Source organism: Pleuronectes platessa, chromosome 9 (assembly GCF_947347685.1).
Source record: "Pleuronectes platessa chromosome 9, fPlePla1.1, whole genome shotgun sequence".
In the NCBI taxonomy this organism is placed as follows: Eukaryota; Metazoa; Chordata; class Actinopteri; order Pleuronectiformes; family Pleuronectidae; genus Pleuronectes; species Pleuronectes platessa.
In genome coordinates, this window is record NC_070634.1 from 26,957,429 (window position 1) to 27,027,904 (window position 70,476).

At 41.0% G+C, this 70,476-nt stretch overlaps 5 protein-coding genes and 1 long non-coding RNA gene across 6 annotated transcripts; 1 reads left to right on the forward strand and 5 right to left on the reverse strand.

Moving 5' to 3' along the window:
* Positions 1–8,041: 8,041 nt before the first annotated feature.
* On the reverse strand, positions 8,042–18,397 carry LOC128448743 (homeobox protein 2-like). Its single transcript, XM_053431516.1, has 8 exons — positions 18,321–18,397; positions 17,838–17,939; positions 17,572–17,739; positions 17,334–17,450; positions 14,893–15,082; positions 14,120–14,269; positions 11,806–11,973; positions 8,042–8,153 (listed from the first exon to the last, which is right to left on the reverse strand). The coding sequence occupies exons 1-8, from the start codon at positions 18,370–18,372 to the stop codon at positions 8,042–8,044; spliced, it is 1,059 nt and encodes a 352-aa protein (XP_053287491.1). The 5' UTR covers positions 18,373–18,397.
* A 1,802-nt stretch (positions 18,398–20,199) lies between these two features.
* On the reverse strand, positions 20,200–22,747 carry LOC128448744 (zinc finger MYM-type protein 1-like). The gene is made up of 3 exons (XM_053431517.1): positions 21,540–22,747; positions 20,955–21,054; positions 20,200–20,706 (listed from the first exon to the last, which is right to left on the reverse strand). The coding sequence occupies exons 1-3, from the start codon at positions 22,745–22,747 to the stop codon at positions 20,200–20,202; spliced, it is 1,815 nt and encodes a 604-aa protein (XP_053287492.1).
* A 2,166-nt stretch (positions 22,748–24,913) lies between these two features.
* LOC128448204 (uncharacterized) lies at positions 24,914–29,429 on the forward strand. The gene is made up of 2 exons (XR_008339713.1): positions 24,914–27,788; positions 28,040–29,429. It is a non-coding gene; the product is annotated as an uncharacterized LOC128448204 (long non-coding RNA).
* Positions 29,430–36,719: 7,290 nt separating this feature from the next.
* LOC128448201 (keratin-associated protein 10-4) lies at positions 36,720–41,143 on the reverse strand. Its single transcript, XM_053430771.1, has 8 exons — positions 41,019–41,143; positions 40,602–40,703; positions 40,336–40,503; positions 40,095–40,211; positions 38,776–39,054; positions 38,510–38,677; positions 38,270–38,386; positions 36,720–37,508 (listed from the first exon to the last, which is right to left on the reverse strand). The coding sequence occupies exons 1-8, from the start codon at positions 41,068–41,070 to the stop codon at positions 37,315–37,317; spliced, it is 1,197 nt and encodes a 398-aa protein (XP_053286746.1). The 5' UTR covers positions 41,071–41,143; the 3' UTR covers positions 36,720–37,314.
* Positions 41,144–49,145: 8,002 nt separating this feature from the next.
* On the reverse strand, positions 49,146–53,418 carry LOC128448206 (urokinase plasminogen activator surface receptor). The gene is made up of 5 exons (XM_053430776.1): positions 53,266–53,418; positions 52,849–52,950; positions 52,583–52,750; positions 51,093–51,209; positions 49,146–49,818 (listed from the first exon to the last, which is right to left on the reverse strand). The coding sequence occupies exons 1-5, from the start codon at positions 53,315–53,317 to the stop codon at positions 49,574–49,576; spliced, it is 684 nt and encodes a 227-aa protein (XP_053286751.1). The 5' UTR covers positions 53,318–53,418; the 3' UTR covers positions 49,146–49,573.
* Positions 53,419–61,954: 8,536 nt separating this feature from the next.
* On the reverse strand, positions 61,955–66,332 carry LOC128448208 (phospholipase A2 inhibitor and Ly6/PLAUR domain-containing protein-like). Its single transcript, XM_053430777.1, has 6 exons — positions 66,199–66,332; positions 65,782–65,883; positions 65,516–65,683; positions 65,275–65,391; positions 63,549–63,719; positions 61,955–62,037 (listed from the first exon to the last, which is right to left on the reverse strand). Exons 1-6 carry the CDS (start codon positions 66,248–66,250, stop codon positions 61,955–61,957), a joined length of 693 nt encoding a protein of 230 aa, XP_053286752.1. The 5' UTR covers positions 66,251–66,332.
* Positions 66,333–70,476: the final 4,144 nt, after the last annotated feature.

Below are 70,476 nucleotides of genomic sequence, written 5' to 3' on the forward strand. Positions count from 1 at the left end.
TTTAAGAAACTGCAGCAGGTGGATGTGAAGCGTTTCATTCAGCTTCCAGCATCGACTGAGCTGTGTTGACTGATACAAGCTTTATCATATAGATTTAAAAAAGTGTAACTGAATGTTTATCTGACCACTCACTGTAATGCACCAAACACTATTACCATCAATTTAGTAGCTGGGTCACACACAGAATTTTTTTACTGTTTTTAAAGTTACTGTTGTAAACTGAAATAATAAAAAAGAATATTACAAATCAAATCGAATTTGTTATGAGGTATGTAAAAAGTTGACAAAAAACTAAAATCTATTGTTGGTGATAAAGTTGTCATCACCATCCACAGCTCAATGAATCGTTTCCTGTCTTAGCCTCTGCAACTTTTAGCCTCAGATGTCCGACCCCAAAGAACATGTACTCATTGTTATATTCCACAAGTTGATGTAAAGACATTTACACACTAGCGGATGTTGTGGATCCAGCAGTGGAGGAGAAGGAGTAGAGGAGGTCTGCCAAAGCTGTACATGAAAAAGTTGTCTGACTTGACATTTAATAATTAATAACCTTTGTTTCTAAAGCACTAATCTAAACAAGGTCAAAAATAAAACACAGAACAAGGCAAAACAAAGAGGAAGAATTGTTGAATTTAAAAACCGACATCAACATGCTCTCCTAGAAAGCGTTTTAATACATTATTTAAAACATAAGCTAATGTTTTAAAAACAGGTGAATTGCTGGCTAATCTCCTCAGGTGTCAGGGCCGGCAGAATGGCAGGCGTGAACCCAAAAGCCACGACACTGAAGCAGAATGAGCAAAGTTCTGGGTTTATTAAACATAGCAGGGGTCAGGAGCCAGGCAGTCGGTCCGGTTACAAACAAGTCCAACAAGGAGCAGGCAAAAGATAAGTCCAGGGAAACATCAGGCAGGTCACGATGGGGATCAGGTAGAAGATAAGGCAGGAGGGAAACCGCTGGAAGGTTAGGCACGAAGACACTAAACCATCTGACAGAGGACAAAGGGAACAGGAAGGCAGATATACTGGGGAGACTAATGAGTTGATGGAAGACAGGTGCGTCTGTGGGTGGGGCCGGTGAAGGGCTCTGTGGAACGAGGAAGTGCAGAGCAGGAGGTGAGTGGCTGAGATATGACAAATGGATTAGTATGCAAAGTTTCTGATAGGACAAATTAAAATAATAAGAGGGTGCACCTTAGCACCGCACGTCCCCATAACTCTGATACTGTATATATTTTGTTTTATATTGTTGTTTTTATATTGTTGTTTTATTTTGAGTGCACCAACGAACGACACCAAAGCAATTTCCTGTAAGTTCAAACATACTTAGCAAATAAAAGAATTCTGATTCTGAATTTGTGACATCAGGTAAGGAATCTTAGACTCAGAAGGTCCTGGTGACAGAAGTCCACTCATTCTTGTTACAAGCCTTCTCTCTCTCTCTCTCTCTCTCTCTCTCTCTCTCTCTCTCTCTCTCTCTCTCTCTCTCTCTCTCTTTGACACACAGTTTCAATATGTGACTTTTATTTCAGTGTCGACACAACACATAGCAATCGGGGGAAACAATGGTATGTCTACTACGTTATATATTTTTTGTTAACTTTCCGTAAGTCTCTGGGACTAGTATTAAAGCCGAAAATATAATATGCTAATGTTATATGATATATTTATATATCATATAATATAGATCTATGATGTAAGACGTCTTCAGCACTTACTTTAGGTTTGATACCCTGAATTCAGTTATTCAAATGACTAATCTCATTGAGCGTGTGTGAGACAGAAGACTCAGCTTCACCTTCACTCATTCAGTTTTACCTCAACTGCTGCACATCGTACAGCGTTACCTTTGACCTCCCAAGAAGTCTTCGAGGATAGTCCTCACACTCAACTGTGACGTCACCCAGAAATAAAACGACTTGGAAAAGTGGACTTTATAGTTCTACAAAGATTAAAACCCCATGGCTTAAAAAGGTTTTAACACAAAGAGTAATAATGGACCATGGCTGTATCCTCAGGTTTCCTGTCCACAGATAATGCTAACAGTATAGTCTCCATCAAAGGATCATGTGAAGATAAGTTAGAAGTTTAAAACTATATTTTAGCGCTCTGTTATGTTTAATGTCCATTAAAACAGGGGTCTTCAACGTTTTTCAGGCCAAGGACCCCAAACTGCTGGAGAGATGGAGCAGGGACCCCCTACTATATATATTGTATAAAATTGTGTTTTATATTAAGCTAGGCCTAGTGACATATATAAACATAGCTACCCTGTTATTGTGCATTCAATACTAAGCTATTCAAATATTACACGGATTCATATATTCATGTTTTTAATTTAAACATGTGCTCGCTACAGCGTGGCCATGCCACTGCCATTTATAAACATACATCTTGCATACAACACTGAGCTATTAAATGTAATTCACAGACCCATGTTTTTATTTTAAACATACATGTAGAAGAGACAGTGAATCCTCAAGCCATCTGTGGACGGCACACATACTCCCACATTAGTGAGATGTCTGACCCTGATGGGTAGCACACAACTTATCTAATCTTGGACGGATGGAGGTTGTCAGGCAGAGGGTCAAATCAGCCTCTCAATGTGTCGGATGCATGTTAATGTGTATTTAAACACATTTAAATTAGTGGGAAAAAAATTGGTTAGAAAATTCATCTTTTTTTTTTTTAAATATAAAAAAAAATCTAATCAACCAAACATTTTGCGACCCCCCTGCAGTACCTCCGCTGAACCCCTAGGGATCGCGGACCCCCCGTTGAAGACCTCTGCATTAGGTCTTCTGCAGTTTTTCTTCTCTTTTAGAATCAGTGTAACTTTGGTTGAACTGTTTTCCAGGATATTAGACCTGGACACATCGTGACCTGAAATGGTCAAACAGACGTTTCACTTTGCAAAGGTCTTGTTCTACACAGACTGAATATGACTCCAGGTCAAGATGGCTGCTGTGAATTAATTCAGGCTCAGATAATTTTATTTTTATTTGTGCTGCTGACCTCAAAATCGTGTCAATGAAGCTATTGCTTAGAAAAATAAACATGTTGTTCTCTATAGTGTGTTGTGCTGTATTGTTGATGTTCTTTAGCAACATTACCACACCTCCTGTTGTTGAATTGATGGAACAGCCTCTCTATTTATATCTCTGGCCTTTAGAAATCAAAAGTATGTTTTTCTTCAGGTAGGTAATAAAGCTTCTCCCACAGATGCTTCAGATGTTTGTTTGGGTGGGAACCGTTTCTGTGTGAGGACGCCAACAACGCCTAAACAATGGGAAATAATCAATTTCACTTTTGGAGTCTTAATTGGACGTCTTCCTCATCTGAATGCCGAAGTGTCCTTGGGCAAGATATTGAACCCCGAATTGCCCCTGATAGAAAAAGTGCTGCTCATAGATGCAGTGTCATTTGACCCATTGTCCCTATATTCACTCATGTGGAAGTAGTATTACAACAATAACCTGCAAAACCTGAGCTGCTGCCGACTTAATAATTAGAAACTACAAAAACAGAAACTTAAAATAAAATTAAGGTTTGTGGTGTTTTGTTAAAACTGCTTCATGTTTCATATACTGTCTAAAATTTTATTTTATACTGAAAATATAGTATTTAAAAAAAAAAAAAAAGTTATTTATCTCCTGTCCTGCACAGGTTGAGAGCAGACTAGTTGCTGCTGTGATGACATGGACAAAATAAGAAAACACTGGATTTACAGACAGCATGGACGGAGAGGGGGAGGGGGGACCCTGGTCCAGAACCTCTGTGTCAAGTGAGTGTTAATATTTCTTCTTGTAAAGTCAAGCAAATGACAACACAGAGACAAAAAACTAGCAAAAAATGCTGAAAGATACGCAAACTACTTTATAGTGATGCAAATAGGACACAACCAGAAAGAGACAAAACAAGTATGAATATACAAATAAGACTCTTCAGGGACAGGTAGATAAATATGATTTAAGGTTCATGAGAAGCTGCAACACCTGTATTATTATTAACCTTATGTAAAGTTAACAAATAGATTCAACATGATTTTCTTGCGAAATCAATCTTGGCATTTTGATCGCTTGTAACATAGCCAATAAAAGTGGGTCATTAAATTTCATCCCTAAATTTTTGTGCCTTTCAACACAGGAGATCACACCTTGACAACACATTCACTAGTTATGTAAGAACAATATAATAGAACTAAAATAGTTAGAGGATAAATTCAGTGACAGCACAGAGTCGATACTCATAACACAGCCACAAGTGCTGCTGGCTGGGAGGGATGTGAATTTAGGGACAATGGTATGAGTGAATGATGTAGCGTCCCCGGCTGAATGATGGTCAGATTTTTTTTTACGGATGGTTCACATCTTATTTCTCTTCATAATAAAATAAACCATTTCAAAATAAATGTATCAAAAAACCAATAGGGCATTAATAGGTAATTTACACTCCCACCAAATCACTAGTGAATTTCCGAACAATATGGGATGCAAACACGAATGATTTACTAAATACAGACCTCAATACTACAAAGGAACAGGTGTGGCGTGAAGAGGATGGTTAAACGACTGTTCTGAACTGGGCGTTCGACGATAGAGGGCTTGCCAGAACGCAGTCCTTCCTTTTCCCTTTTCTGCTCTCCCAGACGAATCTTCACTCTTCTTACCAGTCTGTCTGAATCAGTCACTGTCTCTACAACTTTGGCCAATCTCCACGTTGCGTGGCATACCATCTGCCTTCTCCATGACTATGTCACAGACCAACAGGCTTATTCCTCTCTAACGCCCCTGCCAGTGTTCCTCCCATCATCGTCTTAATCTGAAACTTTGTTCCCTGTCCAGGCTTCGCCTTCACAATCTTTCCGATTATTTTCCTGCTGCTGCGTTTTCTCGTTCTTCTTTTCCTCCCCTTTTTTTTACCTCAAACTATTTATCCTAAATGTGAAATACACATATGTAATATATTGTGGGGTTTACTGATGAGCTCAATATATCGTGCACTATACAGAAGACCCTTTATAGTAAAGTAGGGTTATTGAAAGAGTGGGTGATTTCAGACAGAACAGAACTACAAAATAAACCAGGAAACACCAAACTCAAACAACTAACCATGACACCGTGACTTTGACTGACTATATCTCCCTCGATTTAGGTCAAACTGAAATGGCTCTCATATTATTTTTAAGCTCTTTATTTACCTTAACTGTTTGCTATCCCCAGTATTATTCCCAGTTAAAGGTGAATTGTGCTCTGAATTTAGTGAGATTCCACCAAAACACAGAATATGCAAGATCATTAAAGAATAAGCCAGAATATATTTTAATATAGGTATTTGACCATTCACAATGTTTTTCAGATTCTTTTTTATTCTTCCTCTAAGACAATGTTGACATATCGTGTGGATGTGCAAATACTTTTAATCATGTTATAGGCTCATCATCATAATAATAATTCTAGCCATCTTTATTTAGACAGCACTTTTCTTAACAAAGTCAAAAAGTGCTTCACAAAAGTGTGAAACCTTGATATGATGACTCTCTCTCTCTTCCCCCCTTTTGTCTTGTCAACTTATGCCCCACTGAGTCTTTTTAAGTTACTGCTGTTGTACAATAATGCATTCAACGTGATGCCATAAAATGGTTTGCCTTGCATTCAATAAATTTGTCAAAATGAAATATGAAATATTAATATGAAAAATATTAATATTATATCATAACTTGAATTGATTAAAGTGACCTTGGGGCACCACCCTTCAAAGGAAGGGTAAAGAGAGCCAATTTATTGATTAAGTCTCATAAAAGTACTAACTACAAATTTGGAACTCTGATTAACAATTAACTTAAATAACTATAACCAAAATTACTATATAGATAGTAAGCTAAGTTGAAGGATATGGAGTCCTTGACAGTGTAGAGGTTGGCAAAATTCGCTTATGCAACATTAATTTAAAAACATTCGTGAAAGAAAAACATTTATTATGAAAATAATAAAGTATAAAAACACAAATTACTAACTGTGTACTTATTCAAAAAAGATGTGTATGTGAGTGTGTGGGTCTGTGGGAGTTAGCATGCTTCCAAAATGGCAGCTGACAAAAAGATAACATCTTCCCCCTCCCCTACAAGTAGGGGTCAGAGCTAATTAGGTGAAGAGATACAGTTAGGTCCATAAATATTTGGACATTGACAACATTTTCACCATTTTGGCTCTGTACACCACCACAATGGATTTTGAATGAAACAATTACAACAAATACAACTCTAATTATGAAGTCCAAAGAGCTGTCACTATCAGTGAAGCAAGCCATCATTAGGCTGAATAATCAAAACAAACCTATCAGAGAGATATCAGAAACATTAGGTGTGGCCAAATCAACTGTTTGGTACATTTATAAAAAGAAAAAAACGCACTAGTAAGCTCAGCAACACCAAAAGACCCGGTAGACCACGGATTACAACTTTGGTGGATGACAGAAGAATTATTTCCCTGGTGAAGAAAAACCCCTTCACAACAGTTGGCCAGATCAAGAACACTCTCCGGGAGGTAGGTGTGCCTGTGTCAAAGTCAACAATCAAGAGAAGACTTCACCAGAGTAAATACAGAGGGTTCACCACAAGATGTAAACCATTGGTGAGCCTCAAAAACAGGAAGACCAGATTGGAGTTTGCCAAACGACATTTAAAAGAGCCTGTACAGTTCTGGAACAACATCCTATGGACAGATGAGACAAAGATCAACTTGTACAAGAATGATGGGAAGAGAAGAGTATGGAGAAGGGAAGGAACTGCTCAGGATCCAAAGCATACCACCTCATCAGTGAAGCATGGTGGAGGTAGTGTTATGGCGCGGGCATGTATGGCTGCCAATGGAACTGGTTCCCTTGTATTTATTGATGATTTGACTGCTGACAAAAGCAGTAGGATGAATTCTGAAGTGTTTTGTGCAATATTATCTGCTCATATTCAGCCAAATGCTTCAGAGCTCGTTGGACGGCGCTTTACAGTGCAGATGGACAATGACTCGAAGCATACTGCAAAAGATACCAAAGAATTTTTAAGGCAAAGAAGTGGAATGTTATGCTATGCCCAAGTCAATGACCTTGCTTGAATTCAATTGAGCATGCATTTCACTTGCTGAAGAGAAAACTAAAGGGAAAATGCCCCAAGAACAAGCAGGAACTAAAGACAGTTGCAGTAGAGGCCTGGCAGAGCATCACCAGGGACGAAACCCATTGTCTGGTGATCTCTATGGGTACCAGACGTCATTGACTGCAAAGGATTTGCAAGCAAGTATTAAAAGTGACAATTACATTTATGATTATGTTAGTTTGTCCAATTACTTTTGGTCCCTTAAAAACGGAGGGCCACGTATAAAATGTGTTGTAATTCCTACACCGTTCACCTGATTTGGATGTAAACACCCTTAAATTAAAGCTGAAATTCTGCACTTAACGTTCATCTGGATTGTTTCATTTCAAATCCATTGTGGTGGTGTACAGAGCCAAAATAATGAAAATTTTGTAAATGTCCAAATATTTATGGACCTAACTCTATGTGTGTGTCTGTGTGTGCGAAGTTAGAGAAATAGTGTAGACTGGAATGCAAAGACAGAGTGTGAAGAGCATTACAAACTAACCCTAACCCTAACATTGCTTTCGAATAACTTAAAACCACAATATCACAACATAAATCAAACATATAAACATCATACAGAATCAAATAAGCAGTCTTTGCTTAGCTTTGTATAATTATTAAAGGACTCATCGTATGAAAATTCCACTTTTGTTGTGCTTCTACACGTTAATGTGGGTATCTGGCATGTCTACCGTCCCCAAAACTCTGGAAAAAAATAACTCCCGCGATTTGTTATGGTTCCTCTATGTCAGAAACGATACGCTAGAGCGCGTCCAATGGGATACGACCCGATTTTACTTCAGTCTCGGGAGGCAGGTGGAGGGGGAAAGCTAACCAGCCGGGGAGCGGGGTGAGAGGGCGGAGGTCTGTCGGAGGAGCAGAGCCGGCGGCCGGCGTAAGTTAGCTCCAGATCTCCGGCGTTAGCTCACGAGCCAGCGTTGGAGCTGGCGCCAGAGCTCTGGGGTGACGGAGCTCCGTCACCCCGGAGCTCTGGCACTCAAAACAGGTCAATCTGAGGAGGGCTGTTTAAGACAGTGTAAAAAGGGTGCTGTTTTAAATGATTGTTGAAAGGAAAAAGAGGTTGCTGTGCAGTTCGCAGTTCTGTGAAATCGTCTTGCTGGTGGTGAGCTACTTATGTTGAGCTGTTCAAATCAGTTGCTGGTTGGAGTAATCCTGCTGGAATCGAGTCGCTGCTAAAGGCCGGCGCATGGTTCTGCGTTTTCAGAGACATGCAAGGACACGCAAGCTCAAGAGCCCCTTCGTGCCCCTTGCGTGCTTGCATGCGTCGAATATGGACCACTTGTATAACCCGTCATTGACGGAGTATAAGGACGCGCAGATGGCCTGCAATTCCTGGAAGGAGATTTCGGCTAATGTCGGTTTACACGTCGATGAGTGTACGAAGCTGTGGAGGAAGATCAGGGACAAATTTTTCCTCCAGAAAAAGGGCTATGAAGAGCAGCAGTGGTGATTTAAATCAATAGTCGACGAAGACTGCCACTCACAAAGAAGGTGTCTCTAAGGTCGTCTTCTACAGAAAATGTTCCTCCACCTAGTTGTCTGGCGGTGAATTGCTTTGCAACAGGCGCAACCCTTGGAGAACCATAAATTAAAACAAGTCCATCGACACAAATGCGTGAAAAGCCGCAGCCACAGTTGCATAACCATGCGCCGGCCTTAAGAGTCTGGTAGAGCTTGGGTTGCGAGGAGGTTTCCTTGGTGAGATGAGCTGGAAGCTGCACCTTTGTGCTCCTCTCGAAGAGTTGGATGTGAGCTGGAGAAACCAGGCTTCTCCCCTCGGCGATGCAGGAGAAGAGGCTGAATAGCCTTCTCTCCTTGGAGGGATTGTAGGAAGAGAGATAGAAAAGAGGGAGACCTGGCCTTATATTGTCCCGGTGACCTCACAGTTCATGGGGCCCAGTGACCAATAAGAAGGGAAACTTGTGTCCCTCTGGGCTTTTTTGCACCTCTGTTTGATTTCAAGGCCCCTGGGAGACTGAGTTCTGGAGGCTGTTGTTTTCTCCGAAACAAAGGACATGCAGCATCAGAATTTTGACTACCCATGTAGGCCGAACTTTGGTTTCACAAAAACCATGTCCAAACACTGCATCAGCTGCATGTGTTTCATTCTCTTGCGGAACATACATTTTAGTTATCTATGAAAGGCTCTTAAAGCGGCCTGTTCCAAATATTCAAAATATTCAACATTGAGTAATTGTCAGCTACACATGCATTTCAAGCCAAAATGACAAATGTTAATTAATAATACTGTGTATTACAGATACATGCTTTATCTATTAAAAGGAGAATTTTATTATTTAACTGAACACTCACTGGGATGCACCAAACAATGTCATCATCAACTTAGCAACTGGGTCACACACAGGAAACAAACCTTTACTTTTTCACTGACTGTTGAAAAATGAAAGAATATTACACATCAAGAAAAATTTACTTGACTTTGTTACGAGGTATTTAAAAAGGAGATGAAAACAAAACTGGTGATAAAGTTCACACCTCTAAAAGTCTGCTCTTCCTGTTTAATGCTCTCTGCATCTATATGACTGACCCAGAATAATTCAAACACATAAATAAACCAACTACTATATTTCCACAAGTTAGTGAAAAGACTCGGAAAGATGCCACACTAGTGGAAGTTGTTAGCCTGGATGCAAGACGAATTTAGCCCCGCCCACAACATTTTTGGTCGGGCAGTTCGGTCTGGAGTCGCTCCGTTGAGGAAAAATTATGCCCGACCGGGCCAATCAGACTGTCAGGGCGGGCTTTATACGATGATTGACAGATGATCAACGGTAACATAATCAACCACGTCATCAAAGTGCTGGCGAGCTGAGATGTGTAGATGCTGCCATTGAGTCTGTTTTAGAAGACATCGACAGCGCATTCATTTTGAAAGAGGAACACAGAACGTGGAGGCAACGCCAAAGCACCGCGCTAATCCCTATCGCCCCGGCGCTTGGCTGTTCACAACGGACGCTGAAGCGACGCTGAACCGCCGGGCAGCGCTAATAATATCACCCGTTGATCCAGTAGATCGCTGCACGGCTTTGTGCCGGTCACACCGGAGGCTGAAGCACCGCGCTGCGCCAAGGCTGCCTAGCGGTGCTTCAGCCTCCGGTGTGACCGGCACAAAGTTGTAACATGGGAGTGGATGGGAGTCAGCTGTTATTTAAGGCTTAGCGCTGCGCTGAAGCGTCCGGTGTGAACCCGGGTTAGTAAATAACTCACAATGCGTTGCTTAGCATACGTCACATACTACGTTGCTCTGATTGGTTGTAGGTCTATCCAATTGATAGAAGAGGAATTTTACTTCCTGGTCAGTTGAAACACGCCCCATAATCACAGCCCAAAGGAGTGGTCTCAGACTCACATTCTGACTAGAATTATGAGTCTGACAACGTCAGGCTAGGAAGTTGTGGGTCCAGCAGTAGAGGAGGAGGAGGACGAGGGAGTTAGAAAATGTATAGTTTTATCATCTCTAATGTTGTCAATACCAAATATCATAAGGTTTCTATATTTTAAATTATTGTTTAAGTTTATCTTACTCAAGGACAGAAAGAGGATTGTTACACATCCTGCTGCTGTGTCATAAACTTTAAAATGAACACTCAATAACATGTATGCAAATACTGTATTTATGTCCAAATGTGGAATAGAAATGGTTTCTCTACTAAAGCAGCTGGGAAAACTTCACCTTTGTTATTTGATGAAGCTGGTCCCGATATTAAGAAAGAAGATTGACAGCAGAAATAATGTTGTTTATCAGTAGATTTAATGAATGATTGCAACATATGACACAGTAAATATTTTAACACATTTATTATCATTTCCATCTTTTGTGGCCTCAATCTAATGTGAAAGCCCAATTTGTGTCATAATCAAAATGTATGTCTTAATCAAAATTCCCAGTGACTACGTTCCTGTGAAACTCTTTATGTGTCACTTAAATTAAGGCTAACAAACTGAAAAAAAGTCAAATTTAAGTTTTGAGTGCGTGTGTCTATCATTGGTGCTGACTAAGCTCATTTTAACTTCACCCAGACCCTATCCCTCTTTTAAATATGTATTTTAAAATCTGTGTTACTACCAATCAAAGATGGCAATAAGTAAACCAAAGACCAGACTACTTAATGTTCTCTGAGAGTCCTTCCAGTGGATTCAGAGGTTCATCCATTTTTGTTCTGAAATCTAAAACAGGATGAAAATGAGTCCAATCAGCAGATGCAGCATTCCCATTCTGACACAACAGGCATCACTGGCTGTGGTTGTTGTAGTTGAAGCTGCCTGTGTCGAGGTTGTTGTAGATGTGGTGGCAGTAGTAGTTGTGGTTGTTGCAGCAGCAGTTGTGGCAGTGGTTGTTGTTGTTGGGATTGTTGTAGTTCGAGTCGTGAGAGTAGTTGTTGGGATAGTAGTTCTTGTTAGTGTTTTGGTTGTTGTTGGGTTAGTGATAATTGAAGTTGTGGTTGTTGTTGTTGGGGTCTTGATTGTTATTGTTTGGGTAGTGGTTGTTGTTGTTGGGGTCGTGGTTGTTGGGGCAGTGGTTTTGGTCGTGGTTGTTGGGGCAGCCATTGTTGTAGTTGGGCTATTGGTTGTTGTTGTTGTGGTTGTTGTTGTTGGGGTAGTGGTTGTTATAGTTGGAGTACTGGTTGTTGTTGGGGCACTGGTTGTTGTTGGGGCAGTGGCTGGTATTTTTGGGGCAGTGGTTGTTGTTGTAGGGGCAGTAGTTGTTGTAGTTCGGGTAGTGGAAGTTGTAGTTGGGGAAGTGGTTGCAGTAATTGGGACAGTGGTTGCTATAGTTGGGGCAGATGTTGCTGTAGTTGGGGCAGTGGTTGTTGTTGTTGGAATTGTGGTTGTTGTTGTTGGGGTAGTGGTTGTTGTAGATGGGGCACTGGTTGTTGTTGTTGTTGTTTGGGCAATGGCTGGTATTGTTGGGGCATTGGTTGTTGTTGAAGGGGCAGTAGATGTTGTAGTTGGGGACGTGGTTGTTGTTGTTGGAGTAGTGGTTGTAGTTGGGGTAGTGGTAGTTGTACTTGGGACAGTGGTTGTTGTTGGGGAAGTGGTTTGTATTGTTGGGGCAGCTGTTGTTGTTGTAGGGGCAGTAGATGTTATTGTTGGGGTTGTGGCTGTAGTTGGGGCAGTGGTTGCTGTAATTGGGGCAGTGGTTGTTGTGGTTGTTGTAGTTGGGGAAGAGGTTGCTGTAGTTGGGGCAGTGGATACTGTAGTTGGGGCTGTGGATACTGTAGTTGGGGCAGTGGTTGTTGGTGTAGTGGTTGTTGTAGTTGGGGAAGTGGTTGTTGTTGTTGGAGTAGTGGTTGTTGTAGTTTGGGTAGTTGTTGTAAGTAGGGTAGTGGTTGTTGTAGTTGGGCTAGTGGTTGTTGTAGTTGGGATAGTGGTTGTTGTGGTGGGGGTAGTGGTTGTTGTAGTTTGGGTAGTGGTTGTCGTTGATTGGGTCTTTGTTGTTGGGGTAGTGGTTGTTGAAGTTGGGGTAGTGGCTTCTTGTAGTTGGGGTAGTGGCTGTTGTAGTTGGGGTAGTGGTTGTTGTAGTTGGCATAGTGGTTGTTGTAGATGGCATAGTGGTTGTTGTAGTTTGGGTAATGGTTGTTGTAGTTGGCGTAATGGTTGTTGTAGTTGGGATAGTGGTTGTTGTAGTAGGGGTAGTGGTGATTGTAGTTGAGGTAGTGGTGGTTATAGTTGGGGTAGTGGTTGTTGTTGGGGCACTGGTTGTTGTTGGGGCAGTGGCTGGTATTTTTGGGGCAGTGGTTGTTGTTGTAGGGGCAGTAGTTGTTGTAGTTCGGGTAGTGGTAGTTGTAGTTGGGGAAGTGGTTGCAGTAATTGGGACAGTGGTTGCTATAGTTGGGGCAGATGTTGCTGTAGTTGGGGCATTGGTTGTTGTTGTTGGGGTTGTGGTTGTTGTTGTTGGGGTAGTGGTTGTTGTAGATGGAGCACTGGTTGTTGTTGTTGGGGCAATGGCTGGTATTGTTGGGGCATTGGTTGTTGTTGAAGGGGCAGTAGATGTTGTAGTTGGGGACGTGGTTGTTGTTGTTGGAGTAGTGGTTGTAGTTGGGGTAGTGGTAGTTGTACTTGGGACAGTGGTTGTTGTTGGGGAAGTGGTTTGTATTGTTGGGGCAGCTGTTGTTGTTGTAGGGGCAGTAGATGTTATTGTTGGGGTTGTGGCTGTAGTTGGGGCAGTGGTTGCTGTAATTGGGGCAGTGGTTGTTGTGGTTGTTGTAGTTGGGGAAGTGGTTGCTGTAGTTGGGGCAGTGGATACTGTAGTTGGGGCTGTGGATACTGTAGTTGGGGCAGTGGTTGTTGTTGTTGGTGTAGTGGTTGTTGTAGTTGGGGAAGTGGTTGTTGTTGTTGGAGTAGTGGTTGTTGTAGTTTGGGTAGTTGTTGTAAGTAGGGTAGTGGTTGTTGTAGTTGGGCTAGTGGTTGTTGTAGTTGGGATAGTGGTTGTTGTGGTGGGGGTAGTGGTTGTTGTAGTTTGGGTAGTGGTTGTCGTTGATGGGGTCTTTGTTGTTGGGGTAGTGGTTGTTGAAGTTGTGGTAATGGTTGTTGTAGTTGGCGTAATGGTTGTTGTAGTTGGGGTAGTGGTTGTTGTAGTAGGGGTATTGTTTGTTGTAGTTGAAGTAGTGGTGGTTGTAGTTGGGGTAGTGGTTGTTGTAGTAGGGGTAGTGGCTGTTAAAGTTGGGGTAATGGTTGTTGTAGTTGGGGTAGTGGTTGTTGTAGTTACGGCCATGGTTTTAGGGTTATTGGTTGTTGTATATGGGGTAGTGGTGGTTGTAGTTGAGGTAGTGGTGGTTATAGTTGGGATAGTGGTTGTTGTAGTTGGGGTAGTGGTTGTTGTAGTTGGTGTAGTGGTTGTTGTAGTTGGCGTAATGGTTGTTGTAGTTGGGGTAGTGGTTGTTGTAGTTGGGGTAGTGGTTGTTATAGTTGGAGTAGTGGTTGTTGTTGGGGCACTGGTTGTTGTTGGGGCAGTGGCTGGTATTTTTGGGGCAGTGGTTGTTGTTGTAGGGGCAATAGTTGTTGTAGTTCGGGTAGTGGTAGTTGTAGTTGGGGAAGTGGTTGCAGTAATTGGGACAGTGGTTGCTATAGTTGGGGCAGATGTTGCTGTAGTTGGGGCATTGGTTGTTGTTGTTGGGGTTGTGGTTGTTGTTGTTGGGGTAGTGGTTGTTGTAGATGGAGCACTGGTTGTTGTTGTTCGGGCAATGGCTGGTATTGTTGGGGCATTGATTGTTGTTGAAGGGGCAGTAGATGTTGTAGTTGGGGAAGTGGTTGTAGTTGGGGAAGTGGTTGCTGTAGTTGGGGCAGTGGATGTTGTAGTTGGGGAGGTGGTTGTTGTTGTTGGAGTAGTGGTTGTAGTTGGGGTAGTGGTAGTTGTAGTTGGGGTCGTGGTAGTTGTAGTTGGGGTAGTGGTAGTTGTAGTTGGGGCAGTGGTTGTTGTAGTTGGGGTAGTGGTTGTTGTAGTTGGGGTAGTGGTTGTGGTAGTTGGGGTAGTGGTTGTTGTCGTTGGGATAGTGGTTGTTGTAGTTGGGGCAGTGGTTGTTGTAGTTGGGGTCGTGGTAGTTGTAGTTGGGGTAGTGGTAGTTGTAGTTGGGGCAGTGGTTGTTGTAGTTGGGGTAGTGGTTGTTGTAGTTGGGGTAGTGGTTGTGGTAGTTGGGGTAGTGGTTGTTGTCGTTGGGATAGTGGTTGTTGTAGTTGGGGCAGTGGTTGTTGTAGTTGGGGTAGTGGTTGTTGTAGTTGGGGTAGTGGTAGTCATTGTTGTAGTGAGAGTGTTACACAAACTAGTCCCACAACAGGCTGGTCCACTGGTAATGGTACCAACACTTTGCATGAAAGGCAGTGACCCCAGGCTGGTAGCAGCTGCACACAGATTTGTAGATGCACAGCCAAAAGCTGGAGAAGTGCCGCCCGCATTTGTCACTAAAGATGAAACACAATTTTAGGTTTGTTAGTTGGATAATTTCAGAGAGAATTCTTCACTTTAGGAGGAACTTGAATTCACAAGGAAATGTATTTTAATGACAGTAATTTAACATTAGTCGTTGCCATGGTTACAGGCGTGCAGTATTTTAACACCGCACCTTATTACTGACATGTACACGTGTACTTCAGGACCTCGTAACTTCACTGATTTCACAGTTTTATGTTCTCACGTGTGCAACAGTGAATACTGTGATCCAATCCAACCACACTCTTCAACTATACTGGTTGTTTTCAGAGGTGATACAGGCCTGAAGCTTTCAACCAGCAGAGGGCAGCAGAACACTGTGTTTCAGTCTGATGTTAAGTTACTTGTCTCAGTGAAAGAAGCAAGTCCACAATTTAAACATTAGTTTACGTCAGTCAAAATGTTGAACTAAATCAAACTCAATTAATGAGTTTGTTCAATGTTTATTGTTGTGCAGTATTTATCTCATGTTTTCAAATCTGTTACCATTTCTTAGTTCAATTATTATTAAAACAAAGAATTGTTCATTTAAGTCATTTTGTACGGTGGCCCTGAAAGCTCAACAAACGGCAACTTAAGAAAACACATGCAAGTTGACAAAACACCAGCAAAGTAAAAAAACATCTTCATCAATTTCAAAACACAACACAACACATTACAGCAACGCACTGCAACAAGAGAAAAGCGCTGCAAATACCGGAACGAGCTGCAAATAGAGAAACGCGCAGCAAGAAGCCAAACGCGCAGCAAGAAGAGGCCACAACACAACGGAATTGTTTCCAGGGGACAGCTAAAAGTGATGGACACTGCTGCCACAAAAACGTCCAATACACCATAGAAATTCGGTTCCACACAGGGTTCGGCCATCCGCGGCTCTTCGGCCCCTCTGCAGTGCCTGTACAGTACAATGTTGTGCATATGTTTAGCGAACGCTGAACTTAACGAATCAGTTTTCATATTATTAACGTGAACGTAATGATGAACGTGAGTGAACGTCACGTACATTTTTTAATTGCTGTAATGTGTTGTGTTGTGTTGTGAAATTGATGAAGATGTTTTTTTACTTTGCTGGTGTTTTGTCAACTTGCATGTGTTTTCTTAAGTTGCCGTTCGTTGAGCTTTCAGGGCCACCGTAATTTTGGAATCAAAGAAAGTCACAATGAGCCATAACTTTTTTGTCGACAAAGAAAGACATTTTTATTAGGAAGTTTAAAGTATTCCCTTGAAATCATAGTTCCTGTATAGACACAAACTTACTGTTATGAAACTGTAACTTCACAAAGGAAAAGTTTTATGTTTTAGCGACCCTCCAAAGAGGCACAAGCTCTTAATGTGTTGTTTAGGGAAGTTTCAAATAAACCTGAAAAAATCTGTTGAAAGTCTCTACCATCTTATGCTACAGAGAGATAAAGGATAGTTTTCCATTTTTGTCCATAATTCCAATATTTCGTTTGTTAATCTTTTGTAGGTCACTGTTATTTTTACAGAAGGAGAGTCTGACAGTTTTTAAGGGGACATATTATGCCCATTTTACCACAGTTGATATGGTTCCTTGGGGTCTTAATGAAATGTCTGTAACATATTTTGGTCAAAATACCACAAGGATCATTTAAAACAGCATCTTTTTACTCTGTCTAAAACAGCCCTCCTCAGATTGACCTGTTTTGAGTGCCCCGCCCCCCTCACCCCCGGTGAGCCTGGCTGCGAGAGCCCCAGCTCCCCAGCGCAGCCCCGCAGTGGGAGCAGTGGGAGCAGTGGGAGCTTGAGCTTTTAAGCGACGCTATTCGTCATGGAGCTAAAACAAGAAATTGTGCCAAACAAAAAATGCGAAAGGTCCAGGCAAAATGAAACTTCATCAAAATATATTAATAATTAATAGTTTTGTCAACTGGTTGAGATGAAACTTATTTTAACTACTTTATCTCCTGGGCGCTGTTTAATTCTAAAACATAATAGTGATCTTAACATGATGAGAAAATAAACTTTTCTTAAAAAGACATAAGGCAGTAAAGACTAAGTTTTTAATCTCTAATGTTTTGGATCATAAATACAGAGTAACACAGATGATACAGATTTAATTAAAGTGCTTTAAAAGTTTAGTACATGAGTAAATATATCTTAACTCTACACTCTTTAGTATGAATATGTTAAAAATACTTAAATGTAGTAGAATAGGTTTGAAGTAAACTTTATATAAATGCAGTATATAAGAAGAAGACTTACCACTGGCTTGAAAGCAGAGATCCTCTGTTCCCTTACATTGTACTGAAGAGCTGCAATCAGAGGTGACGGGGTTACAAACGTGACACTGTAGACTGTTAACTGCTGGAACCACAGGGACTGAAACAGACAAAAAATGATACTGTTTATTAGAGGAAGAGAGAAGATGGAAGTGTTATGGATTAAAAACAGAACATTTCAGGAGGATGCAGATTAATAAGACTCATCTACATCTACTTACAAGGCAGAGTGTTGGAGTTGCAGCTGTCTGTGTTGCAGCATGTAGCACTTGCAAGTGCACTGGAAACACCCAAGTTAACTGAAAATGTCTGAGAGCCAGTGGCTGGACACAGGGAGGGGGGGGCACAGGCCTTGTAGATTTGCTGTCCAGGAGTCCCAGATGAAACGGCTGCAGAGTCAAAGTGCAGTTTGTTAATGGTGATGGAAAGCACACGTCACTTTGCAGTACATGTATTTCACTGGAAAGTAAGTTGTAGAGAAGTTTACCTTGAATGGAAGCTGTGATACACATCGTGCCTGTGGGACATGTAACTGCTGCTGTGGCTGAACAGGTAACATTCATACAAGTTTCACACACAAGTGCTTCACCTGCAATGTGGAGAAAAATAGTCAGTGATATGTTGATCTGATCTAAATTGTCGTTCGTAAAAGCTCAAAAATCTTCTCACTGTTCAAAAGGAGTTTCAGACATATGGGTTGTAATTTAAATATAAATAGACACAACATACATGACTTTATTATTTATTCTGCTTCCTACCTCTTAAGTCTGTTTCTTGTACTGCTGTACTGTAACTTATGAATTTCTCCTATGAGGATCTATAGAGCCTCCTTATATTGTCAAGGATATTAAATAACTTCGTGTCAGTGGAACAAACAGCTGGTGAATATTATTGTTAGAGTATTTAAAAGTAGATTTAAAAGAGGTTCTATTGTAGCTGCTGAATCAGTATTGTAGAGATAATTAGTTACCTGTGCTGGAGAGCGCCCAGATGAGAGTCAGAGAAAGAAGCAGCTTCATCATGATGAACAGGTAAGTTCAGTAGATTCCTTATACGACCTCTCATCAACACGGAGGCACTTTTTATACTCTACAGGTGATGAACGCCTGTATGACTGATACACGTCTGAATATCTCAGGGATTGGGCGTGTTTACATCTTTACAGCGTGATCATTCAATCTGTCAGTCTCTCGTCAACACACCCATTTTTACTTCGTCAGTGTGTACCTGTTTAGGATGTGCACCAAAAACAAAAACAAAAAGCATAAAACATAGACATACATTTCCCTCAGGATCATTTAAGTATCTAGACATTAGTATTGCACCATATTGGTATTCAGACAGGGCAGTATTGTTGATGCTCTCCGGTACACTGTCACACCTACCGTTGATCTGACGCCACAGCTACTCTAATTTTCTTACTTCAATAAAAGACCTTTAAAAATCAGAAGTTTTCTATGTGGTGGCTATGTTCGTGTGTGCACACAAACACAGTTGACATGTGTGTTGTTTATGCCTTGTTTACACTATTTCTGTATGGGAACATGTCATGGAATGTAATTAAAGGGAAATCAATGATGCATTTCATACTTTAACACTTCCAACAAGGTGCTTATGTTTTTGTCTGCATTTGTTTGTTTTTTGTCTGTTACTCAGCAGAAAAACATTCAATGTGTCACATGTTCCATAGTTTTACTGCTGCAGCTTTTAGTTTAAATGTTCTAGCCAGGTGTAGCCTATGGACTCTGAAAACGAGCGGGACCTGAACCCGAACTTGGCCCGGCCGATGCTGAGTGGTCATCCTCCAACCTGAAGGTCGGCGGTTCGATCCCCAGTCTGACCCATCTGCATGTCGAAGTGTTCTTGGGCAAGATGCTGAACCCAGAATGCCCCCCCCCCCCCCCCCCATAGAATAACAAAGTGCTGCGAATAGATGCACTGTATGTATGTGTGTGTGAATGGGTGAATGTAACACTGTACTGTAAAGCGCTTTGAGTGGTCATCAAGACTAGAAAAACTCTATATCAATACAAAACCATTTACCATTCATCAATGTAAGAAACATTCATCGAACGCTTTGGGATAGAAAATGTTTTGAGAAGAGATTTCATCAACTGAAATCTGGCAAAAAAAACGCAGAGCTCCATTCACAGACAGTGGCGGCTCCTGACAAATTTCTCAGGGGGGGCAATTGTTGCGATGATGGCTAAGATCCACGGTACAATCAGATTGTTTTCTGCTTACCTCATCGAACAGCTAAATGGCAACATCAGACATCGACTGCATGTTCTATATGATTTTTTTGATACAGCTAAATCAAGTTCATAGTGAATGTTAACATGCTTTTGGCTGATGAATGAACTATCCCACTGTGGTCATCTAACGGTACATTTTCATCTACCATTTTGCCTCCTTAAATACCTCGGAAAGTTAAAAGAGACTGCTTTACAATAAATCACAATACTCTTTCTCCATCTGATAACATTTATTTTAAGTGCAGCAGTTGTGTTCTGATTTAACAAAAAAATGGATGTTAGCATAGCCTAGTAATTATAATATTTACAGTTCTCATCACACAACTTGATGACAGCATATATAAAAACTAGTGGCATAGCCTACTCATTGCAATATTTACAGTATTCCTAAAACAAGAATGATCCAAGGTGATAATCAAAACATTGGGTGCTATTTAACAAGAATTTACCCATAAGACACATGTACATTACAAAGCAAACAAAAAAATTGGCTAATGATATGCAATTAATACAGCTATTTCCAATTCAACATTTGAGTAGTGCAACAACACAACAACATTAAAACAACATTTCTCACTTGTATTGAAATTTTGCTCATCTCTCTTTCAAAGCAGCAAAGTGATCAATGACCCTCTCATTAAAATCAGGCATGTTCCTGACTAGTTCCCTCTCCATGGAAAGCATGGCCAGAGCATTGAGACGATCCTGTCCCATTGAGTTTCGCAGGAATGTCTTGATTCTCTTTAAGGTCGAGAAACACCTCTCAGCTTCAGCAGTTGTCATGGGAGTGGTTATGAGGATGTTCAACAGAGCCACAGTCTCAGATAGGGTCTCGTGGAGGTTGTTCCTCTGTAGAACCTGGTAGAGTGCCAATGCACCACTGCAGCCCTTGAAATCTGGACTCTCGTAGATAAGGGACAGTTCAGTCTTGAGCTTCGCCTTATTCAGCATGGGGTATGCCTTGGCAGTGGTGTTCAGAGCCTCATCAGGGAACACATGGCAGTACTGCTCAAACAGGTCTCCTTGTAGCAGCGTTGCACTCACAAGGTGGCTTGTGAAAGAGAACCTCTCGTTTGCATGGCCCAAGATGGTGTCACAGACCTGTCAAAATAAAGAGAGTATATCACAAACTGGAAGTACACTATGAGTTAAAAACACTGCCACCATCCATCCTTGAATGTAACTGTAAATACAGAAGGGGTGATTTTTTAACACTAGGTTCCAGAGGCCTTAAAAAGGAGGTCTGCATGACTTTAGAATACAATACAGTAAGGTATGCAATGAAGTGAAGTGAGAGAAAAATAGAACAAAAAAAGAAAATAAACAAACAAAACTACAAAATCATCTACCTCCTTAGACAGCCTCTGCTTGTCTTGCTCTCCCAAGGCCCTCCTTTTTCCTGTAGTTCCTGCTGCTACTTGCTGCTGCTCTGGAGATGAGCTCTGGTCCCTGAAACAGACAGACAAGGAGAGTGTGTGTTAGTATATGAACGTATACAGTATGTCAATGCAATTACCTACAGTTCCTGTCTTAGAAAACCAGTAATAATAGTATGTTTTGTCCTGTTTTAAGATATCCTATACGAGCCATTACAGAGCCTATATTAAAAGGCAGTTAGGAAAAAGGCAAATAATATAGTTTCCCTGAATATGAAACGCTGCCATCAGGCAGAAGAATGTGTATTAAGATGCAAATCAAATCGCTTAAAATGATCATTTGTTCTGGCCTCCATTAAGCTGATGCAATAGAACGTGCAATAGAATAATGTGCAATAAATAGGTAAGTACTTAACTTTAGCACTCATACTTTAGCACCTGCACCTTATTCCCAAGTTCTAGTGCAATAGTTATAGTTAATAGTTTTTAATGAATCAATCATTCACTGTGCCCAAGACAAATTTCCCCATGGTGACAATAAAGTGTAACTTATCTTACCGTATGGCTTGAACACTGCTTGTGAAGCTCTGCAGAGCACGTTTGATGAAGACTGCATCAATGTCCTTCTTCTGCAGCTGTTGGTACATAATGTCAACGTGAGGCATGATTTGATGAAATAGATGCAGGAAAAACTTGAAGTCATCGTCCTGCAGCATCCTCAGGTAGCCAGATGCCTCCCTCACTGTGGTGCAGTCAAATGAGCCGTCTGTGCTGATGGCTTCAAAACACTCTATGAGGTCATCTAGGTTCTCATAGACTGTGTTCACGACCCTGCTGTTGAAGTTCCATCTTGTGGCCGATGCTCTTGGCAGCCTCCGTGCAACAACCTGGTCGAGGATGGTGGTGCGTTTGGGTGACCGACTAAAAAAGCTAGAAATGCCATTCAGATCCGAGAAAAAAACCCTCACTGCTGGGACCTGAGAAGTGGCTTGCTGCATGATCAAATTCAGCTGGTGTGCATAACAATGTAAATAATGTGCATTTTTGTAATGCTCTCGCACTTTTTGCTGCACACCAGCCTTCTCTCCTCTCATCACATTGGCCCCGTCATATGCTTGCGCGATGAGTTTACCCCTCTCTTCCTCGGTGAATAGACTGTTCAGTCTCTCCATAATAGCAGTGGCAATCGAGTCAGCCGTTGAAGACGAGAGGGGGACAAACTCAAAAAAACGCTCTTGAACAGCATGGCTCCCATCAATGTATCGCAATACCATGACCATCTGAGTCTGAGTCGAGACGTCCGTTGTTTCGTCAGCTTGTATCGCAACGAAGCTGGCCGACTTCACCTCCTCCGTAATGCGTGCCCTAATGACAGCTGCCATGCAGTCGAGCAGCTCATTTTGGACGGTCTTGGATGTGCCTTTAAAGACGGTGGCCGTTTTTAAATGCTCCTCAAAAACTTCATCTAGGGATGCAATTAACTGTACCAATCCTCGAAAAATTCCGGGGTTGCTGGATCCCTCGCTCTCGTCTCGGCCTCGCAAGGCCAACTCGAATACACCGCAGAACTTAACACCGTCGATCAGGCGGCCCAGAATGTGGCGATTTTTTCCCACCTCATCATTGTGCCGACGCAGTGCTAGCCTGTAGCCATCGTCCAACTGCGTAGCAATGTTGACGCTCCCAAACGCTGACAGTTTTAAGCAGCTGTCAATGTGGATCCTCGATGTTTCATGCTTTTTTATTTTTTCGGACAGATGATGCATATCTTTGAAACCTGTTGTAGTCCAAGGTGTTTCCGTGGTGCAGCCATCAGGGTGGATGAGGACGCAGGGGTAGCAGAAGAGTCCGTTGGCTAGCTCGCATCCTGCTAGCCAGTTTTTCCTCTCGTACCAGCACCGCGAAAATCCCCTGGTGTACGACTTGCCTCCTTTCTTTGATATTTGTTTTATATTTAAATTTGGTCGGGGTGGTCCTAATTGTTTAACAGCCAATTTTTCCTGATTGCTTCGACGACTAAATGGTAATTCTCTAAATGAAATGATGGAGATTGTAAGGGAAATGTAACATGTGACCATAATATAATCATGTTTATGTATACTTGGATTGATCATCATTGAATCTCTAACAAATGTAACTTTGATGTTGCTGTTTCCTGTAGAACTGAGTGAGTGTTGGCCTGATTACTCCAGTCACAGTAATCTAATTAGTCCGGACACAGTGTGATAGTAATTAGCTATTCAGGCATTATGATTGATGTAAGGAACTACTTTGATGTTCCTTACACAAACTCACCTAACAAAGACCTTATAGCACGGGGGATTTGTGGTGGTTGTAGACACTAAGAAGGGATCTTGGAGACAGATGTTACACTCCAGGGGTCTGAGAGCAGGGGACAGGATACCCGTCACCTATTTCCTTTATATCAAAGAGGCTGATCAATAAGTTTGTTCCTCTCTAGGAGGAGCTTGAAGATGTTTGAAGTGCTGCTTCTCCTGTGTCATTAACTGTTTAACAACCCCCTCCCGAATGGGTGGGGTTAGCCAAATGTATAAATACCAACCACTGTCTTCTGTCTGTGTGCATATGACAAACTCAACTCTGTTGTATGTACCATGCTCGAGCATTAAATGTGTGACAATACTGTAAGAGAATTGTGTCTCGTTTCCTCCTTGCTAATGGTGGGATTGTAGAAATTGCCACGACAATTTGGGGGCTCGTCCGGGATGCCTAACTCATTCACGCTTCAAACCATTCTCAAGACCAAGTTTAAATCTGCGCGCAGTCGGTGAGGGGATTTTCTTTTTATTAATTATTATTGCCCAAGACCCGAAGTCTACCTCTCCTGAAGGGCAAGTCGTAATCGACTCCCAGGGTGAGAAGAGGCTGCTTGTGAGATTATGGAATGAAGATTGTTCGATACGGCATCTGAAATTTTTTTCTTTTAAGGAGGATACAGTATTGAAGAGCACGGGGTGACGCGTGAGGTAGAGTGACATTACTTAGGGGTGATGACCCATTGATAAAGGAATTAATAAGAATAATATCAATTAATGTCATCTATGTGCTGGTAAGTGAGTGACTGCGAATTTAATTTAAATGGGGAAACTTAATAGCAAGCCTTTTACTGAAGTGTGTGATCTAATGGGATGTGCAAAAATTATGTGTGAGAAACATGGTGATGACTCCTGTAAACAGCTTCTGGTGTGGATAGAAAAGTTTGCATTTTCTGAGAACGGTAGTTTTCGTATAATTCAAAAACAGGCGCTACAAGTTGAATTGGGAAAAAATGACCAAATGAAGGGTAAAACTAAATAAATTAGATAGCATTGATAATGTGTGATTCAGAATTGTTAAATGTAACAGATAAGTAGTGAGCAGGGGTGCAAGAGGGGGGGAAGGGAAACTAATCAATGTCCTCAGCTCTCACATTCACAGAAAGAACTGGATCTCCTCCCTGCCTCAGCCGCTCATCAGAGCCACCTGAACCAACAGCCTGCTATCTCATACCGAGACCTCCAAGGACAGTCTGCCTCAACAGGACACACCACATCAGGCGCAGCATTCGCTCCAACTCCATGTCACCAGAATCAGGGTGAGGCTGCTGCAACCATCGCGGCACAAGACAGTCTTGGGTCAGACAGACTCAGTCCCATCTCAACAAGAACAAGGGCAGACGCAGATGCAGTGATGTATGTCTACAGAGCCTGGACACCAGAGGAGATGTGCTGAATTTCCAGTGAACTGTCAGACATAGCGTCACAAGGAGGGCCTGCCATTTTCGAAGTACTGTCCCAAATTGTATAACAGTAAAGGCAGACTTTGAGAGAAACCAGAAGTCTCTTGCTCCACAGCATGAAACTGAAATGGCAAGGGGCCAAGTATAAAGGGACTGGCCAGAGACAAACATGCGCTATGACTGGAGAACAGATGCGGTTTCGCGGACATGTGAAGAGACTCTATGAGAACAACCTGCTGGAAAGGTGGTCAAATCTATTAAAGTCTTCAAAGATAACCGCTGAATGTTGCCACCAGAAGACCCTGACCACTGTGCGAGAGACTGTAACACGACAAGGCTGAAAAGGAGATCCACTGGACTTATTTTTCACGTATCCCAGAGACTGCACAGAGGATGAGGCATGGCTTGAGGCAGAGGCGGAGGAGACTCCAGATTCAGGTGAACGCACCCCCAACACCACACGTACAAACATTACAAAGAATTGTTTAACATGGCAAAAAGCAAGTGGATCTGAAGTTTTACCTGAAATATCTCTACAGGTAGCAGGCAAAATATCTCATTTCTGGTTGATTCTGGGGACGCAAAACAACATTATCTTCCAAAATTGGTTGGTATATATATTTTCACTGTTGGGGCATCAGGCACCAAAATTAAATAATCATATACCACACCACGGTCTGTTACCAAAACAGATGGGGATATAAAATACATGTTGACTTGAAAATTTGTTAGGAGGACACCAAATGTGGTCTTAGGCTTGATTTTTACATTGTAAACAGGAAGGGGTTTAAGTCACCAGAACATGAGATATCCATAGTGAATATGTACAACCAGATCATGGTTAGCCACTGTACCTACACCAATGGGACCTGTTACCCACTGGGCCAAGGTATATAACCTCAGATCTGCTTGAAATAGCACACACACACACACACACTGCGTCATGCAAGTATCTGACTTACATTGCACAGCAACAGTTAGTGAAGGAACAGACATTAAAAAAAAAAACTGGTTCCAGGAAGATTAAAGAAAGCAATTGTATTAGTAGTGATTGGGTGTATTATGATAATAGATTGTAAGCATCGACTGTTGTGTTGACCCCACAATAGGCAAATCTTTAATATACTTAACCCATCACCAGATATATTTCTAGCTAAAGCAAATGATGTGCAGTGGGAAAATTTGGCACACATGGTCACTGAGTGTTCACAAGATTGTAAATGGGAGGATAGGGGAGAAGGAATTCAATATTCTTCCTCAATGCAAACACACAGATGCCCATTTTCAGAGCATTTTTATGGGGGAAAACAAAAATGTGTATTTAGAACAAACCGCTAAATTTAAACAAAAGGTTTGCAGTTTAACAATTGACTCTTCAGAGTTACAAAAAGTGCAACAAAATGTATGGACTAATGATAAGTATGATCTGGGATTATTTTAAACTGAACATCTCAATGTGACACCAAAGAGCACATAACGTTAATGTTCGAGCGCACATCCACTCAATCCAGAAGCAGCAGCAGGTATAACACCAGAATTTTAAAACTGGTAGAAAACCGGAGTCATCATTCCATGTGCACACTCACCAGTAAGAATGCCTATTAAATAAATTAAAATAAAACAAAAAAGAGAGGATAATATAAAAGATTCTCTGGTTCCACCAGAAAGCATGTAGTTTTTGTTTATTTTGAATTGTTTATTTTGCTAATGCATTTTTCAGTGTCCCAGTTCATCCACACTCTCAGTATTGGTTTGCTTTCACAATTCCGGATAAATCATATACGTTCAGACGTATGTCCAAAAGTTTTGTGGAATCCCGCGCAGTCAGGTCACGGGTTATGCAAGTGAGTCTGGAGGACTTGGCATTACCAGCGGTAAGCAAGTGAGTCTGGAGGACTTGGCATTACCAGCGGTAAGCGCGCTGATATAAATGTTGATGATTCGATGATTTGTTCACCAACAACACAGGCCTTTAAAGTCGACACAGTAGCAGGCTAAAATATCTTGCAGACCAGGGCCACGAGGCCAGCCTGGCTAAGCTGCAATTTGTCCAGAAAAGTGTAACTTTCCTAGGACACAAAATTTCTAGTAGCGGTAAAAACATTGAGCTCAAACGAGTGGAAGCCATCCTAAAGATTCTAACACCGCGTTCTAAAAAACAATTAATGTAATTTTTTTAGGGATGACGGACTACTGTAAACAGTGGATCTGTGATTATGCATCCCTGGAGGCTCCACTCCTGTATGTTATGCATGGCCAAGGACTGACACCAACCGACAACCTGACGTGAATGACAGACGCTGACACAGCATTTACCTAACTACAACAGACTGACTTCGACACCTACACTGGGACCACCAGATCAAAACAGATCATTTACACAGACTGTAAATGAGAAACGGGGTTTCATGACAACAGTTTAGTGCAAACGACCAGTGGCGTATTTCTCCTCAAAGAAATTAGATAGCTTGGCATAGGGTCAGCCTCTCTGTCTAAGAGCAGAATGATATCAAGAGGTCACATTGTTAATGCCATATTCTGGATCGTCCATTCTGCTAGAGCAGCAACCTAATTCTATTAACAGCCATTTTACTCTGTAAAGTGTGAAGCTCACACTAAAGGTGATTCTGTTTTTTCAACAGGTAATGCTCAAGCAGATACAGTAGCAGAGGAAGCGGCAACTAACCAACATATTGTCATTGATATTCCTTTTTCCTTTCTCTCACAGATTTAGCAGAAGCACAGAGCCATGCTAACAACATAGAGAAAGCAGAATGTAAATGTTTTAACAATGTATGTCAATCTAAGGACGGCCGTCCATGTGTGTTTAAATGTTTATTTGTTGTTTTGTTTGTTTCTGTTTTATTGAAAATTGTCTGGTTTCCAAAACTACTCTTTTACGTTTTATTTCAAAATGTTTACATTTTCTGACAGGCAACACTACAGGAGGCCAGGACGTACAACCCCCTGGCCAACCGATTGATCGCTTGCAAATGGATTTCATTGAACTAACACCATGTGAAGGAAAGGAGCATTGTCATGTGGCTGTTGACATATATTCCCTACAGGTAAAGCAGATGCCTCTGCAGTCGCAACGGTGTTAGTGCGAGAAAACATTTACCCTAGAAACAAGGGGTGGAGCAGTTGAAAGAGAACATTGGAACAATTAAAAACAAATGGTCAAGTGCTGTGATGACACAGAACTCTCATGGATCAAAGCACTACCGGTAGTGTTTACTGACCATGAGAGGGAGGGGAAGGGCCCGAACAGGTATGTACTGTGTGGACATAACCAAAATGTTGAGCCTTATACACACAGGTAAATGCAGCAATCCCGCAACCAGCAGAGGGCCAGTTGCATAATTGGAAACCAGGAGACTGGGTGCTGATATAAGTCCGCCACTTGAGACGGAGGCCCAGGGAGAAAGTGTCGCTTCCCTCACAGACAAGGAACAAAGCAGAAGAAAGACGACAGCTCTCACTGAGGTGTAAAACCATACCAACAACCAACAGCTGTTGCAGATAAAGGAAGAAACGGCGAGAAAGAGACAGAAGGAACTAAAAAAAAAAAGAAAAAAAAAAAGAGAAGAAAGACCAGTACCAACTCATCATAAACCAACCCAACAGTAAAATGGACATCATTTATTTTATCTTATAATTATTTAACAGAGCGCACAGACCAAGTGAGTTCAAAACTGACTGTAGAAAATATCCAAATTCAAGATCATTGTGCATGCAATGCTCCAACCACATGTAGAATTCCTAGCTCTGCCTGCTAGCTTCAATGACACAGAATGCTGGCCAGTAAGTAATCCAGAATATACTTTTTGCGTCATGGCAGGAATGTGGATAGCACCGTGGAAAACTCAAACCCAAATAATGTTCTTAGAATTTAAATCTGAATTATTGTTCAAAGCCTATATTTTCATCTAAATCCTCAGCCCGCAACTGCTCAGTCGCTTGGCATCCTCTGCCAGTGCATCCTATGTCAAATGTTTCTTCTGTGTACAGGATCCTAGCCAAATAATTACAGCAAATGCTTATTTAAATCAAACAAAAACTGTTTCTTTTAACAGACAGTCTGCACTGCCAGAGAAGGTGTATTTAGTCTGTGGGGACCAGTGTTACAGCTGCTTACCAAGAGAATCCCACAGTCGTTTGTTCATGTTTTTGATTGCCATTTCTGTTATCACTTGTAAGATTGGTCTGATATGCAAAAAATGCACTTAGGCCATTGTTACCACTATTGAAATTGACCTCTAGCCTATCTTAGACTGGATTCCACCATATGATGACGTTGATAATATATCACACAACTGAAGTACCCTCAATCGTCAACTTCGGACAGAGTGGGATTTCCCCCACCTTATAAAGTGTTATTGATCCATAATGATCAAAATGACGGATTGTAAGGGAAATGTAACATGTGACCATAATATAATCATGTTTATGTATACTTGGATTGATCATCATTGAATCTCTAACAAATGTAACTTTGATGTTGCTGTTTCCTGTAGAACTGAGTGAGTGTTGGCCTGATTACTCCAGTCACAGTAATCTAATTAGTCCGGACACAGTGTGATAGTAATTAGCTATTCAGGCATTATGATTGATGTAAGGAACTACTTTGATGTTCCTTACACAAACTCACCTAACAAAGACCTTACAGCACGGGGGATTTGTGGTGGTTGTAGACACTAAGAAGGGATCTTGGAGACAGATGTTACACTCCAGGGGTCTGAGAGCAGGGGACAGGATACCCGTCACCTATTTCCTTTATATCAAAGAGGCTGATCAATAAGTTTGTTCCTCTCTAGGAGGAGCTTGAAGATGTTTGAAGTGCTGCTTCTCCTGTGTCATTAACTGTTTAACAACCCCCTCCCGAATGGGTGGGGTTAGCCAAATGTATAAATACCAACCACTGTCTTCTGTCTGTGTGCATATGACAAACTCAACTCTGTTGTATGTACCATGCTCGAGCATTAAATGTGTGACAATACTGTAAGAGAATTGTGTCTCGTTTCCTCCTTGCTAATGGTGGGATTGTAGAAATTGCCACGACAAGTTGCTCTGAGCTGTAATATTCGCCATGACGATCGTGAATGTGACTGCGGCGGCAGCGAACGTGACGTGACGTGACAGTGAACGTGACCGTGTACGTATGATATGACGGAATCACGTTAGTGCAAGCACTCCCGGAACCCATAGAGAATGCATTGCAGGGCTTGCAGTTTGAAAAAAAAAGCTTTTACATGAAAGTCAATGAGAGCGCTGGGGGCGATTTCCAGCCAGGCTGAAATCGCCCATAGCGCTCGGTTGGTATGAAACACAACTGCTCAGAGGAAAACAGGCTATCTTAATTTTTTACAAAATGTATTGGTTAGCATCATTATCACTAAAAAATATATACATATGATATATTATTAAAAAAAAATATTAGGCATATTATCTTTTTTTTTTTTTTTTTTTTTTTTTTTGACTCAAGGAGGGCGGCGCCCTATCGCCCTCTATTGGCCGGCCGCCCCTGTTCACAGATCAAAGTGAACGGCCAGGTACGTAGGTGGTTCACCCACATCTTCACACTGGTCCGGGTGCGATTTCTAGGACAGAACCGGTACTGTCAGTGTAGAGTGATGGAGCGGGAAAAAATTGGTATTGCAGTAACGCCACCTGGGGAATTCCACCTCCAGGAAATAACCAAACACTATTATGTGCAACAGCACAGGTTCGTTGATATCGCGTGGCAAGAGACGGCTTTACTCGTAGAAAAGAACTGAGGTGTTGCTCTGCAGCTCAGTGGGCTTCAGTTGGTGGGAGGAATGGGACGGTACGGTCAGGGGTGGCTCCTGGCATCGGCGACATAGGCGGTTGCCTAGGGCGCAAATAGCAGAGAGGGCGCCACAAGAGGCTGATCGATCATGACAAGATAAATACTTTAACCAAATGCAGTAACGTCACACCATCGTCCTCTAACCCCGGGGACACAACGGAGGCAGTAGCACCACAAAGCGCCTCGAAAAGCTGTGCGCCTCCTTTCTGCCCATGTTAATCAATTGGGCTGTTCGCACCGGGAAGCTGAGGGGGGGGGAGCCACAGGCAGCAGGTTCATTCACTCTGCAGTAACTGTAGTGAATGGGGGACACTGCAGGAGCTCTTCACTTGTGGGTGAGACACTGGCTGGGATCCTGCTGCTGTGGCTCGGTGTGTTTCTGAATAATCGCTTTAATCAGCAGACGCCTCTCACGAGGAACAAGTCTTACAAGCTTCTTACAAGGAAACTGAATATTAGTTTTCAATAAAAACAGCTCTAATAATAGTCTAGAACTGAAAGCTATTTTGTCTGAGACACACCTTGGATTCGTTCCATGCAGAACCTGAACACAGCGGGGGGGGGGGGGGGGGGGCGACCAGAATGATCCTGTAGAGTGACACACTTAGTTTCATGGAAGAGCACAAGTGACAAGGAAATGGTAGTACATAATTTCATTAATTAATAAAAAAAATAGAAAAACACATGCAATAATGTATTTATTTACAAATTAATTCATGAATCAATAAATTACTAATGTTAAAAAGTTGATCATTTTTGGATTCAATATTTTCATGGGCAATGATAAGGAATTATAAAAATAACCGTGACACTTGTTCACACTGATGTCTCATCTGTGGATCATACATGTAAACATACAGTTCACCCATACAGACTTTTTTTTATTCTTACGTTATTCATCTAAAAAGAAATAAAATCCCATAGGAGCTAATTTGGTGCAATAGAATAATTATTATTCCCTGTTTTGTTGATTGAGTTCGATCGAGGCTTTGCAGGATCCATGTTAGAGCCTTCAGTCAAACTACCTGTTCCTTTAAGATGTAGTAAAGTAAAGTTATTGTTAAAAAATATTACGTTTTCAACAGTATTTGATGACCTGTTAAAGAGTCTTGAGGCTTCACTTTAACCTCCTGATACCCATTCACTGATCAAACATGAGACTTTAGAGAGAACACGGTTTTATTTTGTGCAACAGCAACGTTTCAGACATATTTCAAGTCAACTTGGGAACATCACTAAAAGGTTTATTGAAATAAAGGTTCCACATTTTAAACAGGAAGTAGCTTCATGAAGCAGCACAGTGGAGGTATGGGAGGACGTCGTCTCTGTCCGGCCGTCCGTCCTCCAGGAACCTTCAACGCCATCTTGATCACGGACAGATGCTGGATTCAGAGATTAGCGTGAAGTCTCTGTCCAACATCTTGTCCATGAAGATCAGCCGCAGAGCCTCCTCTCCTGCTCACACACACACAGACACATACACAGTAAGTCAAACTGTAAGACAAACATTACTTTTTTAAAGCTTAAAGTAGGTATTAGTTATTAGCATTATATTTATACCCTAAGTGAAACTCAGCTGGTGGTTATTTTCCCCCGAACCGGCATGGTGAAATAAGCTTCCTGCGTGAACAGCCAGGCGGCTGCATGCACGAGAATTGCACTTCATTAATGTTTATTGTTGTCGACATGAATAGCTGTCAGCTGTCAGTACAGCAGATTTTCGACTCTTTTTACATCCAGTAGTTCATTTATTTAAAAAAAACTAATTGTTAACTTGTTTTATTAACTAATGAATGTAACCTCTGGAGTGAAGGTAGGAATTTGTGTGTGTGTGTGCGTGCGTGCGTGCGTGCGAGCGAGCGAGCGAGCATTTGTTTGTGTGTATGTGTGGGGGGCGCCAATATGAAAACTCGCCAAGGGCTCCAACATCGCCAGGGCCGGCCCTGGGTACGGTTGTGCCTGGGTTCATCCCAGCTACTGAATTACAAGGCGTCGATATGGAGCCCGCTCACCATCACACTCCCGAGCAAAATGGCCAGGCTGCTGGCAACTTCTACATATTAAATGACAACCATGAAAAGTCTGACCTTGGGAGCGAGGGGCCTGCAGATAGGTTACCGTCAGGGTTAGCTGGTTAAGCTGCTCCTGTTGGTGCTTCATTAGGTTCAACAACTCACTCAAACTTGGCCCTGGTGGAGTAACATGAGGAACTGAGGTGTGGCTCTGCAGCTCCTCATGTTACTCCACCAGGGCCAAGTTTGAGTGAGTTGATGAACCCTATGAAGCGCCAACAGGACCAGCTTAACCAGCTCACACAGACCTTAGCCTTTTGGCTCCTGTTGGTGCTTCATTAGGTTCATCAACTCACTCAAACTTGGCCCTGGTGGAGTAACATGAGGAACTGAGGTGTGGCTCTGCAGCTCCTCATGTTACTCCACCGGGGCCAAGTTTGAATGAGTTGATGAACCCTATGAAGCTCAAACAGGACCAGCTTAACCAGCTAACCCAGACGGTAGCCTTTCGGCTCCTGGGCCACTACGAACTAGGGCGAAACTTAATGTCCTCCTTTTCCTCTCCCTCCAAAAGAATAAAACAACTCGTTAAATGCATAATTCAACAAAAAGCTAAATGAAACAACAATCACCAGAACACAAATTATAATATGAAATTAAACACTTAGAAATAGAAAGGGACTGGGCTGGGACTTACCACAGCGACAAAATCTCACGGAAAAAGGGAAGGATTAATAAACTAACAACAAAATGGATCATGAAGAAAACACCACCACCAGGGATTGGGTCGCCGCCTCAGGTCCACAGCACCTGTCCAACAATAAAAATATAATTAAAACATGTCACAAGTGTTAATCAATGCTGGTGAAAATAAAAAAACAATAACTAGGTACAAAATGATTATTACGTCAACTAAGGTTACTGCATCAGCTGCATGTGTTTCATTCTCCTGCCGAACATACATTTTAGTGATCTGTGAAACGCTCTTAAAGGAGCCTGTGTCAAATATTAACATTATTCAACAATGAGTAACTGTCAGGTACACATGCATTTCAAGCCAAAACAACAAATGTTAATTAATAAAACTGTATTACAGATACATGCTTTATCTATTAAAATGAGAATTTCAGTATTTAGCTGAACACTCATTCGGATGAACCAAACAATGTCATCATCACCTTAGCAACTGGGTCACACACAGGAAACAAACTTTTACTTTTTTCACTGACTGTTGAAAAATGAAAGAATATTACACATCAAGACAAATTAACTTCAATTTGTTAGGAGGTATTTAAAAAGGAGATGAAAACAAAACTGGTGATAAAGTTCACACCTCTAAAAATCTGCTCTTCCTGTTTTAGCCTCTCCAATCAGCAGATGCAGCATTCCCATTCTGACACAACAGGCATCATCTAGTGTTGACAACCTTCCCTTGAAAAACGAAATCGTCCCGTATTGATCTGAAAAGGGACGCACTTTGTCCCGGATTACTGTGAGATTTAAAAAATGGTAAAAACTATAACTAAATCTATTTAACTTTCGTTGACGAGACGAGACGAAAATGTTGGTGGTTGACTAAATCACAATCATTTTTTTAAACAGCATCGTATCAGGCCGTCATGAGGCACCAGGAGCGGGCGAGTGTGTGTGTGCGTCTGTGTGTGATAGCTTACCGGTCCCGGACTCCGCCCCCCTCACTCGCTCAGAGAGACACAGTGAGATCAGAGCTCGTTCACGTGAAGCAGCCGCTCACTGACTCACCGGCTGCTTCTTAACAATGGAAACAGTGAAAACACAGAGCTTCTCTGGTCTCAGCTGCTCAGAGATCAGCGCCGCAGCTTTTTGAAGCTGCAGGTGGTTTCTACCGAGTTTCAGTTTCTGTCTCCGCCTCCAGCCTGACCTGCTCTCACGTTTTGTTTTCACATTTCGCCAACTAAAATATATTAGGCTGCAGCTATATGTTTTTATTTATTTCAAAATAGGGTACTTCTTATTTCATACATTGAAATACATCTTCTCCTCTTCATAAGCGTTTGGTGTTTTCCTTTGCTGTAACAGGTAAAAATAGCAATAAAATGTCAACAGTTTTCTTCATTGTCGTTCTATAATTTCATAAATGCAACAAACTATAGTTTAGTTTAGTATAAGTTTATTTAAAACTTTATTAGCTTTATTGGGTTTGTACCCTCATGGTTGAATGCACTTATTTTAATTCACTTTGGATAAAAGCAACAACTAAATGATACGTGTGGCCCGGGGTCAATTCCCCAGAGCTAAGAGGGAAAATAATAAGAACAATAATAATGTAATGCAGTAGCCACACTATAGAGTAGGTCACCTTATGATGTGTCATCTCTCTATAGTTTGATTCTGGGGGTTAGATCATAGATATATATATATATTTATCTATGGGTTAGATCTCCTAACCTGTGGGGTGACACACTAACTTCCTCACTGAAGGTGTCCACCTGTATTAGCTGCGTCTGATTTGTTGGTTAAGAGAGACGTCAGGTTTCCAAGGGTGTGATTGGTCAAGAGGGCGGGACTAGAGGAGAGCGCGGTCTGAGTGATGGAGGAGAACAGTGTGTGTGTCTGTGAGTGCGCGTGTGTGTGTCGTGTGTGTGTGTCGTGTGTGTGTGTGTGTGTGGGGAGTGTACCAAAGTCACGTGTAACAGGTGAACATCGAGTGTCTGTACAATGTGGGCACTCACTCCCGCCATTTAGCCGGCTGCGTAGCCACTTTTTAGCATTCAGCTAATGCTAAGCTAGTGTGTAACAAACGGCCGTGGGAGCAGCTCACAGCGCATCGTGGCCACCAGGGGTCGCTGCTCTCTGTTCCCTGTCTCCAGAAGGAGGAGGAGGAGGAACCTTTGGAGCTGGGTGAGTAGCGGACTGTGTCATCTCCTCCATGTGGCATGCAACGAGGAATTTCATTTGTGTGTTATCGCTGGCTTTTTGTTTTTCATTTCCTATGTGGGCCCACAATATTAAAACAGTGTCTGTGGTTATGTTTCATTCTGACTGTGTTTTGAAGTAACTGTTGTGGTTTAATTGTACTTTGTACCTGAGTACATGGGATATATGTCAGGTTAAAGATCTCCCACATACATTATTGGTTGTATATATTTAAAGGACACCTGTGGTAGTTTAATTTTGTTCCGAGGTTTGCCTTAGAGAGGTTATACTGTATTTATGTTTGAGTAAGAAGCTGTGAGACAGACGTACAATGCACAAGAAGATGATTTCATATATTTACTTTCATTTTTGTTAATAATAAATGTTCATACATATTCCCTTATTGTCAGTGTTAATAAATAGGATATAAAGCTGAGGTATTATTTCACAAGACCACAGGGGTTAACCCCACTATGTACTCAGTTACACGTTGCTGTCAGTCATAACCGAAGCATAGTAGTTGTATCACAGGGATTAGTAAAGAAACAAAAGTGCCCAGTGCTTAGGATCGCATGGTGGTTGAGGCCAAGGAAGGGCTAAATATGTAATGTAATGTAGTTTTAGCAGAAGTTGTTGCAGTTGGGGTCATGGTTATTGTCGTTTTGGTAGTGGTTGTTTTTGGTGGAGTAGTTGATGTTTTTGATGGTGGAGTGGTTGTTGTTGTTTGGGCAGAAGTTGTTGTAGTTGGGGTCATGGTTATTGTCGTTTTGGTAGTGGTTGTTGATGGTGGAGTGGTTGTTGTTGGGGCAGTTATTGTGGTAGTAGTTGTTGTAATTACATTAAATTACATTTTGCAGACGCTTTCATCCAAAGCGACTTATAATTAGTGCATTCAACATCTATGAGGGGCCATTTAGGGGTTCAGTATCGTGCCCAAGGACACTTAGGCATGCAGATGGGCAAGAGTGAGGATTGAACCGCCATCATTCTTGTAGGAGGACGACCACTCTACTCCCTAGGCCACACCGCCAGCTGGGGCAGTGGTTGTTTGGGCAGTGGTTGTTGTATATGTGGTAGTAGTTGGGGCAGTGGTTGTTGTTGTTGTTGGGGTATTGGATGTTGTAATTGGGACAGTGGTTGTTTCATTTAGTTGTTAAATAGTCGAATTGAGTAACTGTATAGAATCAGTAAGTTGTTAAAAATCACCACTGTAATCCAATTACTGACCGAGAGCAGAAAGGCAATGTCCACAACTTCTGTAATTGTCTTTAATACACTTTTATTGCAGTGAACTAGCAGGGGAAAAGCATACAGGATTGATTAGAATCTCTTATCTGCATCTGGGAAGGACCTTCACCGGTCAGCACGCCTCCCTGAACAGAAGAACCTCTATGCTTTCTATTTCTCTCCCTAAATATCATTTCATATTCCCCCCCACCCTCTGGAATGTTTACTGGAACATTGCTGCAACGTTGTTGTCATGGTGATCAATGGTCTTCTTTACAATTCAAAAACATTGTCTAACAGTTACGAGCTCTGCTCCACACCACGTCGCACACCTCTAGTTCCGCATTCACACAGAACGGTTCATCTTTTTCCGAACAGGGGACTTTTAAATCAACAGATTTAGCAGCGTTGGACAATCTCAAGGAAAACAACAAACAAGACAACAATACATTGAACTTATTTGACTTCATCTATTTAATCTTATAATCATGGCTTTTAAGAAGTTACTCTGTTATATTTCATTCATTTTACCAGAAGCTTTTACTTTAAACAAACTGTTCTCATTAGTTACAGTAGTTAGTTAATACAGCAGGTAAAAGGAGCAGCATGCTTTATACCAGAATTTTGATTTTACTTGTTAAGCTTGTGAAATCCTACAACTCTTTGGCACATAGCGTTACACAAACTAGTCCCACAACAGGCTGTTCCACTGGTAATGGTACCAACACCTTGCATGAAAGGCAGTGTCCCCAGGCTGGTAGCAGCTGCACACAGATTTGAAGATGCACAGCCAAAAGCTGGAGAAGTGCCGGCTCCATTAGTCACTAAAGATGAAACACAATCTGACGTTAAGTTACTTGTCTCAGTGAAAGAACCGAGTCCACAATTTAAACATACTTTCACGTCAGTGAAAATGTTGAATTATATCTAACTCAATTAATGAGTTTATTCAATGTTTATTGTTGTGCAGCATTTATCTCATGTTTTCAAAGTTGTTACCATTTCTTAGTTCAATGATTATCAAAACAAAAAATTGCTAATTTAAGTCATTTTGGAATCAAAGAAACTCTCAAAATGAGCAAAACAAATTCTAACTTGTGAAATGTTGAAGTTTTCTGCTTTTCTATGTCTCAGTAAACGAAACCTGTTTTATTTGTGGACAAAGCAAGAGACTTTTATAATCAAGTTGAGTTGCAGGAAATCATGATTGAAAATAACAAACATATTAACTGAGAAATAATCAATAGTTTGTCAACTGCTCAAGATGGAACTAATTTTAACTACTTTATCTCCTTTGTGCTCTTAAGTCTAAAACATTATGATGATGTTAAGATGATGAGAGATTTAATATTTCATAAAAAGACATAAGGCAGTAAAAAGTTTTTAATCTCTAATGTTATGGATCATAAATACAGAGTAGCACAGATGATACAGATTTAATTAAAGTGCTTTAAAAGTTAAGTACATGAGTAAATATATCTTAACTCTTCACTCTTTAGTATGAATATGTTAAAAATACTTAAAGGTAGTAGAATAGGTTTGAAGTAATCTTTGTTTAAATGCAGTATATAAGAAGAAGACTTACCTCTGGCTTGAAAGCAGCGATCCTCTGTTCCCTTACATTGTAGTGGAAGGCTGCAATCAGAGGTGACGGGGTCACAAAAATAACATAGTAGACTGTTATCTGCTGGAACCACAGGGACTGAAACAGACAAAAAATGTTACTGTTTATTAGAGAAGAGAGTAGATGGAAGTGTTATGGATTAAAAACAGAACATTTCAGGAGAAGGATGCAGATTAATAAGACTCATCTACATCTACTTACAAGGCAGAGTGTTTGAGTTGCAGCTGTCTGTGTTGCAGCATGTTGCACTTGCAAGTGCACTGGAAACACCCAAGTTCACTGAAAATGTCTGAGAGCCTGTGGCTGGACACAGGGAGGGGGGGGCACAGGCCTTGTAGATTTGCTGTCCAGGAGTCCCAGATGAAACGGCTGCAGAGTCAAAGTGCAGTTTGTTAATGGTGATGGAAAGCACACGTCACTTTGCAGTACATGTATTTCACTGGAAAGTAACTTGTAGAGAAGTTTACCTTGAATGGAAGCTGTGATACACATCGTGCCTGTGGGACATGTAACTGCTGCTGTGGTTGAACAGGTAACATTCGTACAAGTTTCACACACAAGTGTTGTTGTTGGGGTAGTGGTTGTTGTAGTGAGAGTGTTACACAAACTAGTCCCACAACAGGCTGGTCCACTGGTAATGGTACCAACATCTTGCATGAAAGGCAGTGACCCCAGGCTGGCAGCAGCTGCACACAGATTTGTAGATGCACAGCCAAAAGCTGGAGAAGTGCCGCCCGTATTTGTCACTAAAGATGAAACACAATCATAGGTTTGTTAGTTGGATAATTTCAGAGAGAATTCTTCACATTAAGAGGAACTTGAATTCACAAGGACATGTATTTGATGACAGTAATTTAACATTAGTTGTTGCCATGGTTACAGTGGTGCAGTATTTTAACATCGCACCTTATTACTGACATGTACACGTGTACTTCAGGACCTCGTGAATTCACTGATTTCACTTTTTTATGTTCTCACGTGTGCAACAGTGAATACATGTGATCCAATCCAACCACACCCTTCAACTATACTGGTTGTTTTCAGAGGTGATACCGGCCTGAAGCTTTCAACCAGCAGAGGGCAGCAGAACTCTGTGTTTCAGTCTGATGTTAAGTTACTTGTCTCAGTGAAAGAAGCAAGTCCAGAATTTAAACATACGTTCACGTCAGTACAAATGTTGAACTAAATCTAACTCAATTAATGAGTTTGTTCAATGCTTATTGTTGTGCAGTATTTATATCATGTTTTCAAAGCTGTTTCTACTTAAAAATGTCTTAGTTCGATGATTATTAAAACAAATAATTGTTCATTTAAGTCATTTTGTAATCAAAGAAACTCAAAATGAGCAAAAACTTTTTTTGTGGACAAATTAAGAGACTTTTATTATCAAGTTGAGTTCCAGGAAATCTTGATGGGAAATACCAAACAGATTAACTGAGAAATAATCAATAGTTTGGTCAACTGGTCAAGATGTAACAAATTTTAACTACTTTATCTCCTCTGTGCTCTTTAATTCTAAAACATTATGATGATTTTAAGATTACGAGAGAGTAAATATTCCATAAAAAGACAAGGCATTAAAAGGTATTTTTTTATCTCTAACGTTTTGGATCATACATACAGAGGAACACAGATGATACAGATTTAATTAAAGTGCTTTAAATGTTTAGTACATGAGTAAATATATCTTAATTCTTCACTCTTTAGTATGAATATCTTAAAAATACTTAAGTAGAATAGGTTTGAAGTAATCTTTGTTTAGATGCAGTGTATGAAGAAGACTTACCACTGGCTTGAAAGCAGCGATCCTCTGTTCCCTTACATTGTACTGAAGAGCTGCAATCAGAGGTGACGGGGTTACAGAAGTGACACTGTAGACTGTTAACTGCTGGAACCACAGGGACTGAAACAGACAAAAAATGATACTGTTTATTAGAGGAAGAGAGAAGATGGAAGTGTTATGGATTAAAAACAGAACATGTCAGGAGAAGGATGCAGATTAATAAGACTCATCTACATCTACTTACAAGGCAGAGTGTTGGAGTTGCAGCTGTCTGTGTTGCAGCATGTAGCACTTGCAAGTGCACTGGAAACACCCAAGTTAACTGAAAATGTCTGAGAGCCTGTGGCTGGACACAGGGAGGGGGGGGCACAGGCCTTGTAGATTTGCTGTCCAGGAGTCCCAGATGAAACGGCTGAAGAGTCAAAGTGCAGTTTGTTAATGGTGATGGAAAGCACACGTCACTTTGCAGTACATGTATTTCACTGGAAAGTAACTTGTAGAGAAGTTTACCTTGAATGGAAGCTGTGATACACATCGTGCCTGTGGGACATGTAACTGCTGCTGTGGTTGAACAGGCAGCATCTGTACAAGTTTCACACACAAGTGCTTCACCTGCAATGTGGAGAAAAATAGTCAGTGATATGTTGATCTGATCTAAATTGTGGTTCATAAAGGCTCAAAAATCTTCTCACTGTTCAAAAGGAGTTTCAGACATATGGGTTGTAATTTAAATATAAATAGATACTACTTACATGACTCTAAATTAGTTCATCTGCTTCCTACCTGTTTAGTCTGTTTCTTGTACTGCTGTACTGTAACTTATGAATTTCTCCTCTGAGGATCAATAGAGCCTCCTTATATTGTCAAGGATATTAATAATACAATATGATAAATATTAATATATTATTAAAAATAGTAATTAGTTACCTGTGCTGGAGAGCGCCCAGATGAGAGTCAGAGAAAGAAGCAGCTTCATCATGATGAACAGGTAAGTTCAGTAGATTCCTTATACGACCTCTCATCTGCACGGAGGCACTTTATATACTCTACAGGTGATGAACGCCTGTATGGCTGATACATGTCTGAATATCTCAGGGATTGGGCGTGTTTCCATTTTTACAGCGTGATCATTCAATCTGTCAGTCTCTCTTTGTCACAAAGGAAAACAGGTCAACACACGAAAACACACGTCAACACACCCATTTTAACTTCATCACTGTTAACCTGTTCAGGATAGTGGACCACAAACAAAAAGCATAAAACATAGACCTACATTTCCCTCAGGATCATTTAAGTATTTATATACATAATATATATCAAAGCGCTTCTTGTCATTTATCATTTGAAATGTTGTGAAACTGGTAACCTGTTTGTTAATACATCTTGATGCAGCAGCGTAACAATGATTAAATAAATATTTGTTAATAATAATTATATGATATTACACTAATCCAGTTATTTGAAGTAGACTATATACTGAACAAAATTCAGTATTAGTGGGTTAAATTCAAGTTAAATATAATTTAAACATTACGTATGTTTTCTAACATTAAATATCATCATATACTTTAACCAACATTGCAATAAAAGAAACATCTACACCTTGAATTTTGCCGATTTGAGGCTAATTTTAAACAGGCTGACTTTATTTACTACTGTGTTGCATTAATAAGCACAACATAGGGTTTGTAGAATATTGACCTGCAAAGCGACTTGTATCAAAGTTAAATTCAATTGGGTAAAGAACTATTGAATTAAAAGAGAATTATTTAGAAATAGAAGACATTTTATAAAAAAGTAATAAAATATCACACTGTGCATTAACCAGTAGTTCACTCTAGATTCAAGATCTTTATTGTCATCATTGTACAATGAAATTATAAGAGTCTTCTCTTTCCAAGATATATCTATATAAATGTGGAGAAATAAAGTTTAAAAAAAATATGTATATATTAGCAGCATCAGCAACTAACTACAAACAGAGATAAGAAATAAACATATTTAAAGTGAAAAACATCCACAATGAAAGTGGGTTTGACAGACTATGATTCTCTAGACACACACTTGGGCTCTGTGTGCGAGCTATGAAATAATTTGCAAAAAAACACAGTCCATCATTGTGTTGAGTGGAGCTCTGACTGTATAGTCGCTCACACTGGACTGAAACACAACTGAAAACTGGATATTACCCATGATCCCAGCTGCTGCTGGAAAAAAATCCACCAAACTCTGTTTAGAATTCTTCATATTTTAAAGGTTTTCTAATGAATATTGGAGATAAACTCTCCGACTTTATCATCAGTAAAGTCAGCGCACTGCTCATTGCCCCCCCACCTCCTGGATCTACTCTACAAAAGCATAGTCCAACCCATCCTGTTGATCTGTTCCACCGGTTTGTCCAACTGTCACAGTCTGTCACCAACAAAACAATCATACAATGGCCTCTAAATTCATCGGCCTTCCCACAACCAAAATCACACACCTAGCACTCACCACAACAGACGACACCGACCACCCCCTTAATCATATCTTCACATTACTGCCATTCGGGCGGAGGTACAGATCACCTAAATGGAGAAGGGCCCAATTCCGTAGGAGCTTCGTTTGCAGCACCAAACAAATTGTTACGATGAATTTAAACTGTTTGTAAATGTTTGGATGTTTCATGTGGAGTTGGGCAAAATGCCTCTGTTCGGCCTCAGCTGAAATGTTTCCTTTGTGTTGACTGTACTGACATGGCTGTGAAATCAGATTGTCGTCAGGTGTCAATAAAGTCTATAAAGATAATGATTAGGACAATTGAAGCTGCAGTCAGTTCAACACTTCTCAAAGGAGATTGTAACCACTCACCAAAGTTACATAGAGCCAGTCACTGAAGCATCTACAGACGTGGACAAAATTGTTTTTCACATCAACTCTATGTTCACAGACGCAAAAATGAAGCATACAAATAAAATAACACTCTACCTACTGTGAAACATGGCGGACGCTCAGTTATGTTCTGGGGCTGCTTTGCTGCATCTGGCACAGGGTGTCATGAATCTGTGGAGGGTACAATGTAATCTCGAGACTATCAATGCATTTTGGAGCGAAATGTGCTGCCCAGTGTCAGAAAGCTTGGTCTCAGTCGCAGGTCATGGGTCCTCCAACAGGATAATGACCCAAAACACACAGCTAAAAACACCCACGAATGACTAAGAGCAAAACATTGGACTATTCTGAAGTGGCTTTCTATGAGCCCTAATCTAAATCCTGTTGAACATCTATGGAAGGAGCTGTAACATGCAGTCTGGAGAAGACATCCTTCAAACCTGAGATAGTTGGAGCAGTTTGCTCACAAGGAGTGGGCCAAAATACCTGTTGACAGTTGCAGAAGTCTCATTGAGAGTTACACAAATCGCTTGATTGCAGTGATTGCCTCAGAAGGTTTTTTGAATTGATTCTGTTGAACTACAATTCAAAAGCAATGTCTGATTTTCATTAGTTAATTTTCAGATTTTTTTTAATTTATTATTACTTTTGTCTGTTTCAAGTTATTTTAGTGACTATTGTGGGTCTTTCTTTTTCTTTAACAGAAGGATAACACAATTTTTGTCCAAGAGTGTAACTTATTTTAATAAAACTTCTGCTTTAAGGTTAAAAAAAAGGTAATTGTCGCTTTGACACCATGTTAACTACATCACATAAGATCTTTCACTGTAGTTCCAATGCTTTTCCAGTCCCTCATTTGTCGCTCTCTCTTACTCTCATGTTTGGTTGTCTTTACTTTTATGACATCTGATCAACAAGTGATAAGTCGTCTTCATTAATGACAAACCACATGAAAACAGATTGGGGTAGAAGTAGCAGCAGGAAAGCAAACGTGATGCTGGCAACAGTTCATCGACGTATTTCACACGCTGCTGTGTCATTGTCCCAGGATTCATACCAAGCTGTGGACCTGCCTGGTCTATCTGACAGGTGAACAAATAACATCAAGTCAGTAAAGTTATTTATTAAAGTCAATAAAGAAAGGGTTGGTACTCAGACAGCTGTATTGTTGATGCCCTGGTACACTGCCACACCTACTATTGAACTGTCGCACAGCCTCTCTCTATTTTTACCTCTCTCTCTCTCTCTCTCTCTCTCTCTCTCTGACACAGAGCTTCAATATGTGACTATTATTTTGGTGTCGCAACATCACATAGCAATCAGGGGAACCAATGGTGTGTCTCATACATTATATATTTTTTGTCAACTTAGCACTTGCCTTAGGTTTGATACCATGAATTTAGTTATACAAATGACAACAGAAGAAATGATATAATGAATTTCAAGCTTTACTTCAGCCTAAAATCAAATTAGTCCTCCACAGTTAATATTTTACTAGACAACAAAACTTACTTTGAACTCTCTGAACTTTTTTCCACATTTTATTATTTAAATGAGGATGAAATCATGTTATCTTGTTTGTGAGTGAGAATACTCAGATTCACCTTCACTCATTCAGTTTTCCCCCAACTGCTGCACATCGCACAACGTTAGCTTTGACCTCCCAAGAAGTCGTTGAGGATAGTCCTCACACTCAGCTGTGACGTCACCCAGAAATAAAACGACTTTAGTGGACTTTATAGTTTACAAAGATTAAACCCCATGGCTTAAGAAGGTTTTAACACACAGAGTAATAATGGACCATGGCTGTATCCTCAGGTTTCCTGTCCACAGCTAATTCTAACACTATAGTCTCCATCAAAGGTTCATGTGAAGATAAGTCAGAAGTTTAAAACTATATTTTTAATACATGTTTTAGAATCAGTGTTACTTTGGTTAAACTGTTTTCCAGGATATTAGACCTGGAGACATTGTGACATGAAATGGTCAAACAGACATTTCAATTTGCAAAGGTCTTGTTCTACAGAGACTGAATATGACTCCAGGTCAAGATGGCTGCTATTTTTGCTGTTGACCTCAAATTCGTGTCAGTGAAGAAATTGCTCAGAAAAATAAACATGTTGTTCTCTATAGTGTGTTGTGCTGTATTGTTGATGTTCTTTAGCAACATTACCACACCTCCTATTGTTGAATTGATGGAACAGCCTCTCTATTTATATCTCTGGCCTTTAGAAATCAAAAGTATGTTTTTCTTCAGCTAGGTAATAAAGCTTCTCCCACAGATGCTTCACATGTTTGTTTGGGTGAGAACTGTTTCTGTCTGAGGACGCCAACAACGCCTAAACAATGGGAAATAATCAATATTACTTTTGGAGACTGAAGTGGAAGTCTTCCTCATCTGAATGCCGAAGTGTCGTTGGGCAAGATACTGAACCCATAATTGCCCCTTATAGAAAAAGTGCTGCCCATAGATGCACCATCATTTTACCCTTTGTCCCTATATTCATTACATTACATTACATTTCATTTAGCTGACGCTTTTGTCCAAAGCGAGTGCATTCAACCATCAGGGTACAAACCCAGAACAACAATTATCAAGAAAACTACAAACTGCAATAAGTAAGTGCCATTTAAGTGCTACTAAATTGTTCGTTTTTAAATTGTATTTATACTATAGTTGGAAGAGGTGTGTCTTTAGTTTGTGGCAGAAGATTTATAAGCTTTCTGTTGTCCGGATATCAATTGGGAGCTGATTCCACCATTTAGGAGCCAGGACAGAAAACAGTTGTGTTTTTGATGTGTTCAGCAGTGAAGGAGCAACAAGGCGATTGGCAGAAGCAGAGCGGAGTCGGGTTGGGGTTTTAACGTTTGACCGTGTCCTGGATGTAGACTGGAACCGATCCGTTTGCAGCACGGTACGCAAGTACTAATGTTTTGAAACGGATGCCAGCAGCCACTAGGGACGGGAATCGGTAGTAAGGAAAAACTACTTAAAAAACCCTTTTACAGGGTAAAAATACATAGAAACCTCAGAGAGAGCCTAGGTCTCCCAGGACGGACAGAAGTGCAATAGATGCCACGTGTAGGAAAACATCATCCAGATTAAAGATTTTTGCGGCATTTGATGAGGTTAAACATCCCGAAGGACAACCTCAACATGACGTGCCAAGCAGTCCCGCTGCAATCACAGTCCATGGTCAGCAACCAGCAGGACCACGATCCACCATCCAGACCAGACGCCACTCCAGTCCTCAGTCACCGTCCACCGCCACCCACCAGGACCCACCACGAGCCAGCGCCGCGGTCCTGGTCCACCGCCCGTACCCAATGCCCACACGACACAGAATCCGCCACACTGGATCCACCACCGCGACCCCCGATGCGCGATCCACAAACCGCAATCCATGGTGCGGCCACAGAGGTAAATATCGTCATACACAAGAATCCCTAGTAGCCACTGGTAGCCAGTGAAGGGAGCGGAGGAGCGGTGTAGTGTGAGTGAATTTAGGTTAAAGACCAGTCGAGCTGCTGCATTCTGGATGAGCTGAAGAGGTCGGATGGCAGCAGCAGGTAGACCTGACAGGAGGGAGTTACAGTATTCTAGGTGTGAGGTGACCAGGGCTTGGACCAGAACCTGCGCCGCCTTCTGAGTGAGAAGGTGGCGTATTCTCCTGATGTTGTACAGCATGAATCTACAGGAACGTGTTGTTACTGTAATGTTAGCAGTGAGGAAGACTTGGCTGTCGAGTGTCACACCCAGGTTCCTACCAGTCTGAGTGGGGGTTAACACGGAGTTGTCAAAGTTAATAGTCAGGTCATGGGTGGGAGGGTCTTTCCCTGGAAGGAAAAGTAGTTCAGTCTTGTCAAGGTATATTTTCAGGTGGTGTGCAGACATCCACTGGGAGATGTCAGTCAGACAGGCAGAGATTCGTGCTGCCACCTGTGTTTCAGATCGGGGAAAAGAGAGGATTAGTTGGTTGTCATCAGCATAGCTATGGTAGACAAAGCCATGTGAGTGGATGACAGAGCTGAAGGAGAAGAGGAGGGGACCCAGGACAGTAGTGAGAGGACAAGGTTCAGACACAGATCCTCTCCAAGTTACCCGGTAAGTGCGTTCACTGAGGTAGGAAGAGAGCAGGGAGAGAACAGAGCCTGAGACACCCAGGTCCTGAAGGGAGGAAATAAGGATCTGGTGGTTCACTGTGTCAAATGCAGCAGCGAGGTCTAGAAGGACGAGGACAGAGAAGAGAGAGGCAGCTCTAGCAGTGTGAAGCTGCTCAGGGACAGCAAGGACAGTCTCAGTTGAGTGGCCTTGAAACCAGACTGGTGAGGGTAAAGAAGGTTATTGTGGTTAAGATAGGGGAAGAGTTGATTAACGATATTCAGTCATTTGGAAATAGTATTACATCAGGATAAACAATAACCTGCAAAACCTCAGCTGCTGTCGACTTAACATTTAAAGATGATCATTCAATGGTTTTTACCTCAAAGTTTTTATCCTAAGTGTAAAATATACATATGAAATGTATTGTGGGGTTTTCTGAGAGTGGGTGATTTCAGACAGAACAGAAATACAAAATAAACCAGGAAACACCAAACTCAAACAAATTAACCATGACACCGTGACTTTGACTGACCATATCTCCCTCGATTTAGGTCAAACAGAAATGTCTCTCATATTATTTTAAAGCTCTTTATTTAGCTTAACTGTTTGCTATCGCCAGTATTATTCCCAGTTAAAGGTGAATTGTGCTCTGAATTTAGTGAGATTCTTTCTACCTGGTGGCGTCTCAAGTTAAATATCAAATCATAGGCTCCACCAAAAGACAGAACATGCAAGATCATTAAAGAATAAGCCAGAATATATTTTATTATAAGTATTTGTCCATTCACAATGTGTTTCAGATTCTTTTTTATTCTTCCTCTAAGAAAATGTTGACATATCGTGTGGATGTGCAAATACTTTGTCATGTTATAGGCTAATCATCATAATACTTCTAGCCATCTTTATTTGTACAGCACTTTTCTTAACAAAGTAACAAAGTGCTTCACAAAAGTGTCAAACCTTGATATGACTCTCTCTCTCTCCCCCCCCCCTTTTGTCTTTGTCAACTCCTGCCCACTGAGTCTTTTTAAGATACTGCATCAGCTGCATGTGTTTCATTCTCCTGCCGAACATTCATTTTAGTGATCTGTGAAAGGCTCTTAAAGGAGCCTGTGTCAAATATTCACATTACTCCACATTGAGTAACTGTCAGTTACACATGCATTTCAAGCCAAAACAACACATTTTAATTAATAAATCTGTGTATTACAGATACATGCTTTATCTATTAAAAGGAGAATTTAATTATTTAGCTTAACACTCACTGGGATGCACCAAATAATGTCATCAATTTAGCAACTGTATCACACACAGGAAAAAAACCTTTACTTTTTACTGACTGTTGAAAAATGAAAGAATATATCACATCAAGACAAATTAACTTGAATTTGTTAGGTCTTTAAAAAGGAAATGAAAACAAAACTGGTGATAAAGTTCACACCTCTAAAATTCCTTCCTGTTTTAGCCTATCTGCATATATATGACTGACCCAGAATAAAACAACATACAAGTAAACCAAATGCTATGGTTTCTGTCACGGTTTGAGGATGGAGATGGACCCAGGATGCCGAGGTTACAAACAAAAAGGTATTTAATATAAAAAGGAGTCTTAAAACAAGACAAAAACAAAACATGAACACTAACAAGTAAGGACTGGCGACAAGGCGCGCGGAGAACAAGGAAAGAGAAGCTGAGCGAGACAGCAGGACATAACAAACCATAGATGACGACGTGTAAAAACGAGTAGAAGAACAAACGAACCGACAGAGGACAAAGGGAAACACAGAGGCTTAAATACACAGAGGGAAGGCAGGGGCAATTAAACACAGGTGAAACACATGAGGATTGGGGATGACAATCAAGGCCAGGAAGTTAAGACAGAAACAACACACAAGGAAAGTGAGACTACAAAATAAAACAGGAAACAGAAAATACAAAGAGACAGAAATTAACAAACAAAAATGACAGGACGTCACAGTTTCGTTCCTAAAGCAGCTGGAAAAACTTAACCTTTGGTATTTGATGAAGCTGGTCCCGATATGATTTTATCAGAAAGGAGATTGACTGCAGAAACAACCTTGTTTTTTAGTAGTTTTAATGAATGATTACAACATCTAACACAGTACATATTTCTTCTTTTGTGAAATAACACACATCATTTCCATCTTTTGTGACTCAATCTAATGTGAAAGCCCAAATTGTATCATAATTGAAATCCCCAGTGACTATGTTCCTGTGAAACTCTTTATGTGTCACTTAAATTAAGGCTAACAAACTGATTAAAAGTTAAATTAAAGTTTTGTGTGCATCTGTCTATATCATTGGTGCTGACTTAGCTCACTTTAACTTCACCCAGACCATATCCCCTGTCGACTAAATATGTATTTTATAAAATCTGTGACTACCAATCAAAGATGGCAGCAAGTAAACCAAAGACCAGACTTCTGAAGGTTCTCTCAGAGTCCTTCCAGTGGATTCAAAGGTTCATCCATTTTTGTTCTGAACTCTAAAATAGGATGAAAATGAGGAGTCCAATCAGCAGATGCAGCATTCCCATTCTGACAAAACAGGCATCACTGGCAGTGGTTGGTGTAGTGAGGGTGTTACACAAACTAGTCTCACAACAGGCTGGTCCACTGATATTGGCAGCAACACCTTGTATGAAAGGCAGTGACCCCAGGCTGGCAGCAGCTGCACACAGATTTGTAGATGCACAGCCAAAAGCTTGAGCAGTGCCTGCCACACTTGTCACTAAAGATGAAACACAATTGTAGGTTTGTTAGTTGGATAATTTCAAAGAGAATTCTTCACTTTAAGAGGAACTTGAATACATGAGGAAAGGTATTTCGATGACAGTAGTTTAACATTAGTTTTTACCATGGTTACAGTCGTGCAGTATTTTAACATTGTACCTTATTACTGACATGTACAAGGGGAATTCAGGACATCGTGACATCACTGATTTCACTGTTTTATGTTTTCATGTGTGTGCAACAGAGAATACGTGTGATCCAATCCAACCACGCCCTTCAACTATACTGGTTGTTTTCAGAGGGGATACAGGCCTGAAGCTTTCAACGAGCAGAGGGCAGCAGAACACTGTGTTTCAGTCTGATGTTAAAGGGGACATATTATGAAAATTCCACTTTTGTAGTGCTTCTACACGTAATTTGGGTATCTGGCATGTCTACCGACCCAAAAACTCTGGAAAAAACAACTCCCGCGATTTGTTATGGTTCCTCTAAGTCCGAAACGTCATGCTTGAGTGACTGCGAATGAGCTTCCATATGCTTCTCTCGTCAAAAGCGAAATGGGAGTCTCTTACATGGCCTTGGCCCGCCCCCCCATCTCACCGCCCCCGCCCTCCCTACACTCATTGTAGATTCAATATTTGCCAAAGCACTTCACTTCGTTTCTACAAACCTCGGATAACCCTTGAATATTTAGCTAGTAGCATGAATAATTTAAATGATCCTTGTGGTATTTTGACCAAGATATGTTACAGACATTTCATCAAGACCCCAAGGAACCATATCAACTTGTGGTAAAATGGGCATAATATTTCCCCTTTAAGTTACTTGTCTCAGTGAAAGAAGCAAGTCCACAATATAAACATACTCCCACGTCAGTCAAAATGTTGAACTAAATGTAACTCAATAATAAGTTTTCTCAATGTTTATTGTTGTGCAGTATTTATCTTATGTTTTCAAAGCTGTTACCAATTTCTTAGTTCAATGACTATCAAAACAAAGAATTGTTGATTTAAGTCTTTTTGGAATCAAAAAAATCTCAAAATGAACAAAACAAGTTCCAACTTGTCAAATGTTGGAATTTTCTTATGGATCATAAATAGAGAGTAACACAGATGATACAGATTTAATTAAAGTGCTTTAGATTTTTAGTACATGAGTAAATATATCTTAACTCTTTAGTCTTTAGTATGAATATGTTAAAAATACTTTAAGGTAGTAGAATAGGTTTGAAGTAATCTTTGTTTAAATGCAGTTTATAAGAAGAAGACTTACCACTGGCTTGAAAGCAGCGATCCTCTGTTCCCTTACATTGTACTGAAGAGTTGCAATCAGAGGTGACGGGGTTACAAACGTGACACTGTAGACTGTTAACTGCTGGAACCACAGGGACTGAAACAGACAAAAAATGATACTTTTTATTAGAGGAAGAGAGAAGATGGAAGTGTTATGGATTAAAAACAGAACATGTCAGCAAAATAGAGCTGCCACTAACGACTATTTTTCTATCAATTAATCTGTCGACTATTTTACCAATTAGTCGATTAATCTAAATGATTAATTTTCCTCCAAATACAATTAACCATTCCATTTCATTGCCGAAGCACCGCGCCAAGGAAAGCCAGGCGCCTTCTATCCACCCCCCTGTTAAACCTTTGTTCGGGTCACATGGGCTGCGATGCGGCTCGCGCCCTGCACCGATGGTTTCGGAGTCGAATCTGCTGAGTTCACTTATTAATGTGCGTTAGACTGACTGTGTACTAATGTTGACATCTTCATTCGGGTCCTCACTTCCGTGTCTGACCCCACACCCCACATTCATTGCCTCATCCTATTGGTCCACAACATACCAACATAGGGGCTTTCTCATAGCTAAACCTACATGTAAAACAATTGTTGTGAATAACATTTAACGATACCACAGTCTATTTTTTTCGCTCGCCGCGAGCGTATCGCGCCAGGAAACACACTGAAAAATTATTTTATATGATATAATGATAATATATGCATCCCATACTTTGTATTCCCCTTCTGTTACAAGCACACAAGCAGATAGACAGAGAGAAAAAGAGAGTGGCGGGGGGGGGGGGGGGGGGGGCTATGAAGTAGGGCTGCTCGATTATGGAAAAAATCATAATCACGATTATTTTGGACAATATCAAAATCATGATGGCAACCCTAACACTCTATGACCGACTGACCGGCGCGTAGAAATGCGGGTCCGGTCTGACCGGTCTGAACAGCCAGGCGGGAGCGCGCTTGAGAATAGCGCTGCGCGGCACGGCCGCTCCATGGTCTGCTGCTGCCCTCCCTGCTTTTCCACTTGCGCTGTTTTTTTCACCGCCGATCACCACCACACACACAACTCGCCTCCTTCACTTTACTGCTGCTTGAGAGTGAGAGCCAGTGAGCTGGGCCGCTGAATGCTTTGGGGGAAAGACTGAATTGCGCATGCGCATCTCTTTCGAAAGAAATGCAAGATATTCGTTTCAACTCGATTATAGTAGTTTGGAGATCGTTTGACCCCATAATCGTAATCACGATAAAATTTCGATTAATCGAGCAGCCCTACTATGAAGAACATCATAATTTAATGCAACGTTTTAGAAATCAAAAAAGGTAAATTCATAAAAAAGGTGCGTTGATTTAAAATATTGATGTCGACGCATTCAATATGCATTAGACGCATTTACAGACGTCGATTAATCGTGGCAGCCCTACAGCAGGAGGATGCAGATTAATAAGAGTCATCTACATCTACTTACAAGGCAGAGTGTTGGAGTTGCAGTTGTCTGTGTTGCAGCATGTAGCACTTGCAAGTGCACTGGAAACACCCAAGTTCACTGAAAATGTCTGAGAGCCTGTGGCTGGACACAGGGAGGGGGGGGCACAGGCCTTGTAGATTTGCTGTCCAGGAGTCCCAGATGAAACGGCTGCAGAGTCAAAGTGCAGTTTGTTAATGGTGATGGAAAGCACACGTCACTTTGCAGTACATGTATTTCACTGGAAAGTAACTTGTAGAGAAGTTTACCTTGAATGGAAGCTGTGATACACATCGTTTCTGTGGGACATGGAACTGGTACTGTGGCTGAACAGGTAACATTCGTACAAGTTTCACACACAAGTGCTTCACCTGCAATGTGGAGAAAAATAGTCAGTGATATGTTGATCTGATCTAAATTGTGGTTCATAAAGGCTCAAAAATCTTCTCACTGTTCAAAAGGAGTTTCAGACATATGGGTTGTAATTTAAATATAAATAGACACTACATACATGACTCTAAATTATTTCATCTGCTTCCTACCTGTTTAGTCTGTTTCTTGTACTGCTGTACTGTAACTTATGGATTTCATCTCTAAGGATCAATTGAGCCTCCTTATATTTTCAAGGATATTAATAATACAATATAATAAATAATAATATATTATTAAAAATAGTAATTAGTTACCTGTGCTGGAGAGCGCCCAGATGAGAGTCAGAGAAAGAAGCAGCTTCATCATGATGAACAGGTAAGTTCAGTAGATTCCTTATACGACCTCTCATCTGCACGGAGGCACTTTATATACTCTACAGGTGATGAACGCCTGTATGACTGATACACGTCTGAATATCTCAGGGATTGGGCGTGTTTCCATTTTTACAGCGTGATCATTCAAACTGTCAGCATCTATCTTGTCACAGAGGAAAACACGTCAACACACCTAAACACACCACAACATACCTAAACACACCCATTTTAACTTTGGCACGGTAAACCTGTTGGGATTGTCGACCAAGAACAAAAAGCATAAAACATAGACCTACATTTCTCTCAGTTTCATTTAAGTATTTATATTAGAGCTGTGAAAAATAACGCGTTATATTTTGCATTTTTTCCGCATTTAACGCATGCGCAGAAGGACCTTCCAATTCCGCCGCCTCTGCACTAGTCGCCGCTTTAATGCAGTCAGACGGCAGCTGCTATTCAAACAACAAACAACATGGATAATTCTGATAAACCTGAGACCCTTCTGGATGGGAAGATCGTGTTCCAAAAAAACAAAGATCGAACATTCAATAAAACCAAGGTGATATGCACACTCTGCGGGAAGACGTTATCGGCCGGGGGCGGGAGGAACGAGGACCACGTCGCAAACGTTTTTTTACAAAAGCGTCTGCATTTTTTTTTTTTTTTTTTTTTTTTTTATCTATTTAAGTATAATGTAAACTTTTGTTAACAGTTAATATATTATTCATAGTTTTAAGTTAAACAGTGTTTTGTATTTATTTATATTTATAATCTACTTTAAACAGTTCATATATTTGGCAATAAAAAAAGCCTTTCTTAAATGTCGTCAATCGTCGTTTTTTCTTTTTAAGTATCGTTCAGGCACCGTTTAGGCACCGGTATCGTTTAAAAAGTATCGGTTAAGCACTGGTATCGGGAAAAAAACAAAACGATACCCATCCCTAGTTGTGAGTCATCACTTTTATGACATCTGATCAACAAGTGATAAGTCGTCATCCTTAATGACAAACCACAAAGAAACAGATTCGGGTAGAAGTAGCAGCAACAAAGCAAACGTGATGCTGGCAACAGTTCACCGACGTATTTCACACGCTGCTGTGTCATTGTCCCAGGATTCATACCAAGCTGTGGACCTGCCTGGTCTATCTGACAGGTGAACAAATAAAACCAGTCAGTAAAGTTATTTATTAAAGTCAATAAAGACAGGGTTGGTACTCAGACAGCTGTATTGTTGATGCTCTTGTACACTGCCACACCTACTACTGAACTGTCGCACACCCTCTCTCTATTTTTAGTCCATGTCCATGAACTCTATGGAAGTGAAAAGGCAACAAAAGTGGAGCAGCTGATACAAGCTTAATTTATTGCACTGACAGGAGACCACTGGACATCAGTAAGCAACCATAACTACCTCTGCCTAACAGCTCATCTAATAGATGATAATTAGAAGCTGCACTCGTTTGCATTAGGTGTAGTGAAAACAGAGGAAAGGCATTTCGCCGAAGCATGCGCTCAACAGTTTTTGACTTGGCTAAAGAGTGGTGGATAACGGAAAGGGTCATCACTATTTGAACAGATAGTGCTCAGAATATGGTAGCGGCAGCCAGGAGTCTACCATTCAAGCATATGCCTTGTGTAGCGCAGATTGTACAGCGGACGATCACAGTGTCTCTCCGTGACAGCGGGTTTGATGGTGTATTAGCCAAGAGCCGTAAAATTGTCGGATATTTCAAACACAGTCCTGCAACACAGCAGAGCTAAAAGTTCAGCAAGCTTCCCATGGACAGACAGAAGAGTCACTCATCCAGGATGTAGTCACACACAGGAATTCAACACTGGAGATGATAAAGCGTAACCAGCACAACAAAGAGCCACTGAAGGCAACACTTGCCCAGCAGAAGCACAACTTGGCCACGCTAGCCTCAGCTGAATATGACAGGCTAGACAATTTGGAAACACTGCTGGAGCCATGCCGGTAAAGTGATCTTTCTAGTCTCAACTCATTTACTTTCTACAATATATTTTCTTTTAGAAATAATTTTAGGCCTGTCCACTATATGGGGGCTATGAATGAAAAAGTATTCTATAATTCTGTCTTGTTTGTGTATTTGAAGGTATGTTACTGAGATCTTGGGGGAAGACAAATATGTGTCCTGCTCTGTGGTCCTGCCTGAATTCTGCCACCTTCTGCATACAATGGAGATTTCAGATGTTGACCCTGCCTACATAGTGCGCTTCAAGGCTGCATTCAAAGGTGACCTCAACACACGGTAGGCTGGCACATCTTGCACAAAAGTACTTGGCCACACCTGCCTCAACAGTGCCATGTGAGAGACTATTTTCTTTGGCAGGCCACATTGTACAGAAGAAGAGGTCAGCTTTGTCAACAAGCTAGTTTGCCTAAGTAACTGGTTAAAAGAAAGTAGACGATGAATTGGTTGACTGAAGTCATGACACACAACACGTTGACACACAGTTATTGTTATTGAATTAAGTGTGTGAAAAGGACTGTTCAATTTGTTTCTTTTAAGACACTTATGACATTCAGTTTATAATTCAGCTTTCAGCCCACTCAATGTAATGTTGACTTTATTTGGGTGAAATGTTACCTCACAGTTTACAGACAAGCTGTTTACCTTTACTTTGTAAATGAAGTTAACATTTTCTCATATGCTTGTCTTCTATTTAAGTTGGCAGTAAATTATTGATGTTGTGGTGTTACGTGTGGCCGTGCCAGGCCCTCCATGAGACTTTGTATTCAGTCTAATGATGAGGCACTTTAATCAGTTAAACCTCTGTGCAGTAAGAGGAGAGCCCAATTTCAGAGGCGTGTTTACTACAGTGGCAAACAGGTGCCCGTGATGAGCAGGTTAAAAGAAAAGGAAGACTTCATGATTGGAGTCATTTGACACAAGTTCACAAGTATCAAGTAATGTTATTCATTGTAGAGTTTGAAAAGGGACTGTTTACTTTATCTTTTCAAAGACACCATGGCATTCATTTTCTTTTTAAACCTTAAGTCTACTCAATGTAGAATTCATGTGGGTAAAATGTCATTTTACAAATTATTTACAGGCAAGCAGTTATTTTTGTACTTTCTACTTGAATTTTATGGGCGTTGTTGCTCCGTAAATTAAGATATTCTAATTGGCTGAGATGTAAAATAAAGTTAAAAAGCCCTAACCAGTTTGTCATACATTTCTTTATTCAAACACCATACATTTAAATAGTATTATTTTAGTTGACGTGATTAACTTGATTAATTTTTTTAATCGATTAACAGCACCAATATTTTTCGTTATTTTATCTGTCAAATTTCTCTCTGGGACTAGTTTTAAAGCCGATCATATAATATGGTATAATATGGTATAATATAATATAGATCTATGATGTAAGACATCTTTAGCACTTGCCTTAGGTTTGATACCATTCATTTAGTTATTCAAATGACAACAGAAGAAATTATATCATGAATTTCAAGCTTTACTTCAGACTATAATCAAATTGGTCCTCCACAGTAAATATTTTAGTAGCCGACTAAATTTAGTTTGAACTCTCGTGGAAGTCGTCGAGGATGGTCCTCACTCTCAGCTCAGGCGTCACCCAGAAATAAAACGACATGGAAAAGTGGACTTTATAGTTTTACAAAGATTAAAACCCCATGGCTTAAAAAGGTTTTAACACAAAGAGTAATAATGGACCATGGCTGTATCCTCAGGTTTCCTGTCCACAGCTAATTCTAACACTATAGTCTCCATCAAAGGTTCATGTGAAGTCAGAAGTTTTTAACTATATTTTAGTGCTCTGTTATGTTTAATGTCGATTAAAATGTTTTTCTTCTCTTTTAGAATCAGTGTAACTTTGGTTGAACTGTTTTCCAGGATATTAGACCTGGAGACATCGTGACATGAAATGGTCCAACAGACATTTCAATTTGCAAGGTCTTGTTCTACAGAGACTGAATATGACTCCAGGTCAAGATGGCTACTGTGAATTAGTTCAGGCTCAGATTAAAAAAAAAGAATTCAGCTGTTGACCTCAAATTCGTGTCTGTGAAGGAATTGCTCAGAAAAATAAACATATTGTTCTCTACAGTGTGTTGTGCTGTATTGTTGATGTTCTTTAGCAACATTACCACACCTCCTATTGTTGAATTGATTGAACAGCCTCTCTATTTATATCTCTGGCCTTTAGAAATCAAAAGTATATTTTTCTTAAGGTAGGTAATTAAGCTTCTCCCACAGATGCTTCACATGTTTGTTTGGGTGGAAACTTTTTCTGTGTGAGGACGCCAACAACGCCTAAGCTCTGGGAAATAATCATTTTCACTTTTGGAGACTGAATTGGAAGTCTTCCTCATCTGAATGCCGAAGTGTCCTTGGGCAAGATACTGATCCCCCAAATGCCCCTTATAGAAAAAGTGCCACTCATAGATGCAGTGTCATTCTACCCATTGTCCCTATATTCACTCATGTGGAAATAGTATTACAGCAGGATAAACAATAACCTGCAAAACCTCTCCTGCTTCCGACTTAATTATTAGAAACTACAAAACAGAAACTTAAAATAAAATAAAGGTGTGTGGTGTTTTGTTAAAACTGCTTCATGTTTCATTGGATGGTTTAGTGAGGTCCTCGGATCAGCCCTGCCAGAGTCGGTCACGGCCCTGGCGGAGCCCCGAAAAGACGATCAAACTGGACTATCTAGAGCAGAGGCCCCAAACTCCTGGCTGCGGACCGGTACCGGGCCGTGGGTCATTTGGTACCGGGCCGCACAGAAAGAATAAACAACTTACATTATTTCTGTTTTATTTATTGTCTGATTCTGAACGGTGTTTTATTTTGAAAAATGACTGTATCCTCTCCGTTATGTATCATGCTTTATTACACATGTCAAGATTCTTGTCTCTGTCACGTGACTTTTTCGCTAAACACAAAGCCGACGGTATTTGTCAACAAACCAGGTGAATCCAGCATGTCCGTGCAAGAAGAAGATCAGCTGCTGGAGATCGCAAATGATGGCGGCCTTAAAAGTATGTTCGAGAAAACAACTCTGCCGATGTTCTGGGTTAAAGTCACGGCAGAATACCCTGTGATCGCCACAACAGCACTAAAAACTCTGTTGCCATTTCCGAAATTATATCTGTGCGAAGCAGAGTTTTCTGCTGTGACGGCAACCAAAACTAAATTACGGAGTAGACTGGACATCAACAACACACTTCGGGAGTCATTGTCACCCATTAGCCCTAGATGGGACCGCCTTGTTGCATATTTGTTTTTTATTTGTGATTTATTCATTGTTACTCACTGTTGTGTTGTTGGTGCCATGTTAGGAGGACGCTGCTAATAAAGTTGCATAAGAATTTGTATAATAATTATATTGTGATTCGTTTGAAATATTAATTATTATTATTATTATTAGTAAATCGTGTCCACGCATTGTTAGTACGTGGCCACACAATAATTAATTTGAGGCCGCGTATTTACAATTCGTTAATTTCTTTTAATAACGAGACAGTTTTGATAATATACGAAGTAGAAAGTACAGAAATGTGTGGTCAAATGTAGCGAGTAAAGGTAAAAAGTCGTCAGGAAAATAAATACTCAAGTAAAGTACAGATATGTGAAAAACTCTACTTAAAGGGGACATATTATGCCCATATTACCACTAATTGATATGGTTCCTTGGGGTCTTAATGAAATGTATGTAACATATTTTGGTCAAAATACCACAAGGATCATTTAAAACTCTTTTTACCCTGTCTAAAACAGCCTTCCTCAGAGTGACCTGTTTTGAGTGCCTGATCCTTTAAAAGTGTTAACATGTTAATATTCGAAGGCGTCTCAAGTCTTATGCTCAGACCTTTAAAAACTATTTCCAGATGTGTTCTGTTAATTTCCTCCTCTGAATTATCTTTGAACCACTTATGGATGAGGAAAAGAAGGGAGGTTCTTCAACAAGTCCTTAAATCTTAAGGTAGACACATTCCCAAATTTACTCAGAGACTCTATTGGTGACTCATTTTATCTCTAGGTTTGTAGTAAACAACTCCCCTATAAAAGTCCTTGTCTTGCACAGACAAGGCAGATTTTCACTATTTGCCTGTGTGATGTCTCCGAGTCTTTGGAAGCTCATACTGACCTGTGAAACTTCTTGTAATAAACATTATACATGTAAGTACTCGGTCTGCGGTCTTCTTCCTCAAACATCAACTTCGACAAGACTCTGCTGCTTGAAAGACACAACAAAAGCTAATGAGCTAATGAGCCAGCTCCTTTTTCCAGTGTTTTTGGGTCGGTAGACATGCCAGATCAGGGTTCCCGCGGGGTCTTAAAAAGTCTTAAATTTAATAATAGGAAATTTAGGGCCAAAAAAGACTTAAAAGTCTTAAATTTGATTTAGCTAGGTCTTAAAAAAGACCTAGTGCTGCAAAGTAAGCAGTAATGTAATCAGTTTCCCCCTAACAATTAGTATGGAAATAAATGAGCATGGAACCATCACTAACTTTGCAGCCCCTGGTGAGAACACATCGGAGAACACCCAGTGTGTTGGTGAGGATTGATGTAAGGACTGTATATTAGGAACTTATTCTTTTTTAGCCGGTTCTGATTTCCAGCTCCGCTCCAGCTGTGTCTGCTGAAACACAGCTCAGACGACTTCTCTCTCTTAATGTTCTTTAATTTGGCAACAGCAAAGTACAACATATGCCTATGAAAAGCAGGGCAGGATATGGGTGGGACTACGTGTGGTTCTATAAAAGGAAAGATACGTGCGTGCAGACAACACACCTCCATATTAACAATATACATCCTTATCTACCCGTATATACATATTAGCAAGGAACCCACCAATAACAATGCACTCGCGCTGACCTTGCAGCCCCAGAAGTGCAAGTTAACTAATAAAGAACTCTGAAACTACTAATAACATTGCCCACTCACGTTTCTCCTATTATTGGCCTAGGCAGCAGGGCTGAGAAGATAGAGGTTTATGTAGTGTTTTTTTTGGAACATACTTTTTTCTCTATGGTGAAAGAATCGTTTATTGAACTCATACTTGGTAGCTGTTTGACAAACAAAGCATCCTTATTGACTAGAAGGCTAGTCAATAAGCCTGTTTGGATTTCCAACTACTGTAAGTTCAGAGATACAGTCTTTGCCTCAGTGCAGCGCCAGGTCTACAGACACGCACACACACAGTTCTGTGTACTGTTATGTTCAGTCATTGTTATGTTGAACGGGAATACATTTACTTTGCAAGTAATTCTGGGACTAATTTCTTTTGTCATAGTAATTTTCCTTCGTACTTTTTGGCAGTATGGCCGAGAAATAGGTCTTAAATTCTATTCAAAGTTGTCTTAAAAAGGTCTTAAAAAGTCTTAAATTGAACTTGTTAAACCTGTAGGAACCCTGCAGATACCCAAATTAAAGTGTAGAAGCATTACAAAAGTGGAATTTCCATAATATGTCCCCTTTAAGTACAGTAACATAGTATTTCTACTTCGCTACTTCCCACCACTGGCAGACACAGACGACGCAGGCAGAGACGCAGACGACTCGACTCGACAAAAACTGAATGTTAGGAGTTGACTTGAATACAAAGAGAACCAATTACAAACTTGCCACAGGTGGCCCAGGACAAGCAGGTGAAACTAATCAAGGCAGGACAAAAACAGAAGTGACAGATTAGGGAGGCTGTGTCTTAGATCACTCTTGAATCCCTTTACAGTGAGGTCGTCATTTAGTAGCAGTGTCCGAATGTTTAATGACATTTTTAAAAATCTGCTCTTCCTGTTTTTGCCTCTCTGCATCCATATGACTGACCCAGAATTATAACCACAGATAAATACACCAAATGCTATATTTTCATATATTTCCGTTTCATAAAACATTCAATTTAAAATTCTTAACGACATGTTTGTAAATACTGTATTCATGTCCAAATGTAGAATAGAAATGGTTTCTCTACTTCAGCAGCTGGGAAAACTTAACCTTTGTTATTTGATGAAGCTGGTCCCGATATGATTTTTTCTGAAAGGAGATTGACAGTAGAAATAACGTTGTTTTTTCGTTTTTTTAATGAAGGATTACAACATATAACGCAGCAATATTTTCTTCTTTTGTGTAATAACACACATTTATCACAATTTTCGTCTTTTGTGGCCTCAATCTAATGTGAAAGCCCGATTTGTGTCATATACAAAAGAATAACCACAAGTATTTTTCAAGAATACAAGAATCTCAAACCTGTACTGAGTCACATCGAGATCAATATATGAGTTTAAAATAATATTAAATAATGGAAATGAAGAAACATGAAATAAATATTTTAAATAATTTAAATAGTTAATTTATACGGCAATCTTTCATGAGTGAATCCCCAGTGAGTATGTTTCCGTGAAACTATTTATGTTTCACATTAAGTAAAAGTAATAAATAAATATGAATAAATTGAACAAAAGTCAATTTAAAGTTTTGTCAAAAGTCCCTATCCACTTTTGACTAAATAGGTATTTTATAATCTGTGTTACTACCAATCAAAGATGGCAGAAAGTAAACCAAAGACCAGAGAAGGTTCTCTCAGAGTCCTTCCAGTGGATTCAAAGGTTCATCCATTTTTGTTCAGAACTCTAAAACAGGATGAAAATGAGGAGTCCAATCAGCAGATGCAGCATTCCCATTCTGACACAACAGGCATCACTGGCAGTGGTTGGTGTAGTTGTAGCTGCTTGTGTCGAGGTTGTTGTAGATGTGGTGGCAGTAGTAGTTGTGGTTGTGGCAGCAGCAGTTGGGGCAGTGGCTGCTGTTATTTGGGTCGTGGTTGTTGGGGTAGTGGTTGTTATTGTTGGGGTAGTTGTTGTGGTCGATGGGGTCGTGGTAGTTTGGGTAAGTGTTGTTGTGGTTATTGGGGTAGTGGTTGTTATCGTTGGGGTAGTGGTTGTTGTAGTCGGGGTAGTGGTTGTAGTTGGGGTAGTGGTTGTTGTTGTTAGGATAGTGGTTGTTGTCATTGGGGTTGTTGTTGTTGGGGTAGTAGTAGTTGTAGTTGAGGCAGTGGTTGATGTTGTTGGGGAAGTGACTGGTATTGTTGGGGCAGTGGTTGTTGTTGGGGCAGTAGTTGTTGTAGTTGGGGCAGTGGTTGTAGCTGGGGCAGTGGTTAATGTAGTTGGGACAGTGGTTGCTGTAGTTGGGGCAGTTGTTGCTTTAGTTGGGGCAGTGGTTGTTGTTGTTGTTTGGGTTGTGGTTGTTGGTGTTGGGGTAGTGTTTGTTGTAGCTGGGGTAGTGGCTGTTGTTGGGGTAGTGATTGTTGTAGTTGTAGTTAAGGCAGTGGTTGATGTTGTTGGCGAAGGGGCTGGTATTGTTGGGGCAGTGGTTGTTGTTGTTGGGGCAGTAGTTGTTGTAGTTGGGGCAGTGGTTGTAGTTGGGACAGTGGTTGCTGTAGTTGGGGCAGTTGTTGCTGTAGTTGGGGCAGTGGTTGTTGTAGCTGGGGCAGTTGTAGTTGGGGTCGTGGTTGTTGTCGTTGGGGTAGTGGTTGTTGTAGTTGGGGTCGTGGTAGTTGTAGTTGGGGTCGTGGTTGTTGTCGTTGGGGTCGTGGTTGTTGTCGTTGGGGTAGTGGTTGTTGTCGATGGGGTCATGGTTGTTGGGGTAGTTGTTGTTGTAGTTGGGGGAATGGTTGCTGTAGTTGGGACAGTGGTTGCTGTAGTTGGGGCAGTGGTTGTTGTTGTTGTTGTTGGGGTTGTGGTTGTTGGTGTTGGGGTAGTGTTTGTTGTTGTTGTTGGGGCAGTGGTTGTTGTTGTTGGGGAAGTGGCTGGTATTATTGGGGCAGTTGGGATATTGGTTGTTGTAGTTGGGGTAGAGGTTGTTGTCATTTGGGTCATGGTTGTTGTTGTTGGGGTAGTGGTTTTGTAGTTGGGGTAGTGGTTGTTGTAGTTGGTGTAGTTGTTGTTGCTGTTGGGGTAGTGGTTGTTGTAGTTGGGGTAGTGGTTGTTGTAGTTGGGGTAGTGGTTGTTGTAGTTGGTGTTGTTGTTGCTGTTGGGGTAGTGGTAGTTGTAGTTGGGGTAATGGTAGTTGTAGTTGGGGTAGTGGTTGTTGTTGTTGGGGTAGTGGTTGTTGCTGTTGGGGTAGTGGTTGTTGTAGTTGAGGTAGTGGTTGTTGTCGTTGGTGTAGTGGTTGTTGTAGTTGGGGTAGTTGTAGTTGGGGTAGTGGTGGTTGTAGTTGGGGTAGTGGTAGTCGTTGTTGTAGTGAGAGTGTTACACAAACTAGTCCCACAACAGGCTGGTCCACTGGTAATGCTACCAACACTTTGCATGAAAGGCAGTGACCCCAGGCTGGCAGCAGCTGCACACAGATTTGTAGATGCACAGCCAAAAGCTGGAGAAGTGCCGCCCGCATTTGTCACTAAAGATGAAACACAATCGTAGGTTTGTTAGTTGGATAATTTCAGAGAGAATTCTTCACTTTAAGAGGAACTTGAATTCATGAGGAAATTTATTTTAATGACATTAATTTAACATTAGTCGTTGCCATAGTTACAGTCGTGCAGTATTTAGCATCGCACCTTATTACTGACATGTACACGTGTACTTCAGGACCTCGTGACTTCACTGATTTCACTGTTATATGTTCTCACGTGTGCTACAGAGAATACGTGTGATCCAATCCAACCACACCCTTCAACTATACTGGTTGTTTTCAGAGGTGATACAGGCCTGAAGCTTTCAACCAGCAGAGGGCAGCAGAACACTGTGTTTCAGTCTGATGTTAAGTTACTCGTCTCAGTGAAAGAAGCAAGTCCACAATTTGAACATACTTTCACGTCAGTCAAAATGTTGAACTAAATCAAACTCAATTAATCAATCAATCAATCATCAATACAATTTTATTTGTATAGCCCATATTCACAAATCACAATTCGTCTCATAGGGCTTTTACATGGTGTGACATCCTCTGTCCTTAACCCTCAGCAAGAGTCAGGACAAACTACTAAAAACCCTTTTAACAGGTAAAAATACGTAGAAACCTCAGAGACACATGTGAGGGATCCGTCTCCCAGGACGGACAGAAGTGCATTAGATGTCAGGTGTAGGAAAACATCATCAAGATAAAGGTTTTAGAAACATTGATGAGGGTAAACATTTTGAAGGATAACTTTAATACTACATGTCAAGCAGTCCTGCTGCATCATAGTCTATGAGCAGCAGCCAGTAAGATCATGATCCGCCATCCAGATCGGATCCACTATAGTATAATTAATGAGTTTGTTCAATGTTCATTGTTGAGCTGTATTTATTTCATGTTTTCAAAGCTGTTCCCATTTCTTAGTTCAATGATTATCAAAACAAATAATTGTTCTTTTAAGTCACTTTTGAATCAAAGAAACTCTCAAAATGAGCAAAAACTTATTTTGTTGACAAAGCAAGAGACTTTTATACGGAAGCGTGATGAATTCACTTGAAATTATAGTTCCTGTATAGACATGGACTTGCTGTTATGAATCTGTAATTTCACAAAGGAAAAGTTTTATGTTTTAGACCCTTCAAAGAGGCACAAGCTCTTACTGTGTTGTTTAGTGAAGTTTCTAATAAACCTGAAAACATCAGTTGAAAGTCTCGACTATCTTTAGGGGGATATGCTTCAGATAGATAAAGGATATTTTTCATCTTTGTCATTAATTCAAATATTTTGTTTGTTACTCTTTTGTAGTTCACTGTTATTTATACAGAAGGAGAGTCGGACAGTTTTAAGCGACGCTATACTATATATGTTATGGATCATAAATACAGAGTAACACAGATGATACAGATTTAATTAAAGTGCTTTAAATGTTTAGTACATGAGTAAATATATCTTAAGTCTTCACTCTTTAGTATGAATATGTTAAAAATACTTAAAGGTAGTAGAATAGGTTTTAAATTATCTTCGTTTAAATGCAGTATATAAGAAGAAGACTTACCACTGGCTTGAAAGCAGAGATCCTCTGTTCCCTTACATTGTAGTGGAAGGCTGCAATCAGAGGTGACGGGGTTACAAACGTGACACTGTAGACTGTTATCTGCTGGAACCACAGGGACTGAAACAGACAAAAAATGATACTGTTTATTAGAGGAAGAGAGAAGATGGAAGTGTTATGGATTAAAAACATAACATTTCAGGAGAAGGATGCAGATTAATAAGACTCATCTACATCTACTTACAAGGCAGAGTGTTGGAGTTGCAGCTGTCTGCGTTGCAGCATGTAGCACTTGCAAGTGCACTGGAAACACCCAAGTTAACTGAAAATGTAGAAGAGCCAGTGGCTGGACACAGGGAGGGGGGGGCACAGGCCTTGTAGATTTGCTGTCCAGGAGTCCCAGATGAAACGGCTGCAGAGTCAAAGTGCAGTTTGTTAATGGTGATGGAAAGCACACGTCACTTTGCAGTACATGTATTTCACTGGAAAGTAACTTGTAGAGAAGTTTACCTTGAATGGAAGCTGTGATACACATCGTTTCTGTTGGACATGTAACTGGTACTGTGGCTGAACAGGTAACATTCGTACAAGTTTCACACACAAGTGCTTCACCTGCAATGTGGAGAAAAATAGTCAGTGATATGTTGATCTGATCTAAATTGTGGTTCATAAAGGCTCAAAAATCTTCTCACTGTTCAAAAGGAGTTTCAGACATATGGGTTGTAATTTAAATATTAATAGACACTACATACATGACTCTAAATTATTTCATCTGCTTCCTACCTGTTTAGTCTGTTTCTTGTACTGCTGTACTGTAACTTATGAATTTCTCCTCTGAGGATCAATAGAGCCTCCTTATATTGTCAAGGATATTAATAATACAATATGATAAATAATAATATATTATTAAAAATAGTAATTAGTTACCTGTGCTGGAGAGCGCCCAGATGAGAGTCAGAGAAAGAAGCAGCTTCATCATGATGAACAGGTAAGTTCAGTAGATTCCTTATACGACCTCTCATCTGCACGGAGGCACTTTATATACTCTACAGGTGATGAACGCCTGTATGGCTGATACATGTCTGAATATCTCAGGGATTGGGCGTGTTTACATTTTTACAGCGTGATCATTCAATCTGTCAGTTTCTCTTTTGTCAAAGAGGAAAACACGAAAACACACGACAACACACGACAACACACGACAACACACCCATTTATACGTCGTCACTGTTAACCTCTTCAGCATAGTGCACCAAAAACAAAAAGCCTAAAACATAGACCTACATTTCCCTCAGGATCATTTAAGTATCCAAATGTGTATATCATTAATATATTAATGTATTTGATACCGCTTAATTATAGAGTTTAACAGACTTTCTCTGAGTAGCAGAATCTGTCATTAAAAGTTTTGATTTCATGTTTCTCAGAACTCTAAATAAAAGAAAAGCTGTTTTTACAATGATCACATGTCACATACGCTTCTTGTCAAGTTATCTGGGTGATGTTTTAAACTGTGCTTGCCCAACTTGAAATGGCACTGTTACACAGAGGACGCAGGACAGCTCAAATCCTTCTCCTTGATTTTATTGAACATGAATCTTTCTGAACATGACCAACAAACATTCCGTAGTCTTATTCGGATTTAGGATTAGGATCAGGATTAGGTTGAAAACCTATTGATAAAGACAAATTAAATCAAGTTAGTTCAAATAAATCAAAATGCCTAATCAAACATTTAAATCAAATCCAAATATCTGTTAGATATCATAAACAAATCTATATAATTACAATATCACTATGATGTAAAACAACAATGGTCTTCCATACAAACATTTTCACCATGTGCGCCTCCACCACACGTGCCCAAGACGTCACTAAGGACGTCTGCGCCGACCCATGCGCTGTCACATAGAAGACATGACAAACGGGAAAAAGTGCCAGAAACATACGCATTGTGCAAACTACACCTTAGTTCAAAATATAAATAACATACCAATGCGTGCTCTCGTGTCCTCCAATGCACAAACCCTTCATAGCCCGGCCGGAAATCGCGGACCTTTATTTCCTCACCCGTGCTCACTCACCTCACGTGCCGTAATCAGGCAAGTGCCGCCCGGTGTGTGCGCAAATCGAACACGTGTGATTTGCGCATCTCCCCTCCACGCCACTAGAGGTTTTTTAATCTAAATGCGATCTCTGTCTTTACACCTCCCACTTGACCTCCTGGTTGCTCAACCCAAGGAGGTCACACTCTATCTATTCATTCTATCGTTGCTCTTCAACAGGAAGAAGGATGACTAGTCGTCTCACATCCCTGCAGAGAATGGACACAGGGATTCTCTTCAAGAGTTTCCTGGCTCCTTGTCTGCTTGTGTCCCCTGTGCTTGGCTTCATGACTGGAACAGGGTAGCTTGGAAAGGTCCTCACATTTACATCTCTGACGATTCCTCTTCGGTCAGCATTAACACTGACTACCCTGGCCAATTTATATTGACTCCTCAAGGCATTTTGGTCAGCCAGCCAGACCACATCTCCCACTGCAACGTTCCTCTCTCTTGTGTGCCACTTGCTCCTTATGAACAGGTTAGGACCAGCTAGCTGGCACCACTTCTTCCAGAATTTGCTGACCTCTGCTTGTATGGTTTGGAGTCTCTTGTATGGGTAACCTTCAAACTTGAAATCTCCCGGGTCTCCTCTTGGGCTGGCTCGTCCCAGTATGAGGGAATTGGGACTGATGTATTCCACACAGTCCTCTCGGCTTTGAATCCTGGCATCTATCGGTCTTTCATTTGCCAGGTTGGCTGCCATGAAGAGGAATGTTTGGAATTCCCCCCATGTGAGAACTCCATCACCACCAAGGTTGTTCAGGGCTCGCTTCACTATCTTGACAGCTGCCTCTGCTGCTCCATTTCTGTGGGGAGAGTCTGCAGGGTGAATCCTCCATGACCACTCTGTTCCATGATTGACAGCTTCCTCTTCAATCTGAGACCTGTTCAGTCTGCTCAGAAATCTGTGAAGCTCCTCCAGAGCAGGTCTGGCCACTACAAAGTTTGTGCCAGGATCTGTCCACAATTTCCTAGGGTGTCCCCTCAGTGCAGAGAATCTTTGGTAGGCCAGCAGAAATCCCTCAGAAGACTGGTCACTCACAACATCAGTGTGTATGGCTCTTGAAGCCATGCAGCAGAATACTACCCCCCAGACTTTGAGTTTGACCCTTTTCCTTACTTCATCTTTTACCTCATAAGGTCCGAACAGGTCCATGGTTGTAAACTCAAATGGCAATGCTGGGCCTGTTCGCTCTGGTGGCAAGTCACTCATGATCTGCTGGCACTGTTTTGCCCTGTTTTTCCTGCATACCACACAACTGTCTACTACTTGTTTTTTTTTTTCTTCGACCTTTGATTACCCAGGCTTTTTTCCTCATCCTGAGCAAGGTTCCTGCTATTCCCTCATGGTTTGCCTTGTGGGCTTCCTGTGCCAGCAATGTAGACACCCATGCCTCGTATGGTAAGACGGGCACTGCAGTTTTGTCTTCATCAAACATCTGAATCCTGCCTCCACAAACCAAGAGCTCAGAGTCCGCATCTCTGTATACTGCCAGTCTGCTTAGGGTAGTGTCAGGAAAAGCTACACCTTCCTGAGCTTCACTAAAGAGATCCCTGAGGCCATCTTCACGCTCTCTCACTGTAAGCACAGTTTGCTTGGCCTTTTCCTTTAGTGATGACACTTTATGCTTAGCTTCTTGAGTTCTTGACTGGCTTTTCATTTCTATCCACTTCTTGGCAGCTCGCCATATCCAGGCGATGATCCTGACCAGCTTGGACAAGGAGCTGTAATTCCTCACTTCCAGTAGGTTCTTTATTTCCCATCTCCTGGGTGCCCTTCCTGCCAGAAGAGCTGGATCAGCGGCCGTACTTTTCTCTCCACTTTCATCCTTCAGGTCTTTTTGTGGGGCACTTGCTTGGCTTATCTTAGCTCGAGCCCTTGTCATTCCTGCTGAGAATGCCTTTCTCTGGAGTCTGTTGACACTCTCTCTAGCGTGCACTGCAACCTCTCCTGCTGACTTTTTAGGCCACTCCTCCACTGGCCACTTTAGGAACTCTGGCCCATCCTGCCATGTGGAATCCTCCTTTAGATCTTCATGAGTGCCTCCTCTTGTAATGATGTCAGCAATGTTATGCTCTCCAGGGATCCACCACCAGTCTTCAACTGAGCCAGCCTTCTGGATTTCACCCACTCTGTTCGCAAAGAAAGTTTGGTACCCATAACTCTCTCTTTGAATTGCTCCTAGGACTGTTTGACTGTCCACCAGGTGGAGCCATCGCTCTATCTCCAGGCCTCCATGCTTCTCAACGTACTTCCTGAGCCTGGCTGCAAAGACAGCGCCGCAGATCTCAGCCTTCACGGCCTCCCCTTTCTGATCCAGTGGAGTCAGCTTGGCTTTCGACTCTACAAACCGGATATCGACTCCTTTACTAGTGTTCCACCTCAGGTACATCACAGCTCCATATGATTTGTCACTCCCGTCTGAGAATGTGATTCCCCATGGTTTCCCTTTCCAGTGAGCTGGTGTCAGGCTCCTTTGAAACTGAACTTGTCCAAGCTGCGCATACTCCTCAAACAGCTGAATGGCTTCTTCTCTGAGGCTCTCTGACAGTGGTTTATCCCAGGTCTCACGGGTCAACTTCCCTCCTCCTGCCTCCTGGAATGCTCTCCTAACAAGGATAGCGCCCTTCTGTTTCAGAGGTGATACCAAACCGATGGGGTCGTAGAGTCCAGCTACTTGGCTTAACAGGTCCCTTCCTGTCAGCGGGTTAGGCGTTCCAGGTTTCACCTCCATTCTGAGAAGATCCTTGCCTACTCTCATCTTCTTTTTCCTTTTGGAAAAGTTGATCGAGGTCATCATGTAGAGCTTGTCCTCCTCCACCTTGTATCCAATGCCCAGGGCTTTGTTATCTTCATCCCTCATTTGGTTTGGGAGGATGAAGGTTTTCTTCTCCATCCCTTCCACTCTTGATGTCAGGACCTTTGCTGCAGCCTCCGGCCTCCCACTTTGGCCTGACCGGACCCACGGTTTCAAAAAGAAGCCTCCGGCTCTCAGAATTTCTTCAACGCCTTCAGTCATCTTGTCTAGTTCCTCCAGGCTGTTATGGGAAGTTAGAATGTCATCCACATAACTGTCCTTTTCCAGGACTCTGCGCTCCT

Bases quoted from the DNA above. Each gene is read 5' to 3' on its own strand.
- LOC128448743 (XM_053431516.1), bottom strand. From the start codon at position 18,372: ATGATGAAGCTGCTTCTTTCTCTGACTCTCATCTGGGCGCTCTCCAGC. The intron at 17,940-18,320 runs GTAACTAATTAT...TCCACATTGCAG, and splicing joins CTGGGCGCTCTCCAGCACAG to GTGAAGCACTTGTGTGTGAA. The intron at 15,083-17,333 runs GTAAGTCTTCTT...TTTCATCTTTAG, and splicing joins TCTCTGCTTTCAAGCCAGTG to TGACAAATGCGGGCGGCACT.
- LOC128448744 (XM_053431517.1), bottom strand. From the start codon at position 22,747: ATGCATCATCTGTCCGAAAAAATAAAAAAGCATGAAACATCGAGGATC. The intron at 21,055-21,539 runs GTAAGATAAGTT...TGTCTGTTTCAG, and splicing joins AGCAGTGTTCAAGCCATACG to GGACCAGAGCTCATCTCCAG. The intron at 20,707-20,954 runs GTAGATGATTTT...TTATTTTGACAG, and splicing joins AGCAGAGGCTGTCTAAGGAG to GTCTGTGACACCATCTTGGG.
- LOC128448201 (XM_053430771.1), bottom strand. From the start codon at position 41,070: ATGATGAAGCTGCTTCTTTCTCTGACTCTCATCTGGGCGCTCTCCAGC. The intron at 38,678-38,775 runs GTAAACTTCTCT...TTGACTCTGCAG, and splicing joins TATCACAGCTTCCATTCAAG to CCGTTTCATCTGGGACTCCT. The intron at 37,509-38,269 runs GTAAGTCTTCTT...TTTCATCTTTAG, and splicing joins TCGCTGCTTTCAAGCCAGAG to TGACTAATGGAGCCGGCACT.
- LOC128448206 (XM_053430776.1), bottom strand. From the start codon at position 53,317: ATGATGAAGCTGCTTCTTTCTCTGACTCTCATCTGGGCGCTCTCCAGC. The intron at 51,210-52,582 runs GTAAGTAGATGT...TGTCTGTTTCAG, and splicing joins CAACTCCAACACTCTGCCTT to TCCCTGTGGTTCCAGCAGTT. The intron at 49,819-51,092 runs GTAAGTCTTCTT...TTTCATCTTTAG, and splicing joins TCGCTGCTTTCAAGCCAGTG to TGACAAGTGTGGCAGGCACT.
- LOC128448208 (XM_053430777.1), bottom strand. From the start codon at position 66,250: ATGATGAAGCTGCTTCTTTCTCTGACTCTCATCTGGGCGCTCTCCAGC. The intron at 65,884-66,198 runs GTAACTAATTAC...TCCACATTGCAG, and splicing joins CTGGGCGCTCTCCAGCACAG to GTGAAGCACTTGTGTGTGAA. The intron at 65,392-65,515 runs GTAAGTAGATGT...TGTCTGTTTCAG, and splicing joins CAACTCCAACACTCTGCCTT to TCCCTGTGGTTCCAGCAGAT.